The following is a 72,089-nucleotide window of genomic DNA, read 5'->3' as shown; positions in this document are numbered from 1 at the left end:
CACTGATTCTATATCCTCGACCTGTCTCTACAGACCAGCCACTTCCTTTACGACTGGCCATATGATTTTAATTTTATCCTGAGACTTAGCTATTCTATCTGCATGGCACGGACTTTTTGCCTTCCTAATAACATTTTTAAGCACCTAACAATACTGTTCTTCCCCCATGAATCATGGACCTTGCTGTTGGTGGGGAAGCTTGCGTGCCTCAGCGATACAAATGGCCGTACCGTAGGTGCAACCACAACGGAGGGGTATCTGTTGAGAGGCCAGACAAACATGCGGTTCCTGAAGAGGGGCAGCAGCCTTTTCAGTAGTTGCAGGGGCAACAGTCTGGATGATTGACTGATCTGGCCTTGTAACATTAACCAAAACGGCCTTGCTGTGCTGGTACTGCGAACGGCTGAAAGCAAGGGGAAACTACAGCCGTATTTTTTCCCGAGGACATGCAGCTTTACTGTATGATTAAATGATGATGGTGTCCTCTTGGGTAAAATATTCCGGAGGTAAAATAGTCCCCCAATCGGATCTCCGGGCGGGAACTACTCAAGAGGACGTCGTTATCAGGAGAAAGAAAACTGGCATTCTACGGATCGGAGCGTGGAATGTCAGATCCCTTAATCGGGCAGGTAGGTTAGAAAATTTAAAAAGGGAAATGGATAGGTTAAAGATAGATATAGTGGGAATTAGTGAAGTTCGGTGGCAGGAGGAACAAGACTTTTGGTCAGGTTATTACAGATTTATAAATACAAAATCAAATAGGGGTAATGCAGGAGTAGGTTTAATAATGAATAAAAAAATAGGAGTGCAGGTTAGCTACTATAATCAGCATAGTGAACGCATTATTGTGGCCAAGATAGACACAAAGCCCATGCCTACTACAGTAGTACAAGTTTATATGCCAACTAGCTCTGCAGATGATGAAGAAATTGATGAAATATATGACGAGATAAAAGAAATTATTCAGGTAGTGAAGGGAGACGAAAATTTAATAGTCATGGGTGACTGGAATTCGTCAGTAGGAAAAGGGAGAGAAGGAAACATAGTAGGTGAATATGGATTGGGGGGAAGAAATGAAAGAGGAAGCCGCCTTGTAGAATTTTGCACAGAGCATAACTTAATCATAGCTAACACTTGGTTCAAGAATCATAAAAGAAGGTTGTATACCTGGAAGAATCCTGGAGATACTAAAAGGTATCAGATAGATTATATAATGGTAAGACAGAGATTTAGGGACCAGGTTTTAAATTGTAAGACATTTCCAGGGGCAGATGTGGATTCTGACCACAATCTATTGGTTATGAACTGCAGATTGAAACTGAAGAAACTGCAAAAAGGTGGGAATATAAGGAGATGAGACCTGGATAAACTGAAAGAACCAGAGGTTGTAGAGAGTTTCAGGGAGAGCATAAGGGAACAATTGACTGGAATGGGGGAAAGAAATACAGTAGAAGAAGAATGGGTAGCTCTGAGGGATGAAGTAGTGAAGGCAGCAGAGGATCAAGTAGGTAAAAAGACGAGGGCTAATAGAAATCCTTGGGTAACAGAAGAAATATTGAATTTAATTGATGAAAGGAGAAAATATAAAAATGCAGTAAATGAAGCAGGCAAAAACGAATACAAACGTCTCAAAAATGAGATCGACAGGAAGTGCAAAATGGCTAAGCAGGGATGGCTAGAGGACAAATGTAAGGATATAGAGGCTTGTCTCACTAGGGGTAAGATAGATACTGCCTACAGGAAAATTAAAGAGACCTTTGGAGAGAAGAGAACCACTTGTATGAATATCAAGAGCTCAGATGGCAACCCGGTTCTAGGCAAAGAAGGGAAGACAGAAAGGTGGAAGGAGTATATAGAGGGTTTATACAAGGGCGATGTACTTGAGGACAATATTATGGAAATGGAAGAGGATGTAGATGAAGATGAAACGGGAGATAAGATACTGCGTGAAGAGTTTGATAGAGCACTGAAAGACCTGAGTCGAAACAAGGCCCCAGGAGTAGACAACATTCCATTAGAACTACTGATGGCCTTGGGAGAGCCAGTCCTGACAAAACTCTACCATCTGGTGAGCAAGATGTATGAGACAGGCGAAATACCCACAGACTTCAAGAAGAATATAATAATTCCAATCCCAAAGAAAGCAGGTGTTGACAGATGTGAAAATCACCGAACAATCAGTTTAATAAGCCACAGCTGCAAAATACTAACGCGAATTCTTTACAGACGAATGGAAAAACTGGTAGAAGCGGACCTCGGGGAAGATCAGTTTGGATTCCGTTGAAATGTTGGAACACGTGAGGCAATACTAACCTTACGACTTATCTTAGAAGAAAGATTAAGAAAAGGGAAACCTACGTTTCTAGCATTTGTAGACTTAGAGAAAGCTTTTGACAACGTTAACTGGAATACTCTCTTTCAAATTCTGAAAGTGGCAGGGGTAAAATACAAGGAGCGAAAGGCTATTTACAATTTGTACAGAAACCAGATGGCAGTTATAAGAGTCGAGGGGCATGAAAGGGAAGCAGGGGTTGGGAAAGGAGTGAGACAGGGTTGTAGCCTCTCCCCGATCTTATTCAATCTGTATATTGAGCAAGCAGTAAAGGAAACAAAAGCAAAATTTAGAGTAGGCATTAAAATTCATGGAGAAGAAGTAATAACTTTGAGGTTCGCCGATGACATTGTAATTCTGTCAGAGACAGCAAAAGACTTGGAAGAGCAGTTGAACGGAATGGACAGTGTCTTGAAAGGAGGATATAAGATGAACATCAACAAAAGCAAAACGAGGATAATGGAATGTAGTCAAATTAAATCGGGTGATGCCGATGGAATTAGATTAGGAAATGAGACACTTAAAGTTGTAAAGGAGTTTTGCTATTTGGGAAGTAAAATAACCGATGATGGTCGAAGTAGAGAGGATATAAAATGTAGACTGGCAATGGCAAGGAAAGCGTTTCTGAAGAAGAGAAATTTGTTAACATCAAGTATAGACTTAAGTGTCAGGAAGTCGTTTCTGCAAGTATTTGTATGGAGTGTAGCCATGTATGGAAGTGAAACATGGACGATAAATAGTTTAGACAAGAAGAGAATAGAAGCTTTCGAAATGTGGTGCTACAGAAGAATGCTGAAGATAAGGTGGGTAGATCACGTAACTAATGAGGAGGTATTGAATAGGATTGGGGAGAAGAGAAGTTTGTGGCACATCTTGACTAGAAGAAGGGATCGGTTGGTAGAACATGTTTTGAGGCATCAAGGGATCACAAATTTAGCATTGGAGGGCAGCGTGGAGGGTAAAAATCGTAGAGGGGGACCAAGAGATGAATACACTAAGCAGATTCAGAATGATGTAGGTTGCAGTAGGTACTGGGAGATGAAGAAGCTTGCACAGGATAGAGTAGCATGGAGAGCTGCATCAAACCAGTCTCAGGACTGAAGACCACAACAACAACAACAATACTGTTTGTAATAGGCTGCTGCATTTAGATTTTGATTGTTTCTAACGTTTTGATATACAGTAATTGCCACTTTGTTCTACAAGATATTCTTATCCCTCTAGTCAGCCACCCAGGCTGCCTGTTTGTGGTAGTACCCTGTTTTGAACGTTCTAACGGAAAGCAACTTTCAAAGAGCACGAGAAAAGTCTTGAGAAAAGCATTTTATTTATCGTCTACTGTATCAGCGCTATAAACATCTTGCCACTCTTGTTCCTTGATAAGGTTTACAAAGGTCTCTATAGCAACTGGATCAGCTTTCCTAAACAGCTGATGACTATATTTAACACGTGTTGCAGCACAAAAATCTTTTAGAGTTAAAATTTGTGCATCATGATCTGAAAGGCCATTCACCTTTTGGCTAACAGAATGCCCTTCTAGTAATGAGGAATGAACAAAAATGTTGTCTATGGTTGTTCTACTGTTCCCTTGCACTCTCGTTGGAAAGAATACGGTTTGCATAAGATTATATGAATTAAGGAGGTCTACCAGCATCATCTTCCTTGCACAATCACTTATACAATTAATATTGAAGTCACCACATATAACTAACTTTTTGTATTTCCTGTAAAGTGAACCGAGAACCTCCTCTAGCTTTAGCAAAAATGTTGTGGAATCGGAGTCTGTGGATCTATAAATAACAACAGTTAGAAGTTTAGCTCCGTTAAATTTAACCACACCTGCACAACATTCAGACACCTTTTCAGTGCAGTACTTTGAAACATCAATTGACTCAAATGGGATGCCGTTTTTCACATACGTGGCTACTCCCCCACACCCCAAAGAGCTCCTCGAAAAGCTGCCAGCCAACCTGTATCCTGGTAAAGGAAGCCTCTGAATTATCTCCTTATTTAAGAAGTGTTCAGATATACCAATAATTTCAGAGTCAACATCTATAAGCAGTTCACTAACTTTATCTCTAATACCTTGTATATTTTGATGAAATATACTAATTCCCTCATTACTCGGATACCTAAGCTTTCTCAAAAGTGGTTCCTTTGTTAGAGAGACTTCCATTAAGCAGGAATACCTGTCAGCTGACTTCAATCTAAAAAAGGTGCAGCTCTAACACCCACTACTGCAGGAATTTTCCCATGAGTGATCCCACCAACCCCACCTATAAGCTTTGCCAACCTCCCCTTCCCATACCTGTTGAGGTGCAGGCCATGTCTAGTGAAACCCGTCCTGCTGATAGACTCCATCGACACCACTGAATGTGACCCATGCTTTCTGTCATCAGCGCACCCCCAAGTCTCATGTTATTACGCCTGACGGCTGTATTAAGATGAGGCCGATCGTGACGCTAAAACAGTTCCACGAAATGCACATTCGTGTTGCCAGTCTGAGTGGCTATCTTTTCCAGGTCACCATCTATGTCATACTCCCCATCCCTATCAATACTATTACCAGCCCCACGCACAATCACTACCTGATCCTCTTTAGTAAAATCCCTACATAACCCCCCTATGTTAACAGTCACCTGAGAATCCTGCATTAGGCTTCACAGTGCTGGTGGCCTGGTACTCACTCTCCAGCACTTCCTGCAACTGCGATGAGAACTACCTAACAGCAGAACCTTCTTCTTCCTCTTCGACTTTGCAACTGTTCTAGCCACCGTAACTACTGAGGTCTGCTGCATACTTCCTACATCTACAGCTACTAGAGATTCCTCTCCACTAGACTCTGACAGTTGGTCATATCTATTGTAAACACCAATAGTAAAACTATCTGAAAATCTTCTTCTCCTAGCAGATCTCTTGCCAACAGCCAGCTCCCATTCCCCAACCCCCTTCTCCCTCCTCATCCTATCTAGCTACTCCTGTGCGTTTTTCAACTGCACCTGAAGGGCACAGATCTTACGCTCCTGCTCCTCTATCAACTTACTCTTGCTACATAACCTGCAGTTCCAGGAGAGGATCTCACCAGAATGCCCACTGGCTTCCCCACTGCATTTCCCCCCCCCCTCCCCCCCCCCCCCCAGTGAAAATACTTCGAACAAGTCTCACACCGCAATCCACTACTCACAAACCTACGGCAAAGCCCACACTTCTCATTCATGGTAAAATTTTACTTTTTCTAAGTTCCGCTACTACAATAAGAAGATGTTAAAAACCTGACTACAATAATCACAAACTTACTCTACAAGGGAAGTAACTACTATTATTAACAGTATTAATAAACAACAAATGTGAATATAACAAAAGACTAATACAGAAAGAGAATCAAACGTCTAATGTCACAGTAACGAAGCAGAAAACAGTTCCCAAAAGGTTCTTCTGAAATTATTTCACCAGAAAACACAAAAACTCCGGTTGAAGACTACTAAAGTTCCTAAATAAACCACTATACACAAACAATTAATTAGTACTTAGCTTTCGATGCGCCGCTACAGCTGCAACTGGTCAGCGCAGAATGTAAACACAGGTAAGAGGTTACGTTGCTCGATACGAAACACTCACAAATATCAGGTTACAACACAAGAAAGGCAGAGGTGAATGAAGAAACCACTAATAAGTCACTTATATAGTAAATATTATCACAAAAACCGTTAAAATATGTATCTGAAACCTAAAAATATATAAAAACTTGGAGAGCGATCTCACACGCAGTCACTCGCTTATGACGTCACACCAAAGATTTTACCTTTGTTGTGTAATAACTAATTAAAGCCATTCTTAATTCCTCTATTTATTATCATTATTAGTGCAACTATTATTATTATTGCTAATTATTATTTTACTAATATTGGAAATTATAATTGTTATGATTGCTACGTAATATTTTTTGTATGTTTTGTTCCTTGTCTTGTGAGAGAGAGGGCCTTAAGGCCCTAATCTGGGCAGGCTAAGTGAGCGACAAATATATAAATAAATAAATAAATAAATAGTGATTCAGGCGGATCAATTACAGTACCTCAGAGGAACCTAACAGTAACGCTATTGAAGCCATAATGTTCAAGCGTCGACTACGATGTACTGGACATTCATTCGGTTGCTAAACACTAATTTATCAGAAAATGTCAGTTAAATATGTGTAATATTATTGTTATCGACTTTCCAACATAGCGGAGGTATCGTTGTTAAGTACAACTGCACTTCGAAAATATAGCGAGTTTACTATGATTGGCCAGCAGAACAGCAAAGTGGAACACTGTAGTTACACAGAGACTAACCGCACAGTCGGGCTATGTCCACCCTTAGTAAGAAAAAGTCTTTCCTTCCAGATCTTGCCTCTGCAGTCAGTTACCTGAATACGATGAAAAACGTATTCACTACTGAGGGATAGAGACTGAGGAGTCACTGTGGGTGGGCTCAGCGGCCTGATTGGAAAGGTTTTCTTAGTTAGCGTAGCATCACACTTTCGCGAACGGTAAGAATTGTGTACTAGGTGTATCTGTTGAGTGTAGGTCACTATGATGAGTGCAAGCGTAGTTCTAGTACCATGACGGGGAGGGAGAGGGCAAACCGCGATGCTGGTGCTTAGCCTGTTCCTGTCGGATAGTATAAACGTCCCCATCCAACCGACGTATCACCTTCAAAAGTGTTAAATGCCACCTATTCAGAAACATTGCGAATAGGTTTGTAATTTAATCTGGGACGTAGGCACGAAATATGATCAAGAAATGTATCACACCATATCACTCCACTTTTCCTCTCGTCGCCGACCAAATACTTGAGATGGAAGTATCTATCATCAAATGGATTCGATGTTGTTACCTCCGAGTTGTACGTCAGCCCACTGGCTTGCATTAGGGAGCTCTACTGCGAAGCCATGTGGTACCGGGTGATAGTCTAAGACGGTAATGAGTGTTCTAGGGACACCACCACTTGTCTATAGGCGGCGTACAAGGTAAACATTTGATGCGTTCACGCAATTCCTGAAAACATTTTTTCTTCATCCTAGTGTTCTATTTGGATCGTTCACAGGTACATGAGCACATTGACCTCTTTGCTTCCCGCAGTTGAATAGCACAGAGCCTTTCCCAAATTTCTTCTTCGTCCTTTGTGCACGGCTGCTGTTTACAAATCACATTTGATACGATATCAGATTTATCATTTCACATTCGCTGATCTGTAAACTATTATACAGAATGTCCCCGGAGGACTGGTCAATACGCATTGATACGGTAGGAGCGATCATTCGAAGAAAAAATGTCTAGTAAGCATGGGCTCTGAAGTCTATACCGTAAGAGCTATTAACTCTTCTCCTGTAGAACAGATGTGTTTCACAGTAACAGAGATAAACATGTGATAAATAACTCTTAAGGTATGCACTTTAGAGACCCCTGTTACTTGATATGTTTTTCTTTTTTTGTTCGTTACTAACACCTCTCAAATTTTGGGAAACATGTGGCGTGCAATAGAAGAGATTTGTTTCACAGTATCGAGGATGAAGAAATACTCATAGCTCTTAGGGTATGCAATTTAGAGACAGTATTTATCAGACCATTTTTGCTTCGAATGATCGTTCCTGACATATCCCTGAGATTGAGCATTCCCCCTGGGACGCCTTGTATAAACTACATAAAAATTGACTGAAAAATCCTGTTAAGAGTCAAATTTGCATTTTAGCACAAACTGTTAGAACTTAAAATGCTTTCAGAGGTTCATTTGATGTAGCTGATATTTAAAACTGACCATTACAGGCTTTTATGGGAATCAGGAGGCTGTATGTTGAACGCTACCAACGTGCAGTCAGTGAAAAGCCTAGGATACTATCTGGACATTTTATATGTATTCTTTTGCACCGAAAAAACAAGTTTAATGCATGTCGTCAGACGTATCAGACAGAAAAATGGTTTCGCGGCAGCAAGAACGGAGTGAGCAGTTCGTACTACTTCGTTTAGCTCTCGTGGCTAAGGGGTGGTTAGGTATCTACAGGGTGTTTACAGTTAAAATTTCGCTACTTAACTCATTCTAGACGGAAAACTATTTACCTTATGTTTACTAACTTTTTAGGAATGATGTTCAGACCTGCGCTGCTGGATTTGCGTTGTTAATAGCGTTAATGTTATGACTTACTTTTACACGCCGGTACTGGTACGGCGGCATAGGGTTGAAAAAAAGCATTATTGTGCATTGCAGTTTGCATAAAGTCAACATGGGTCTGGACAAGATGAGTAGGGTTTTACTAGAAAAGCTGTTTTATTCAGACAAAAGCAAAAGTCAAATGTACAGAAGTGCAGCAGTCAATCGCAGAACCCGTAATTTATTTCAGATCTATGTTTAGACTATAGCCGTCACACGCTTATGTCCTTACATGTTGATGCCTAAACAGGGTGTTTCCGTAAGAGCGTGCAAATATATAACATGACATAGAATATGCTCCACTGAACAATTTGAGGTAGGGAACCTGTGGTCAGATAAACCATCTTAAGGAGATAATAGGAATAAAATCACATTATCGTCTACTTTTTTATTTACATTAGTTACAGTTCACTGCAACTACCATCACTGATACAATGAACGTACCGTTTGTACTGTATCTTACAAAATGTGCTGAAACTGACGGCCATCAACCTCAATGCAAGCACGACATCGGCGAACAAGATTGTGACACACCCTGGCAAACATGCTTGGTGTGTTTCGAGTCACATGACAGATAGCCATAATTCTGGCGACTAATTCCATCTCTGTATCAACTACGGCCTCGTACACAAGTGACTTTAGATATCCCCATAGGAAATAATCCAGAAGACTCAGATGACCTCGCAGACCATGGAATAGAACCTCCCTTTCCAATATTGGGACCAGGAAATACAGAATTGGTATAGATGCGGACGTCCACACTGAAGTGAGGCTGTGCTCCATCATGTTCTATCCACATCCTCTCACAAACAGCGAGGCGGACAATGTAAGTTCGATACAACAGAGCCACCTTATGGACAAGTAAAGTGAACGAAACTTGAATCATGACTTCTGAGTAATCAGGCTCGTCCTCCTTGTTTGCTTTGAGGAAATAAAGTATGTACGTTTGAATAAACAGCACAGTATGTGTAAACTCGTAAGCATGTTAGTTGTAAATAAGCTGAGAAACAAGAATGCTAGACAAAGCGGTAGACAAGTTTGCTCCCACATCTGCTTAGGCTGGCTTCTGCGACCCCAAGTCCCAACCACAAATTGTTCAGTGGAGCATTCTTTATGTCCTGTTACAATTCTGCTCGCTCTTACGGAAACACCTTATATAACTCTTCTGGTAATGCACCGATGATGACCATGTTATAGTCGAAATATAGATGTACAATAAATTACGGATTCAGCGACTGATTGTTGTCCTTCTTTCCACTTAAATATTCAACGGTCATTTGGCACCAGCTGTGTCCAACGGATTCCACTTTAGTTAAGACAGCACTAACTGGTCCTCGTGAGTATCGACACATTAAAGAAATACGGAGAAATCCTCTTTCCGCACCACGTTGGAGAACGTTAGAATTAACTGGCGATATAGGAATTGATCCTTGGGAAGGCCGACAGCCAGTTGCGCCACAAATTGTTGAAGAAGCTACTGTCGCCATGGCTGAGAATTCTGGACGGAATGTGCAGTCTTCAATCAGTGCACGATTTGTGTCACGATAGCTGAATATTCCATGGACCACCGTCGTTTCGCGCAGCAGTAGAGCAATCTATAGTGCGTTTCCGAACTGTAGTGGATGCAGATGAATGCAGACGGTCGTCACACTGAAGGAAGTTTGTCACCTGCAACGTAACCATGCTACTCAATAACTCTCTCATGTTAAAATTAAGATGCGTGTCTTTCAACGGTTTATTTGTTATTTCTCTTCCGTATGTCAGTAAAAATGTTTGCACAAAGTTTCATTGTCGTACGTTTACTCGTTTTTTTATGTGGGCTCCCTCAAGTGGCGAAATTTTAATTATAACCACCCTGTATATGATGATGATGAGGTCCCATACTCCGAGGAGCGTAGGGGACGACGTGGGAGACCCGCACTACCGTACTAGGCAACGTCCTAGCGGAGGTGGTTTGCCATTGCCTTCCTCCGACCGTAATGAGGATGAATGATGATGATGAAGACGACACAACAACACCCAGTCATCTCGAGGCAGGGAAAAATCCCTGACCCCGCCGGAATCTAAACCGGGACCCCCTGTGCGGGAAGCGAGAACGCTACCGGAAGATAACGTACAGGAGGAGGACTCAGTATGAGATGTGGAGCCAGATATAACTGAATCACTACAGAAGACCTCTGCAGAGTGGAAGTAGCAGCAAAATATCATCTGTACTGCAGAGAGAACTTCAAGAGAACAGGAGTCACAAGGTTGATTAGAGTGACCAGGCGTTGTTCTTCGGCCGAGATTCGGAGGATGGTGCCTGCCTGGAAACTCTGTGCCAATGATCTCGTCGTCTTCGTTCTCACTCATATGTGCCGCTGCTGTCGGTGTCTTCACTAGAAAACGTTACCGAACAATCTAGCTCATTATTCCACAGTGCCATCTTTAATGAAGAGGTAGCCCAAGCATCGCTCAAGACTCGTCACACGTAAAAATGGAGCGTTGGCGGTCTGCGCTTGGCCGCTTCCAAGGCGTTGACAGTGCCAGTTATCCTGTTATCCTGCTGGATTAATCACAATGGGAGCTGGAATTTGTTCGTGAATCCAGAAAGTAGCGCCCCTCACCTGCAGGTTACCTGAGAAGGCCAAGGTCATTATCTCACAGTTTTTTTGCTGCCTGTTGTTTCCTAGCCTTTAGGTCAGCTGCACGTAAAATCAGCGCTCTTTTTTTATTATTTTTTATTTTTTTTACAGATTACTGAAAGCAGTATGGAAACGCAAGTTCTTCTAGGTCATTTGTATTTTTTAAATTAGGCTTCATTTTATTATTTTAGCTCTGAAGACGGCTGCCGATCGCTGCTGAGACGACACATTGTTGAAACAATACAATTGAATGTCGCCTGGAACAATGGAGGAAGAGTAAAGTAATTGGTGAAGGCCGTTGAACTATATGAAAAGAAACATTTTTCGATTTTATTATCTTACTTTGTAAATCTGTAAAATTCGAAGTAGAAAAAATTTTAACTAGTTCTGCAGTAATTTGAAATATGTTGCAAAACTTAAGCTGAAAAAACACATAAAAATAATGATGTATCACATTTGCTGTGCCATAAAGGATGTGATATTTGGAAGTCAGAGATAATTATTATTGCACGAGAATAGTGGAATTGGTCGAAGATTTGGAATAAAATGAAGTATTAGAGTTTTTTTCCATATACAAGTTGATTCAGCTGCCGCTGAAAATGTCGTTTTATGCAAACTGCAATGTTATAGCTGACTTTCAAACAACACGCTCGAGTTTGTCGTATTTCTCCCTCGTTATACGCCAACTTAGTCCTACGGAAAAATGAACACGACCTTTTTGTAGGATATTTAACGTAGTTAAATTTTGTATTGAGATATGTTTAGGCTAGAGTCCATACTTTTAGAATTATTCAAGAAAAACGTACAAAAGTGATCTTCAAACTTACTCCCAGTTCCACATTCTGCTCCCTAGCGGTCAAAATTTCCGGTATGATCTTGATGACACTCCCTCATACCATTGAACAAAAATTTGCGACTACACGAATTATTTCCACATTCGTCCTTTCTTGGTCTTCACTGACTGGCCTTATTATGCCACCGGCTTATTCGAGCACACACAATTTGTAAAAGTGATATTTGTGAATATTTTACCTAACAATTTTGCGAATTTTAACAGCATAAAATAAACAATTACGTCATTGTATTCATCAAGCCTTATCACTACGAAACTGCTGTGCTTGTAAGAGTTAAGTTTGTCAACGTAAGTAATTTTAGTGTAACATTTACAAAAATCGTTATTCTTTCATTACTCTCACTGGTATGCTTAATTGATAATGTTAACGGAACAGCCGACAAATGCCGCTGGAGTAATAGCCAAATCAATAGAGACCAAAAAAGGTCAAATGTCTGGAATACTTGGTGTAGTCAGAATGCCGCTGGAGTAATAGCCAAATCAATAGAGACCAGAGAAGGTCAAATGTCTGGAATACTTGGTGTAGTCAGAAATTTTTGAACGATGGTAGGAGGGAGTGCCGCGAACAACGTACTAGAAATGTTGACTGGTGAGGGATGAGTGTAGGGGCGGAGGTGCGTCTGAGGGTCACTTTTGTATGTTTCTCTTGAATAAATCGAAAACCGTGGCCTCTAGCAAAGACGTATCCCGGTACAAAGCTTAACTGCGTTAAATTTCATACAAAAAGGTCCTATTCATTTTTGCTGTAGGAGTAACAGTTTGCGCATAGCTAGTGAGATAATATGAAAATCTCGTATATGGTTTTTGAAAGCCAGAAGTAACATTGTGGGCTGCATAAAACAATATCAGTAAGGGCAGTTGAGTCACTCTATATACAAGCAAAATCTGCACGAGTTCAATTGTTGATGATAGTTGCTAGTAATATCTGATTAATGTTGTAGACCTATTTTTTTGAAATTTCAGGAAAAGGGGGCGGGAATTTAAGCAATGTCGTGACATATCCTTGCAGGATTAATGGGTGCTATTACCACCCTGTTGACAGGAGGAGGTGCGCTCCGGCGTGATGTGGCTGTGCCGACACATCTGCAAGGGCCGTATCTTCTGTGCCCTGTGTCCCGCCACCACCACGAGGTGAGTCTCTCCTGTTCGACGAGCTCTCATTTCTCTTTTTTACAGAAGGCAAAGCACAGCGCTCTGACTGTAGAAACATAATTTGAAGCTGTCCTGAAGCCTCTACCTGTCCTTTACGTGAGAGGCATCAGGAGAGCGTAAAATAATGTTGTAGACATAATTTATATCACCTGAGGACGAACCTAACCTGCCGTGAAACCGATCGTGTTTTTAATAAAAAAAAACTTTCTACTGCCAGAGCGGTGTTTTTTGCCTTCTTATAAAGCTGTGGACATTTGGCTGCGATTGCCCGCCGTCCAGAACAATATCTTCAAACTTCGTCTTACAGAAAACTCTAGAAAGAAAGATAAAGGTTTGAATTTTAAAGGCCTCTCGACGACGAGATAACTCTGGATACAAGCTCGGACTGTGTTGAATTGGCCATACTAGATCCGTCGACGGTTTCAGTTAATCCACGGAAAACATAAATCTGAATGTCGTGACAGGTGTTTCTGACCTGTACATTCACGTTCAGAGTTGCATGAAGTAAACATTTGAAACTTACTGGTACAAGTTCTGAAATCCACGAGTATTATAAAAATGATAAAAATATTTGTGTGTGTGTGTGTGTGTTCCACACTTCCTAAACCACAGAACCGGTTTCAACAAAACTTGGTAAACATATGAGGTGCGACAATAAAGTAATGAGACTGATTTTCTTAGCAAGATTTGACAACCCTGCAGGCTTGCGTAGGCACAATATCTTTGACCCTGGTCTATAAGCCGTTTCTACTCCAAGCAGCACATCGATGCAACTGCTCAGTCGTGAGTTGTGCTGTAATAAGTTAACACATGTTTGTGTCTCTCGTCACGGAAACGGAAGCGCATAATATTGCGCAACGGTATGCCACTTCGTTTTGCGTTAAATTGGGTGAAAACGCGACGACAACTTAGGGTAAGCTTCAGGAGGCTTTTGGAGAGGAGGTTATGTAAAGAGCTCAAGTTTTTCTTTTGCATAAAATGTTTAGTAAAGGCAGATCCAATGTTGAAGATGAAGAGCACAGTGGACGACCATCAAACCCACGGATGGATGTCAACTTGGCCAGGGTGCGTGAACTCGTATGATCTGATCGGAGATTATCCGTGAAAATGATTCCAGAAGAACTGAACATCAATCGAGAAACGGTTAGTCTAATAATAACTGAAGATCTTAGTAAGAGAAAGATTTGTACAAAAATGGTCCCAAAAATCTCACACTACATCAGCGAGAAAACAGGAAAAATGTGGCAGCCGATCTGTTAGAGCAAACGGAAACCAATCCAGAATTGTTGAGCCGTGTTATCACTGGTGATGGAAGTTGGTTTTTTCAGTACGATCCAGAGACAAAACGCAAAGTTCACAATGGTGCTCAAAGGGATCACCCAGACCAAAAAAACTCGCATGTCAAAGTCAAAAATGAAATGCATGCTTGTGTGGTTCTTTGATTCCAAGGGAATTGTTCATAAAGAGTGGGTGCCTCCTGATAAACAGTTAACCAATATTACTACAAAGCAATTTTAGAAATACTTCGTAAAAGAGTTCTTTGTGTCTGTGCCAACATTGCTGATAACTGGATTCTGCATCACGATAATGCGCCATCCCATAATGCTCTGTCAGTACAGCGATTTTTAACCTCAGAACAAATTTCAGCACTACAACAGCCACCTTAATCACCAGATATCGCTCCGTGTGACTTTTTTCTATTTCAAAGAGTCAAAACGGCGGTCAAAGGACACCATTAAAAAAAACACAAGATTTCCAAAACGCTGTGACGAGGGTCTTGGAGGATATTACAGAAAATGAGTTCCATAAATGTTACCATCAATGGTACAAGCGCTGGAAAAAGTGTGTGCAGTCAGAAGACAACTACTTTGAAGGAGACAACACTAAACTTGACTAAAACGGTAATCAACATTTTTTTTTCAAATCAGTCTCATTACTTTATTATCGCACCTGGTATATCTTACTGTCAGGCAACAGCTGGTATGGAGGTAACACTCGCCTACCTATCAAAGGGCCGGGGGAGGGGGTGAAAAAGAAGCGTCGCCCGTGACGCGTAATCTCCCAGACTTTATTCATCCAGTATTTCGGAATGAGAGCACTTGGCGACTTTCAACAAACTTTACACGTAATTTCGAGTCATTACGAAATTTATTTCTCTCTGACAACCCCTACAAAATGATGAAAGAAAGGAAGTCTATCGCATGCCACTTTTCCACTGTTCACGCAGTAAAAGTCCCACATGAGGCATGACGTTATAATTTATTACATCTTTACAACTAACTGTATTCCCAAGACATTTTGCGTACAGTATGCACATATATCACTGAATTTAAGTGTAAAGTTCTATCATTGTAGAACAAGTAATTATAAACAATGAGATGCGTGAAAAGCTGCCGCACGATACATGACGCTTATATTTATTGCTTCCTTGTTAGCAACTTTATTCGCAATAAATTTCGCAGACAGTATCCAAATATTTCGCTGAATTTATCTGCAATATTATATCATTGTATAACACATACTTAGGAAATATGACTTCATAAAGACTGAGAAGCGTGGAAAACTGCCGCAGCGTGAATGACGTTTAAATTCTATTAGCAACACTTTTTGCAGATAGTATTCACATAGCCCGCTGAACATAATTACAAAATTATGTCATTGTACGACACATAACTTAGGAGATATTGTGTCACAAACAAGACCAGACGCTGCGTGGTACAGGCTTGGACTCACAGCTACAAATAAATACCTGTGCTATTAAAACTTAATAAAATGATGGTGGCGCTTCTTTTTGGTACAGTAACAACGAACACTACACAAGGCTTACCACTATCAGAGAAGTATACGCAGTCGTCATAGCGCCTCTGCAACTCAAGCTGATTAATTGCAGTACTAAACACGCAAGAACACTTTAGAAACAGCTGTTGTGTGCGAGATAAAGAAAGAGAGAGAGAGCTTTAGAACAGTAAATTGAAAGAAATCAACTATCTTACGGACGGCAATGAAATGTAACACGGGAAATCCATGTCCCAAACCAAACTAGTTGTAGGCAATATGCGATCCAGATTCCAAATCATGAAGAAAACCGCATAAAATTGTACTTAGAGCTGCATATTAAATTGTTTCCGATTGTTTTGTTCGTTTTAACATGGTAGTTGACGATACTACCTATCGTATAGAGGAAAATTTTATGTCTATCGTTATTTGCAATGGGTAATCAGCTACTACGGTTAACAATACTACCCCAAGACATTGTTTCGGTCATCAGGCCGAAGACTGATTAGACACAGCTCTCCACGACAATCTGTTTGGGGAAGTGTCTTCATATCTGGATAAGTGCTGCGTCATAAATCCATTAGACCATCCTTGCTCTATTTTTGTCTTCCTTTACAATTTCTACCCTCGCAACTATTCTCCATTACAACATTAAGTACTCATTTACGGTTGAGGATTCTCCACATGGAGCAATTCATTATTTTACTAGGCGACGTTACGAAGTGCCCCCCTTCAATTTCCTTCATTTGAAGGTCAGTGCCTGGATATAAACTTTCTAACGTAATGAGCTGCAGCTAAAAACAGTCTCCTTCAAAAATTAGACGATTTCCGAGCGCTGTTCGGTATAAACATTTCAATATATTTAATAAATTTGCCGGTAGGTGAAGAAAAGATTATTATATTCTTGTGGTTACAAAAGCTACATAGGCGTAATCTCCTTTTTTCATTGATTTTAACTCCTTCGTTAATGTCGATAATTTGAAGGATGTATTGCTGATGGTTAAGCATTGCATCAACATCTGTAAAATGTTGTAATTAATTTAGTAGAATAAAACATTGGTAGTAACCAACAGTTTGTAACGCGCTAATATTGTAATCGCGAGATGTAGGTTCATATGCCCCTAAAGGCAACGTTTTTACTTTTATATAAATTTTATATTTCTTATCAAATGCAACTGTTAATTAACAAAAACTGAATCACAATTTGTTGATATGAATAATATCTTTTCATTTTTACTTATTAATGACTCGAAAATGCGATGTACACAACAAATTAAAATTTATTACAAAATGCGAAACATCAGGTAGGAAATTTAACACTTTTTCAGTTGTAGATATTGAACAATATTACTGCTTCATATATATTGTTTCACTTGACAATAAGGCATTTCATATGTATGTATAAAATTTTATTTTCATGTGACTAGTAATAAAACATAAAAATAAGCTTTTTAATTTAAAAACATGATTTAATATTAATATTTATGCTTTAGACCTGATGATAAATACAAATTTTAAATAAAAGCGAAGGAAAAGTTTCTACTAAAAAAGAAAATCGTACCTGCGAGCACGTGATTACAAGTCTTATACGCCACGCACTCAGCTACCAGCAACTGCTATTTCCTTGAAATTGTTTGTACTTAACAACGCTCGAAAAATGTTCTAATTTACAATGGCAGTTCTTTAGTGTATTTTTGTTCTCTTTTGTTCTTATTTTTTTTTTAAATTAGGGTTGTGTCGTACTGTATCAGGAGATTGATGACCGGAGGGTATTTTCCTTCATGTTGTTGTTGTTGTGGTCTTCAGTCCAGAGACTAGTTTGATTCAGCTCTCCATGCTACTCTATCCTGCGCAAGCTTCTTCATCTCCCAGTGCCTATTGCAATCTACATCCTTCTGAATCTGTTTAGTGTATTCATCTCTTGGTCTCTCTCTACGATTTTTACCCTCCACGCTGCCCTCTAATACTAAATTGGTGATCCCTTGATGCCTCAGTATATGCCCTACCAAGCGATTCCTTCTTCTAGTCAAGTTGTGCCACAAATTTCTCTTCTCCCCAATTCTATTCAATACCTAATCATTAATTATGTACATCACCCATCTAATCTTCAGCATTATTCTGTAGCACCACATTTCGAAAGCTTCTATTCTCTTGTTGTCTAAACTATTTATTGTCCACGTTTCACTTCCATACATCGCTACACTCCATACAAATACTTTCAGAAACGACTTCCTGACACTTAAAGCTATATTCGGTGTTAACAAATTTCTCTTCTTCAGAAACGCTTTCCTTGCAATTGCCAGTCTATATTTTATATCCTCTCCACTTCGACCATCTGTAGTTGTTTTGTTCCCCAAACAGCAAAACTCATTTACTACTTTAAGCGTCTCATTTCCTAATCTAATTCCCGCAGCATCACCCGATTTAATTCGACTACATTTCATTATCCTCATTTTGCTTTTGTTGATGTTCATCTTATATCCTCCTTTTAAGACCTGTCCATTCCGTTCAGCTGCTCTTCCAGGTCCTTTGCTGTCTCTGACAGAATTACAATGTCATCGGCGAACTTCAAAGTTTTTATTTCTTATCCATGGATTTTAATTCCCACTCCGAATTTTTCATTTGTTTCCTTTACTGCTTGCTCAATATACAGATTGAATAACATCGGGGAGAGGCTACAACCCTGTCTCACTCCCTTCCCAACCACTGCTTCCCTTTCATGCCCCTCGACTCTTATAACTGCCATCTGGTTTCTGTACAAATTGTAAATACCCTTGTCTCCCTGTATTTTACCCCTGCCATCTTCAGAATCTGAAAGAGAGTATTCCAGTCAGCATTGTCAAAAGCTTTCTCTAAGTCTACAAATGCTAGAAACATAGGTTTGCCTTTCCTTAATCTATTTTCTGAGATAAGCGTAGGGTCATTATTGCCTCTCGTGTTCCAACATTTCTACGGAAGCCAAACTGATCTTCCCCGAGGTCGGCTTCTACCAGTTTTTCCATTCGTCTGTAAAGAATTCGTGTTAGTATTATGCAGCCGTGACTTATTGAACTGATAGTTCGGTAATTTTCACATCTGTCAACACCTGCTTTCTTTGGGATTGGAATTATTATAATAATCTTGAAGTCTGAGGGCATTTCGCCTGTGTCTTACATCTTGCTCACTAGATGGTAGAGTTTTGTTAGGCCTGGTTCTCCCAAGGCTGTCAGGAGTTCTAATGGAATGTTGTCTACTCCCTGGGCCTTGTTTCGACTTAGGTCTTTCAGTACTCTGTCAAACTCTTCACGCTGTATCATATCTCCCATTTCATCTTCATCTAAATTCTCTTCCATTCCTATAATATTGTCCTCAAGAACATCGTCCTTGTGTAGACCCTCTATATACTCCTTCCACCTTTCTGCTTTCCCTTCTTTCCTTCATATCCAACGAAACAACTTGAGGAGCACCAAACTGTAAGGTGGCCTTCTTAGTCAGACTATACCATATAAAGCTCTTTCCTCCTCATTTAGATTCCATACTTCTTCATTAGTTACTCGATTTACCACTACAATCTTGCTCTTCCATATAAAACACCACATTTCAAAAACTACTATTTTCTTCTTACCTGTTCTATTCATCGTTCACGTTTCACTTCGATACAAGGCTAAACTATAGACACTGCCAGAAAATATTTCTCAACACATAAATGTATATTAAATAGTAGATTTGTCTCTTTTAGGAAAGATTTTCTTGCCACTGACAGTCTATATTTTACATCCGCTTTACCTATACTGTCGTTAGTTATTTTGTTCGATAAATAGCTAAAGTCTTGTTTCATTTTTAATTTCTTCAGTAAAACCTGACTTCCATTTCTGAGTTCTCCTTAGTTTCCTTAAGTGCCTCCTCACTGTCAGAATGATTAACGTGGAGGTTAAGCTACAACCATGTTTTAGTATCTTCTCAATTAATGCCTTCCTTTCATGTCTTTTGACTTTTTGAACAACACTCAGACTTCTCTGTAATGATCTAAGCCAAAGCAACGAATTAAATTTTTTACCAGCATCAGGATTCGAGCCGAGGCCTCCTGTTTACTAGGCAGGTGCACTGACCGTTACACCAGACTCGCAGCAGTGCAGTTACGACAGCCGCACTGATAACCTTGGTACGTCTTCCTCGCCGATACATCTCACGCCTCAGCCCTTTGCTATTGCCCATCTAAACTCGCGCCAGTATTGCCAATACTCTCTTATTTTCGAACAACATCTCAGCACCGAGGGAAATGGGGTCAATCCTGCCTGTAACTTACGCGTAGGTGATATATTAATCACATAGTGAGCAGAACACCCGGGTTCAAATCCCACTGCAGGAGGTACAAATTATCGTAGAGAATGGTGAGACCCAATATAGCTCAGGAATATCAACTACCAACTATTACTAACTATATATACGATTAATCCGGTTTCTGAACGAGTTGTAGATAACTTCTCTCTCCCTGTGTATTACCACTGATTACTTCAGAACTAAGATAATTTATTCCAGCCATAACTGTGTTTCTGAATGTACAAAAGCGTCCTACATTTCTTCAGAAACCAAGACGATCTTATCGCAGGTCGGCCTCTGCTAGTAGTTCCATTATCTATCAGTAATTCTTGTTAGTATTTCACAGTAATGTCTTATTAAAGCGATGATATTGCAAAATTCATACCTGTCAGCACTTGACTTCTGGAATTTTGGCAGTATTACGTTGTTCTTGTAGTCTGAGGATATTTCTCCTGTCTCATATATTTCGCACAAGACATTGATTCTCTAGAGAAACATAATAGCTGGTTCTCCCAACAATCATAAGAATTCTGAGGTAATGTCGTCTAGTCCAGATGCCTCGTCTTGACTTAGGTACTAACCCATAAGAATGCGGGATATTGATATAAGTAAGTCACCACATCATTTACCTCAGTATGTTAAACATGAATGTTTTTAATACGCTTGATTTTCTAGTGCCTAAAAACTAAACATTGTGCGCGTGTAGCTAGGAATATCAGAATGTAATTGATATCCGTCTCATGTATTGGCTTTGCTTACCCATTCGCCCCTACTCACCTGTTATGCCCATTTCATTCGAAGTGAAAGTGCGAGGAAGTGGAAACACGGAAAAGGTAGTTTCATGTCATTTCGGTCACACGTCCTCTGCCCGTAGGGGAAGAAACGCACATTGACAGTTACGTGAGACCAAGCGGAAACGCATCAGCATTCCAGCCCGCATCAGTGATTCGTTGGACAGCCTCAAATAAAATCTTTACATAAGCGTTTCATTCTTAACATACAGCGCGCATATGATTTCTCTGTTATCTCGTATCCCTTCACGTTGTTTTTAAATGACTTTCTTCCGTTTGGTTATACATATTTAACTCATGCTAAGTGCATTGACTTCGTTTGACAAGTTCATGTGTTTTCCAAATCGCGTAGCAGCAACAACAGCTTGTAAGGCAGCAACAAAGAAGGTAGGCGACCTTGTGATGGACTGAAATGTGCTGCTCTTTATGGAGCCTGTTCTATTTCTAGAAAGCGGGCGTAACATTCCTCTGATGTGTTGAACTTCATGACAGTTCAAAATTTTGCGCCGTATAGAACTCGAAAGCCGAATCATGTCGCTCACCGATTCAGCTGTCCAGGTACGACTGACGCCCGGCTCCCACAACTTTACTTTCCGCCAGTACCTCTCCCTCCTTATCCAGATCTCAGAGAAGACCTCCAGCATAACACTCCTGGCAGAAATAATATTACGAGAAATTGCGTTACTATACAGGGTGGTCCATTGATCGTGACCGGGCCAAATATTTCACGAAATAAGCGTCAAACGAAAAAACTACAAAGAAAGATACTTGTCTAGCTTGAAGGGGGAAACCAGATGGCGCTATGGTTGGCCACTACATGGCGCTGCCATAGGTCTAACGGATATCAACTGCGTTTTTTAAAAATAGGAACCTCCATTTTTATTACATATTCGTGTAGTACATAAAGAAATATGAATGTTTTAGTTGGACCACTTTTTCGCTTTGTGATAGATGGCGCTGTAATAGTCACAAACGTATGAGTGCGTGGTATCACGTAACATTCCGCCAGTGCGGACGGTATTTGCATCGTGATACGTTACCCGTGTTAAAATGGACCGTTTACCAATTGCGGAAAAGGCCGATATCGTGTTGATGTATGGCTATTATGATCAAAATGCCCAACGGGCGTGTGCTATGTAATAAAAATGGGGGTTCCTATTTTAAAAAAACGCAGTTGATATCCGTTTGACCTATGGCAGCGCCATCTAGCGGGTCATCCATAGCGCCATCTGGTTTCCTCCTTCAAACTCGACGAGTTTCGTTCTTTGTAGTTTTTGGTAGAGCACGCGCTGTACAAGGCCGACCACATAGTAAGATTTGCCGACACGCAAGTTCTTGCTGTAGAGAAGAGCTGTGACACCCGTTTCTTCAAGGAACCTACAGAAATACACAAATATGTGAATAGCTTGAACAAGAAAGAAGAGAACCTAAAGATGAACGGGTCCTGGATTCCCGTACTGCAGCAAACGACCGTTGTAGGTTGCAAGAGGAGAACGCACCGGAAATGACCACAGAAAAGCCCTAGGACGTTGGCGCGCCAGGTACAAATGGTCCTCGGCGCGAGCTTGGCTCGAGTCCACACACCAGCGATGGAGATTGAAGCTTCGACAATGCCAGCCACTCGTGCTGGCGAAATATCAGAAAAATCCTCAATCAAACGTCGGCCAAAGAGCCCGAGACAGAAGCCTACAGGCAGTCAGTTGACGGTTGATGTTTGTAATGTGTTGCGGAAGTCTGGCCACCCGTTGGGATCTTGTTCTTGTGTTTCACGAGCGAAAGCTATGTTGTGTCCATTGATGAGAGATTAAATTGGAAGAAACACATTGATGATCTGCTGAAACGTTTGAGTTCAGCTACTTATGCAATAAGGGTCATTGCAAATTTTGGTGATAAACATCTTAGTAAATTAGCTTACTACGCCTATTTTCACTCATTGCTTTCATATGGCATCATATTTTGGGGTAATTCATCACTGAGGAATAAAGTATTTATTGCACAAAAGCGTGTAATCAGAATAATAGCTGGAGTCCACCCAAGATCATCCTGCAGACATTTATTTAAGGATCTAGGGATATTCACAGTAGCTTCTCAGTATATATACTCTCTTATGAAATTTGTTATTAACAACCAAACCCAATTCGAAAGTAATAGCAGCGTGCATAACTACAATACTAGGAGAAAGGATGATCTTCACTATTCAAGATTAAATCTAACTTTGGCACAGAAAGGGGTGAATTATACTGGCACTAAAGTCTTTGGTCACTTACCAAATAGTATCAAAAGTCTGACAGATAACCAACAAGCATTTAAGAAGAAATAAAAAGAATTTCTCAATGACAGCTCCTTCTACTCCATAGAGGAATTTTTGGATATAAATTAAGAAAAAAACAAAAAAAAAACAAAACAAAAATATTAAAAAAAATAAAGAAAAACAAAAAACCCAAAACAATAAAGTTGTTAAATTAACTTAAGTATGTTGTTAAATTAACCTAATTATGTCATGTATTGGAAAATTCGACTCGTTCCACATCATTACGAAATATCGTATTCATGGTCCATGGAACTAGTATTAATCTAATCTAATCTAATCTAATCTAAAAGCCTCGGCGGTTTTCTTCAGGCAGTCTGTATCAGCTCGTGGAAATCGGTTCCCGTTAGATATGGACCTGTTTGGTTGGAACCTAAATTAGATTCGTGTTAAGTAGTGATCCGAATCAGTAATTGCCTTCCGTACTCTGACAATTTGAATCTCATGCACGTTTTTTGTAGAAACTGACACATGATCATTCTAGAATTCCCCTGGTAATGGATTACATGACATTTTCTTTTTGTTTAGTGGTCTCGTTAACTCTCTAGACATAAGACTCAGCGCAAATGATACACAGAAGGTTCTTCATTTTTATTAGCCCGCCGAAGCGCTATATGAAATCTTAATATCAATTTGTACTTATTCTCCACGCCGATCTGTCCATTAAAATCTCCTGATACGATTTTCGCACATTGTTTCGTTATCTTGTTCGTAGTTTCCTCCACTTTTTGAAGATCTTTCTTGTTATCACTATTAGTGAGAGTATGAGCATTTATGCTTTGTTAATTGATTTCACTTTAAGAACTGAGATTCTTTCACTTGTGGATGCACAATCGATAACTAAATCTAAAATCCTTTTCCATACAGCAAGTTTCAAGGACTGACAACTAGCCTTTGATTTTCATGATTGGTTTACCTTTAAACAGCCCAAAGCTTTATAGTCGAAATTGTATTCATCCGGGAAACATGCTTCCAGGATTTTTAGGACTTGAATGACAAAATTGCCTAGAGTGTGTAACCTCCCTCTTACTAATCGGCCTATCCTGCTTACAATATAAATTATGACCATGGAACGCGTGTATGTCTAATGGATTTTTCTAATGGGATAAGCTATCTTTCCCGAAGAAGTGATACCGATAAGTAGGAGGAAAGTGTACAACCGACCCTTCTGATGGAAAGTCCACTAAAAATAAAAAGTATTTAAACCGAACAGGGCTATAATTTGGAAAATGAAAGTTATTTTGTGCGTTCACTCACGGACAACACTGGACAGAAATGGATACCACTGATCATGAATCCACAAGTTACACTAATGAATGAAAAGGAAATAATTAAGGGTCGCCAGCCCACTAGGGCAATTTACACCCAAAATCCTGTACAAGATGATGGGAAAGAAAAACATGAAATTTAATTGAGTATGTGATGATAAAGAAAAACTTAGAAGTCATTCTTACGTTAAATTTTGCATTAAATTTTGAGAATGGCAGTCGAGTATGATTTGTAAATATACAATTAAACTGTATGTCAGTAATGAACTTCGTTACGTGAACAATGACTTTCAGTGACCTCAGCATAACGACATCAAAGAAATTTAGAAAAAAAGCAAGCACTTTTTACTTCGCCGTTCTTATTTTGCAAATTGGATTTCATATTATTGTCTGAACAACTGAGCCCTTTTTACTGACTTGAACAGAATTAAATACTGGAATACGTACCAAACCAAACAGCCATGTGCTCCAAGCTATATGTAAAATAAACAAAACTTCCGCACTCTTATTTTGTGCATTTCTTTAGATTTTGATTTCTTCCAGTGATTGATTGTCAAACTTGAAAAACGAAATTGCTTTACTTTAGTCGTATACTGAAGCCTCTGCTGTACAACAGTTAATTGAAAATAGACTGAGGCTAAAATTCTTAAAAGAGAATTTATTCATTAATAAATGGCTGTAACTATTCAATTTGTTTCTTGTGACGCTCAGTTAGCATATTAGGAAAAGAAGGAACAAGGATCCTGCTTGGTAACAATGTCTGGGGGCAATGAGGACACAATCGCCCTGAGTTTAACTGATTATTATTTAAATAAATCTTATCAATCAAATCACATTCGGTTGTGCTGCTGGGTTAGCCGTTAATACTTTCTACCAATGAACAGTATTACTTCAGTGCTGTGCATACGACGAAACTCGGAGCCGACGACGAAACTGTGTTGCTGGAACTGCTGCTGTTGTTGAAGACGGTAGCATATTGTGGAGCCTCAGCTAATTATAGGAACGGGCAATCGTAATCAATACAGCCTCTTCCGCCCGTCCACTGTCGGTACTCCTGCTCTAGACATCTGGCCGGCGCGCGTACATGATGCCGCCGAAAATGGTACTCACTACTGCGAGAGCGTTAACACCACACTTCCCCACACTACAAGCGCTGGAACCCGTCTCCCGTTCTCTCCACGCGCTCTGCGCAACAACTGCCTACCCAAGATTTTACAACGCACGAGCATTGCTATTATCGTTGCTAGTCGATACAAATAACATTTCCTTTGGCTTTTTCCCAGAGCTTATAAGTTCCACATTAAAACACAGATAAATACAATGAAATGTCAACAGACTTCTACCGAAATGTACACATACAGTGAAGCAATGTCCTTACTTATTAAAAGAAAGCATTTAAATTACTAATATTTACATAAAATTCAAAAAAATGTTATGTATCGGTAACAGGTGCCATGCATCCTGCATTTTCGGTGTTACAAGTGTCAATCACCTGTTTAAGTTTGCCAAGTTTTAGCAAGGTTTTGGTTTTGGTAGTGCCTAGAAAGTCCTTTTTCTTGGGGTGAAGAGATTTTGGGAAACTCCGATTCTTCTCTGCATGATGTTCCTACCCCCAGAATCTGATGAACAGGAACAACTGGACATGCGTCCGGCGCCTGCGGTGGTAAAAAAATTATATCTAACATTCATTATTGTTATTGTTGTTGCTGTGGTCTTCAGTCCTGAGACCGGTTTGATGCAGCTCTCCATGCCACTCTATTCTGTGCAAGCTTCTTCATCTCTCAGTACTTACTGCAACCTACAACCTTCTGAATCTGCTTAGTGAATTCATCTCTAGGTCTCCCTCTACGATTTTTACCCTCCACGCTGCTCTCCAATGCTAAATTTGTGATTCCTTGATGCCTCAGAACATGTCCTACCAACCGGTCCCTTCTTTCTGTCAAGTTGTGCCACATACTCCTCTTCTCCCCAATTCTATTCAATACCTCCTCATTAGTTATGTGATCTACCCATCTAATCTTCAGCATCTTCTGTAGCACCACATTTCGAAAGCTTCTATTCTCTTCTTGTGCAAACTATTTATCGTCCATGTTTCACTTCCATACATGGCTACACTCCATACTTTCAGAAACGACTTCCATGCATGGCTACACTCCATACTTTCAGAAACGACTTCCTGACGCTTAAATCTGTACTCGATGTTAACAAATTTCCCTTCTGCAGAAACGCTTTCCTTGCCATTGCCAGTCTAGATTTTATATCCTCTCTACTTCGACCATGATCAGTTATTACGATAACAATAATTATTTATTTATTTTTAGCATTATTAGCACTAGTTAGTATTAGTAATATTAATCAACTCAACGAGGTCATTAGAGATGGAGCAAAACCTCAGATTAGGGGAGGACGGAGAAAGAAAGCGGCTGTGTCCTGTCAAACGAACCATCCCGGCTTTGGCTTATGCGATTTAGGGGAATCACGGAAAATCTATCTCAGGATGGCTGGACACTGGTTTGAACCATCGTCCCCCCTGAATGTAAGTCCAGTGTGTTAACCACTGCGCAAACCCGCTCTGTAAATACTGGTACATTAATAACCGTTGTAAGCTGACTGTTGAATGCGAGCACGCAAACGTGGATGCGTTGTGCTGTACAGGTGCCGGATGTCAGGTTGTGGGATGGAGTTCCGTACCTGCTGCACTTGGTCGGTCAATGCAGGGACTGTTAAAGCTGGTTGTGGATTACACTGAAATTATCTATCATCTGATGATGACCCATATGTGATCGTCTAAAAGACTCATTTTACGTCTTTGCCAGAGGCTGTGCATGAATAGTAAGGGATTGGGTGTAGACCTACGTGAAGCCGGCCGGGGTGGCCGTGCGGTTCTAGGCGCTACAGTCTGGAGCCGAGCGACCGCTACGGTCGCAGGTTCGAATCCTGCCTCGGGCATGGATGTGTGTGATGTCCTTAGGTTAGTTAGGTTTAATTAGTTCTAAGTTCTAGGCGACTGATGATCTCAGAAGTTAAGTCGCATAGTGCTCACAGCCAACCTACGTGAATGGCACACATCGCTTGATGTGTCATGGACATCTGGCGCTCAATGGAGGTTGTCAGTGACATAACCTGCCATCTGCAAGGCCACATCACGATTTGTAAGGCGGTGAATCGATGTTGGTGATAATTCATCATATGTCAGCGTATAGAATGACTGGGTGGACTAAAGCAAGCCGGCCGAAGTGGCCGTGCGGTTAAAGGCGCTGCAGTCTGGAACCGCGAGACCGCTACGGTCGCAGGTTCGAATCCTGCCTCGGGCATGGATGTTTGTGATGTCCTTAGGTTAGTTAGGTGTAACTAGTTCTAAGTTCTAGGGGACTAATGACCTCAGCAGTTGAGTCCCATAGTGCTCAGAGCCATTTGACTAAAGCAAATAATACTTCCGTGAGTGAAGCAGTGGTAACTAGCGCGTTTAGTGCCCCGTGACGACATATACGTATTTTTGTTGGCAGCACCAGCACCACCACGACGGCGAAGCCGGAAGCCGGCCCCCCCGCCGCCCCTGCCGGCGGTCCAGCCGCCGCCCCCGGTGCCGCCCCCGGCGCCGCCCCCGCAGCCGCCCCCGCAGCCGCCCCCGGCGCCGCCCCCGCAGCCGCTCCAGCCAGCAATGCCACGGCCACGGGAAAGTGATCTGCGACTTCTTCCAGTATCCTCCAGTTGGATTCTCCTTCTTTGTAACATTTCTAGGCTCCAGTAAAGATTACTCACAATAATTTTTTTCTCTTATTTCTGTCAATTTACATAACTTGATAATATTAATGGTAACCTCAGACATTTTTGTCAGACATTTCAATTATCTAAAACGGAGTACTGTTTGAAAAAGCTGCACAAACATGCATCAGACCTTGATATGATTAAAATGTGTACCAAACAGTGGCAAGTTACTTTAAAAGGTACAAACATACACTACTGGCCATTAAAATTGCTACACCACCAAGGTGACGTGCTACAGACGCGAAATTTAACCGACAAGAAGAAGATGCTGTGATATGTAAATGACTAGCTTTTCAGAGCATTCACACAAGGTTCCTGCCGGTGGCGACACCTACAACGTGCTGACATGAGGAAAGTTTCCAACCGATTTCTCATACACAAACAGCAGTTGACCGGCGTTGCCTGGTGAAACGTTGTTGTGATGCCTCGTGTAAGGAGGAGAAATGCGTACCATCACGTTTCCGACTTCGATAAAGGTCGGATTATAGCCCATTGCGATTGCGGTTTATCGTATTGTGACATTGCTGCTCGCGTTCGTCGAGATTCAATGACTGTTAGCAGAATATGGAATCGGTGGGTTCAGGAGGGTAATACGGAACGCCGTGCTGGATCCCAACGGCCTCGTATCACTAGCAGATGAGATGACAGACATCTTATCCGCATGGCTGTAACGGATCGTGCAGCCACGTCTCGATCCCTGAGTCAACAGATGGGGACGTTTGCAAGACAACAACCATCTGCACGAACAGTTCTACGACGTTTGCAGCAGCATGGACTATCAGCTCGGAGACCATGGCTGCGGTTACCCTTGACGCTGCATCACAGACAGGAGCGCCTGCGATGGTGTACTCAACGACGAACCTGGGTGCACGAATGGCAAACGTCATTTTTTCGGATGAATCCAGGTTCTGTTTACAGCACCATGATGGTCGCATCCGTGTTTGGCCACATCGCGGTGAAGTGTGTATTCCTCACCGCCATACTGGCGTATCACCCGGCGTGATGGTATGGGGTGCCATTGGTTACACGTCTCGGTCACCTCTTGTTCGTATTGACGGCACTTTGAACAGTGGACGTTACTTTTCAGATGTGTTACGACCCGTGGCTCTACTCTTCATTCGATCCCTGCGAAACGCTACATTTCAGCAGAATAATGCACGACCGCATGTTGCAGGTCCTGTGCGGGCCTTTCTGGATACAGAAAATGTTCGACTGCTGCCCTGGCCAGCACATTCTCCAGATCTCTCACCAACTGAAAACGTCTGGTCAATGGTGGCCGAGCAAGTGGCTCGTCACAATACGCCAGTCACTACTCTTGATGAACTGTGGTATTGTGTTGAAGCTACATGGGCAGCTGTACCTGTACACGCCATCCAATCTCTGTTTGACTCAATGCCCAGGTGTATCAAGGCCGTTATTACAGCCAGAGATGGTTGTTCTGGTTACTGGTTTCTCAGGATCTATGCACCCAAATTGCGCGAAAATATAATCACATGTCAGTCTAGTTTGCACAATGAATAGCCGTTTATCATCTGCATTTCTTCTTGGTGTAGCAATTTTGATGGCCAGTAGTGTATAAAACTGTGCACTTCGCAAAACGAAAAAAAAAACAACCAATGACTGCAGTGTCAGTGAGTCACAACTGGAATCAGCCTACTTATACAAATAGCTGAGTGTAACATTTTGTACGGATTTGCAAGGAAACATGTACAACTGGTTCAGTCGTAGGCAAAGCAATGTCATACATCTGTTCACTGGTAGTATAATGAGAAAATGCAATCTGTCCACATAGAATATTTCTTACAAAATACTCGTGCGACCCACCCTAGAAGATTGTTCAAGTGTGCGGGGCCCATACAAAAAAGAACAAATTGGATATGCTTCACAAAAGATCATCACATGAGGTCACAGGTTTGTTTGATGCAGAGGAGAGCGTCACGGAAATGTTGAAAAATCCAAACAGGCATGGGCTTGAAGATACACGCCATCTGTCCTGCGAAGGTCTATCTGCAACCCATCATGAAACAGATTTGCGTGAAGAACCTAGGAATGCACTATAACCCCGTACATATCGCTCCCATAGAGTCTGCGAAGATGAGACTAGACTAAATACACGCACAGAGGTATACAAGCTATCAATTTTCTCTCGTTCTATACGCGAATTATAGGGGAAGAAGCCCCAATAAGTGGCACAATGTTAAGTACCCTCTTCCATGTACTTCACAGTAGTTTTCAGAGTGTAAATGTATATGAAGATAAACGACATGTGACACGGTGGCAGATTATTTTCATATTTAGGTTTACAAAATACGTCCTTCGTCAAGTACCGCTATTATTCTTACAGTGGGACATTTCTCCATTATTACCTGGTATCCTTCATCTGTGGAGCACTCCGCCACTGGCACGGCCCAGAGGCGGGCGAGAGCCCATCGCTGTCAAGGGCGGCTGTGCGGTCTGCCTCTAACTAAACCACCATCAACTGTCCTGTCGTCGCTACCCTAACAATTCCCTAGCAGGAAAGAGCTCTTTAATGCCTACCGTGCTTTGAGACATAACAGCTAAAAAATGCAATTCATGGGAGCGCCGTAGCTTACAAATTAAAACTAAAGAGATGCTGCAGATATGACCAATGTCCGTTCCGTAACTAGACAACTTTTATTCTATCTTACATTTGGAAAGGGTGTGTTCGTTCTTCTCATCTCATTGCTACGTCTTTTCCCCCGTCACGCCTCCCTAGTTGTTTTGACCCTTATCCCAGACCACCAATCATCCACCAGATAGGTAGGCTCTTCTCGGTGATGCTTCCAATCGGCCTGATTACCAGCCAACCCACTGCCCGATCCACTCCCTCAAGTCGGTCTCTTAAATCTTTGGCTTTGTGTGATTTTTATATCATCTGTATTCTCCAGCTGGCCTATAAGAATTTTTTCATTAATGGATGTATGGTCCGCCTGTTATGCAGAAGACTGTTTTTTCATGTGACCCACACACTCCTCTGTGCCATCAGCTATGGATTTTCTTTATTGAAATCTGTGAAATGTGAACATATTTTAAGCGGTAACTACGAAAATTAGGCCCAAAACAGTTTTTGTTTGTTTTTTTCCATTATTTTAATTTTACACTATACTCTTATGTAAGACCATGCCCTGCCATGCCCTGCTAGCCTGCCATGTGCAACCAGACGATGTTAATGTAAATTTATGTTTCTGTGTGTGTGTGTATGTGTGTGTGTGTGTGTGTGTGAGTGAACGCGTGTCTGTGTATGGTTTTTATCTACTTATGTTTTCTTATCTGTGAAATTCCTAATGTTTAAATAATACAGGGTGGAGTATTCATTTGTAACCGTTTTCCTTCAGCTATTGCCTCCTGTATGCGGAGGTCTTCCTTTATGGGTAGTTTATGTTACAGGCTATGGCTGGATTTTAGTATTGCTAAATCTAATTCTATTGTAGGCGGGTAATGATTGTGGGCTATTATGTGGTCAGCAAACGTGAAACGTCGACTTGGAATAGGACACGCAATAACTAAGTTTACACTATGTTTCGGTGAAGTGAAAAGTGTTCGTTACAAACAAAAGTGTAGAAATTAAGTGTAGTATTTCTGTGTGCCTCTCTCAATAACTCATGGGGGCGCGAAGAAAAAGGATACGCTAAAGTAAAGCGTAAGCACCACCAAATATATTCGCTAAATATCCTGATGCAACAACATTACGTTTAAACATAAAGTGATGTGTTAACTCGCAAACCAAATTCACATTAACATCGATTGGTTGCAGATGACAAGTTACCAGTTCGTGACAATATGAAAATGATCCTATATAAGCGTACAATATAAAATTAAGATAATAAAAAACAAACAAAAATGTTTTTATACCTAACTTTTGTAGATTAGTTATCGCTGAAAATATGTTTACATTTCACAGGTTTCAATATGGAAAACCCACTGATGATGGCATACAGATGCTGAAAAATGTTTGGGTCACATGAAAGTACAGTTTTGCGTAACAGGCGGATTTTATATCCAATAAGTTCGACTGCAAACATGGGAAATACAAGATCAGCAAGTCCAAATGATGAAGACTTTCATATTCTGTTTTTGTGTCTTGTTTTCTCCTCAATACTTAAGAATAATATCTGATGTATTCAAGCTGAGCAAGGGTTGATGTTTTATCATCTTTCACTGTCAACTTGCTTAAATGTTCCGTAACATTCAAAATTTCTTTCATATTTTGAGTGGTGATTATTTTTCTCTCCTTGGAGGCATCTCTTATGTGAGCTGGACATTCGAACACTACATGTTCTGCAGTGCCCATCTCTAATTCACAGATATGACGACAACTGACAACCTTCAGTAGCATTCAGACCATATAGCGTTCGCACGCAAAACTGTGGTCACTTGCTAGAGTGTCCGTGTCCGATAACTGAGTGGTCAGCGTGACGGATTGCCGTCCTACGGGCCCGGTTTCGTTTCCCGGATCGGAGATTTTCTCCGCTCAGGGACTGGGTGTTGTGCTGTCTTCATCATCATTTCATCCCCAACCGGCGCGCGGGTCGCCCAATGTGGGGTCGAATGTAATAAGACCTGCAGCAAGGCGGCCGGACCTGCCCCGAAAGGGGCCTCCCAGCCAATGACGCCAAACGTTAATTTCCATTTCCATTTCCACTTGCTAGAGTCAGTATTCAGGAAGCTCTCAGCTTGCTGCACACACGGTAGCGACTCAATGAGGGGGTGTCATGCAGCCTGCAGCTACCTGCCTACGTCAGTCTAATGATCCGTCTACAGGCGTTCTGTTTGGTTAAGATAAGGATAATTCGGTGCCAGGAAAGTACTTTAGGAATCCGAGATGATCTTACATCGATCTCCAGCTACAAGGCTTTGTCAAAGTAATATCAACTCACACATCATATGATTAGTGCCCAGCTTGAGTCCAATGCATATAAATTATGGATGGCAGTCAATGGAACTGTGCAGTGTTCTTCACACAGAAATAACTTGAGGTTTTTCAGATATGTTTGAGGATAGGAACGGACGCAGGTGGTATAGAAAGACTTGTAGCTTCACTCTCATGCTTATTAAACCAGTGTTGACTGGTAGTGGAGCCATTACCATCTTCAAACAGCCATTTGCTAGTAGCAAACTCTTCGTTGTTTAATGAATATGATCACTCAAAATGGCTGCATGGTTTCTACGAGTTGTCACTCTTTCAGTATGAGCAGAGCTGCAAAACATGGAGATGTAATCTCCATTACGAATCCCGACGACCCTTCACAGGTGGAACAACTTCCTTTGTATCCTCATATCCAGAAACTGCCTGCTGCAGAGCTCATTATAATCGCACAGTTTTCAGATAACATTACATATGTGCTTTAGCTGATAATCGAAGTTTTGTTTATGTGGTGCCAGAGACGCCACTCTTTGCATTCACTTGGTTTGGTATTAGTAACCATACCATCAAATGTTTTGTTTACACAGTTTCTATTGAACTGTTCCCGTTGAAATTGTTCTCTAGATGTACACTTAACCCAGCCGTGTTGTCAGTGGTCATGGTGTTACAAGTTTGTCGTTTAGGGTCATTAGTGTTCCTGTTAGTTCGATGAAGCGTCCCAAGCTTTCCTCTCCTGCACCGACCTCTTCTTTTCAGAGCAGCATTGACACCCAATGTGGGCAATTATTTGTTGCAGATATTATTATCTGAAAATTCCCTACAGTGTTCATCCTCTATAGCCCCCACTAGTCCAACGAGAGTTATTCCCGATGCCTTAACATATGTCCTGTCATCCTGTCCCTGCAGCCAGTCGATGCTTTCCATGTATTCCTTACTTCGTCGTTTCTGATGAGAACCTTCTCATTTCTTATCTTAACCGTCCACTTTATTTGCAACGTCCACATCCCAAACGCTTCCATTTTATTTCTTTTTTTTTTTTCACAGTCCGTGATTCACTTCCATACAAGGAAAAAAAAAACGTCATCAAGAAAGAATTGTATAAACGAAAGTTGGTAGGCGTATTTCTGCATCTAAGAAATGGCGTCTATTCCAATTTCGCTCCAGTGGCATAAGAGCGGTCCTAGTAGCGCCACAATGAGGATGAATACCGGGTTTGGTTTAAATACGCGTTGTAACAGTCGTGAGTTTAGTTACCTTTGAGACTGGACTTAGCTAGGTTACATTAGTCAAGAATGCCTACAAGGTGACAAAGACGCCATTATCAGCAGCTCACTGAGTTTTAACGAGATAGTGTAACAGGACTACGGGAAGCTGCATGTTCATTCCACGATATTGCAGAAAGACTTGGTAGGAATGCAGTAGCTATACGTGATTGCTGGCGGATGTGTTCACGGGAAAGTACGGCCGCAAGAAGACTGGGTCCTGGACGGCCACGTGGCACTACCGAAAGGGAAGACCATCGTGTTCGGCGTATGGCTGTGGCGCATCGTGCTATGTCAGCAGCAGCAATTCTAGCAGCAGTTGGCAACCACAGTGACACAACGAACTGTTACAAATCGGTTACTTCAAGGACAGGTCCGAACCACACGCCCTGCAGCGTACACTTCGCTATCCCCAAACCACCTCCGTTTGCGACTTCAGTGGTGTCAAGCGAGAGCTCATTGGAGGGCTTAGTCCAGGACTGTTACGTTTTCTGAAGAAAGCCGGTTCTGCCTCAGTACCAGTGACAGGCGTTAGTTAGTTAGAAGGAGACCAGTTGAGGACCTGCAACCAACCTGTCTGCGTGCTAACCTCTCTGAACCTAAAGCTGGAGTTATGTTTCGGGATGCTACTTTCTACGGCAGCAGGAGAACTCTCGTGGTTATCTCACGCGCCCTGACTGCAAATTTGCGAGTGAATCTGTGACTCGATTTCTTGTGCTGTCATTCATGAACGGCGTTCCGATGGTTATTTTCCAACAAGATAACAAGCCCATATACCGCTGTTATAACCCAACAGGCTCTACAGGATGTCGAGATGTTTCCTTGCCCTGCTCTATCACCAGATCTGTCTCCAGTACACACGAGACATCATCGGACGAAAAATCCAGCGTCATCCACAATCAGCATTAACCGTCCCTCTATTGACCGACTAAGTGCAACAGGCATAGATCTCTATCCCACAAATTGACATCCAGCACCTGTGCAACACAATATATACACGTTTGCATGCTTACATACAACATTCTGACAGCTACAGCGTAATTAATGTACCACCATTTCTCATTTGAAATGGCTCACCTTGCACTTACATTAACCTGTGATCTTGCAATGTTTGTCACTTAAATATATTACCTAATCAACTCCATCCCTGAAATTGGCCGGTCGGAGTGGCCGAGCGGTTCTATGCGCTACAGTCTGGAACCGTGCGACCGCTACGGTCACAGGTTAGAATCCTGCCTCGGGCATGGATGTATGTGATGTCCTTAGGTTAGTTAGGTTTAAGTAGTTCTAAGTTCTAGGGGACTGATGAACTCAGAAGTTCAGTCCCATAGTGCTCAGAGGCATTTGAACCATTTGAACCCTGAAATTTCATTACTCTACATTCTTGGTGTTGAAATTATTATAACCAAAAAAAGCTAGTCAGGATGAGCTCTAAAATGGATAATTGAAGAGATATGGACACTTCTTCATCTTCGATATTGCGTAACAAATCTCTTCTACTGTAAGGTTTTACTTTCCATATTTTGAGAGGCGCTAAAACAAGGAAAAAATGTCCATTAAACACGGGCTCTGAGGAGCATACCGTGACAGTTATGAACACTTGTTCATCTTGACTGCTGTGAAACACATCTCTTCTACTGAACAAGTGCGCATAGCTCTTAAGTTGTGCATTTTAGAACCCATATTTACTAGACAATTTTTTCTTGTTTTGATGCATACTATCTCCTCCCAAAATGTGGAAAAACAAGAACTTGCTGTAGAAGAGTTTTGTTTCACGGTATCGAAGATGAAGTGGTCATAGTTCTCCAGTTATGCATTTTAGAGACCATGTTTACTAAACGTTTTGCGTCTAGTATCGGGTAAATGTAGTCTGTAACTAAAAAAGTATCATGACGATCTCTCCATTGGCAAAAGATTCCGGAATAGTCCCCCACTCGAAGCTCCGGGAGGGGACTGCCAAAAGGGAGTTGACAATGAGAAAAAGATTGAATAACCAATGAAAGGATAACGTTCTACGAATCGGAGGTGGAATATCAGAAATTTGAACGTGGCAGTGAAGCCAGAAAATCTAAAAATTGAAATGCAAAGGCTCAGTCTAAATATAGTGGGGGTTAGTGAAGTGAAATGGCAAGAAGAGAAGTATTTCTGGTCAGATGAGTACAGGGTAATATTAGCAGCATCAAAAAGTTGTTTAATGGGGGTAGGATTCCGTGTGAATAGGAAGATACTTCAGAAAATGTGTTAATGTGAACAGTTTAGTGACAGGGTCGTTGTCAATAGAATCGACAACATACCAACGCCGACAACGATTGTTCATGCTTATATTCCGACGTCACAAGCTGAAGATGATGAGATAGAAAAAGTGTATGAGGATATAGAACGGATAAAGGGAGATGGATATCTAATAGTCACGGGGGACTGGAACGTGGTTGTAGATGAAGGAGTAGAAGAAACGATTACGGAAAAATACTGGCTTGGTACTAGGAATGAGAGAGGAGGAAGACTAATTGACTTCTGCAACACATTTCAGATAGGAATAGCAAATACATCGTTCAAAAAACACAAGAGGAGGTGATATCCTTGCAAAAGACGCAGAGATACTGGAAGATTTCAGTTAGATTATATCACGGTCAGGCAGAGATTCCGAAATCAGATACTGGATTGAAAGGCGTACCCAGGAGCAGATACGGACTCAGATCAAAATTTAGAAGTGATGAAGAGTAATTTAAGAGAATAGTCAGACGTAATCAGTGTGCAAAGAAGTGGGATACGAATGTACTAAGGAATGAAGAGATACGATTTAAGTTATCTAAAGCTATTTACTGCGATGAGGAATAGCTCAGTAGACAGTTCAGCTGAAGAATAATGGACGTCTTTAAAAAGAGCAATCAGAGGAGGTGGAAAAGAAAAACATAGGTACAAGGAAGATAACGAGAAGAAACCGTGGGTAACAGAAGAAATACTTCAGTTGATCAACGAAAGAAGGACATACAAAAATGTGAACGAAGTTAAGAAATACAGAAATACAAATCGCTTACGAGTGAAATAAATGGGAGGTGTAGGGAAGCTGAGAAGTAATTGGCTGCATGAAAAATGTGAAGAAAACGAAAAAGAAATGGTTGTCGGAAGGAGTGAATCAGCATATAGAAAAGTCAAAACAACCTTCTGTGATGCGGCTGGTCCCGGCGGAGGTTCGAGTCCTCCCTCGGGCATGGGTGTGTGTGTTTGTCCTTAGGATAATTTAGGTTAAGTAGTGTGTAAGCTTAGGGAATGATGACCTTAGCAGCTAAGTCCCATAAGATTTCACACACATTTGACCATTTTTTTGACCAACCTTCCGTGAAATTAAAAGCAGTGGCGGTAACATTAAAATGCATTGGGAATTCCACGGTTAAATGCTGAGGAGAGAGCGGATAGGTGGAAAGAATACGCTGAAGGCCTCTATGCGGGAGAAGACTTGTCTGATGTGGAAGAATAAGAAACAGAAGTCGATAGGAAACAGACAGGGGATCCATTATTAGAATCATAATCTAAAGAAGAACTCTGAAAGACTCAAGATCAAACGAGGCAGAAGAGATAGATAACATTCTATCAGAAATTCTAAAATCATTAGGGGGAGTGGCAACAAAACAACTATTCACGTTGTTGTGTAGAAAGTGTGAGTCTGGCGATATACCATCTGACATAGGAAAAATATCGTCCACACAGTTCCGAATACTGCAAGAGCTGACAAGTACGAGAAGCACAATCAGCTCAACAGTTAATGCATCCAAGTTACTGACAATAATATGCAGAAGAATGGAAAAGAAAATTGAGGATGTGTCAGATGGCTATAAGTTTAGGTTTGGAAAAGGTAAAGGCAGCAGAGAGATAGTTCTGACGTTGCAATTGATAATGAAAGCGCGACTAAAGAAAATTCAAGACTCATTCATAGGATTTGTCGAGTTGGAAAAAGCGTTCGAAAATGTCAAAGGGTGGAAGATGTTCGAAATTCTGAGGAAAATATGGGTAAGCTACAGTGAGAGGCGGGTATATACAATATGTATGGGAGCGAAGAGGGAGTAATATGAGTGGAAGACCAAGAACGGATTAAAAATTGAGTAAGACAGGTATGTGGTGTTTCGCCTCTACTTTGCAATCCGTGCATCGAAGAAGCAATGAGGATAGTAAAGGAAGGTTCAAGAGTGGAATTAAAAGTCAAGGTGAAAGGATATCAGTGATGAGATTCCCTGATGACATTGCTATAGTCAGTGAAAGTACTTTCAACAGTGTGCTTTTGTGCCATTACTACGATGCACCCTGCATATTTCATTCTAGGACGCTTTTTTTTAGCGAGGAATGTACTCTTTGACTGAGCTAGTGTGTTATTTTTACCGTTCTCGGTATGTTTGTTATGCTTTATTTTGGTGCAGTGCCGGAGAATATCTTTACCTGCCGGCCGGTGTGGCGGTGAGGTTCTAGGCGCTTCAGTGTGGAACCGTGTGACCGCTACGGTCACAGGTTCGAATCCTGCCTCGGGCATGGATGTGTGTAATGTCCTTAGGTTAGGTAGGTTTAAGTAGTTCTAAGTTCTAGGGGACCGATGACCACATATGTTAAGTCCCATAGTGCTCAGAGCCATTTTGAGCCATCTTTACCTCGTCTATTTTGATGCTAATGTCATTTATACAGTTCTTCATTACCATCGTCTTTTTCTTGTTTTGTTTACTTCAATCCACGTCTTGCCCTCATTTGACTCTCCTTCCGATTCAGCATATACTGCCATTCTTCCTCACTGCCGCTAAAGATAGCAAAATCATCAGCAGATCTTATCATTCATAGCTTTTCTTCCTTAATTTTCATGTAATATAATTATAGGCCAACACTCCCTTTAATGTTCTTTTGCCTCTGTCGTTAAGTTTAGTTGTTCATCCATTATTGTGTTCAATAGGGGAAGGAGTTTACGAATTGTATTTCCTTATGAAGCTAGCTATATTAGCCCTAGATTCCCGTAATAGGTTCTATTTATTAATTTAGTTTTTACTGAACTGAATCTGTGCCAGTGGCAAATATTAAAGAAACTATTTTAACATTCACATAACTCTATGGAAAAAATTTAGCAAAGTAAAACTTGGAGCTATATAATTCCAGAATGAAAAAAATAACAAACAAACAAACAAAACACTGAAAATAATAATGATGATAATAGTAATAATAATAATAATGATAATAATAATAAACAAGCAGTATAAGAATTTCACAATGAATTTTCACTCTGCATTGGAGTACTCGCTGATTTGTAACTTCCTGGTAGATTAAAATTATATGCCGGGCGGAAACTCGAATCTGGGACATAGATCCGAGTGCCAGTCCGGGACACAATTTTAATCTGCCAGAACGTTTCAGTATATGACAGAGTTTCATTTGTGATTCTTGTCATGGAGGCATTGATTGAGCGGACACCGAAAATACGAGGGCAGTTCAATAAGTAATGCAACACATTTTTTTCTGAAACAGGGGTTGTTTTATTCAGCATTGAAATACACCAGGTTATTCCCCAATATTTAAGCTACACAACACTATTTTTCAACGTAATCTCCATTCAATGCTACGGCCTTACGCCACCTTGAAATGAGGGCCTGTACGCCTGCACGGTACCATTCCACTGGTCGATGTCGGAGCCAACGTCGTACTGCATCAATAACTTCTTCATCATCCGCGTAATGCCTCCCACGGATTGCGTCCTTCATTGGGCCGAACATATGGAAATCCGACGGTGCGAGATCGGGGCTGTAGGGTGCATGAGGAAGAACAGTCCACTGAAGTTTTGTGAGCTCCTCTCGGGTGCGAAGCCTTGTGTGAGGTCTTGCGTTGTCATGAAGAAGGAGAAGTTCGTTCAGATTTTAGTGCCTACGAACACGCTGAAGTCGTTTCTTCAATTTCTGAAGAGTAGCACAATACACTTCAGAGTTGATCGTTTGACCATGGGGAAGGACATCGAACAGAATAACCCCTTCAGCGTCCCAGAAGACTGTAACCATGACTTTACCGGCTGAGGGTATGGCTTTAAACTTTTTCTTGGTAGGGGAGTGGGTGTGGCGCCACTCCATTGATTGCCGTTTTGTTTCAGGTTCGAAGTGATGAACCGATGTTTCATCGCCTGTAACAATCTTTGACAAGAAATTGTCACCCTCAGCCACATGACGAGCAAGCAATTCCGCACAGATGGTTCTCCTTTGCTCTTTATGGTGTTCGGTTAGACAACGAGGGACCCAGCGGGAACAAACCTTTGAATATCCCAACTGGTGAACAATTGTGACAGCACTACCAACAGAGATGTCAAGTTGAGAACTGAGTTGTTTGATGGTGATCATCTCGAACGAGTGTGTTCGCACGCTCCGCCATTGCAGGAGTCACAGCTGTGCACGGCCGGCCCGCACGCGGGAGATCAGACAGTCTTGCTTGACCTTGCGGCGATGATGACACACGCTTTGCCCAACGACTCACCGTGCTTTTGTCCACTCCCAGATCACCGTAGACATTCTGCAAGCGCCTATGAATATCTGAGACGCCCTGGTTTTCCGCCAAAAGAAACTCGATCACTGCCCGTTGTTTGCAACGCACATCCGTTAGAGACGCCATTTTAACAGCTCCGTACAGCGCTGCCACCTGTCGGAAGTCAATGAAACTATACGAGACGAAGCGGGAATGTTTGAAAATATTACACAAGAAATTTCCGGTTTTTTCAACCAAAATTGGCCGAGAAAAAAAAATGTGTTGCATTACTTATTGAACTGCCCTCGTATGTCCTCATGGGAACTTTAGTACTGGTCACGACGGTAGCCTACACTACAGCACAAGAAGCATTTACAGAGAAATGTAATAAATAAGCACAAAATAACGCGAGTGCGTCAGATACAATAGAAAACGAGCAATGAAAATTGTTCATGTAATTTTTGAGGTTGCAGAGTGGCGATACTTTGCAGATCACTGTAGTATGGATAGATCTGCCCACGAGAGAAGACGACTTATATTGACGAAAGACTCCATATTCGTAACTAAATCATTAAAAACTACTTTCTGAGAGGATTAATCCTCCTGCAGCATGTCAAGAAATATCCATGCAAATCGAAGTACTGCCCAACTCATATTTTGTGCATCCAGCAAATGAATTTATTACGATTTTTCCTACTAGAAACAACGATGCCCATGCATCTTACGAAGCAAAGAACGTTACTCGACGTTCGCTTTCGACTGTGAGTAGGAATGCAAATTAACCTTTGACCTGTTGGCTGCATACATGAGGGGGCAAGGCAAATTCTTGACGTCACATGTCAAGGTTTCTTAGATGGAGGGAGGCTAGTTGCACCAGTAGCCTGATACACACTTTTGTCAAAGAAAATTCTGCCCCATCAGCAAATTTTATCTCACATGTGTACATATAGCATCAAAAATAGACAAATGTATCGACAACACTGTGGTCCCTTGTTGAAAAGTATCTGTAAAACCTGGATTTTGCGCCACGTTAATAAGTATCTGAACAATCTGAATTATTTATAAAATACATGTAATGAGCACAACTTACAGTATTTGCATCCAAAACATATATGAGCACACGCCAACACACACACACACACACACACACACATGCCAATAATAACATAGTATTTTATCTACCATTAACAGTTAGTCACAGCCCAATAAAACTAAATAGCCAAATAAATTCCAGTGTTTTACTGGCCATTAAAACGAAACAGTCAGTCCCATTTTTTGTGAACAGGCGTAGTTCAATCTTCGTACCACGCTTGGTGCAGGGTACAATGTTCCTCACACATCTAAACTGTCTGTGTTACTGTTGTATAACTACGAAACACAGTACCAGAGCTCCAAGAGCTAATAGAAAGCACTGATGCTCAAATCATTATAGGCACTGAAAGCTGCTAAATACAGAGTGCGGTAGCGTGTTTGTTGTGGTTAGAAGTAGTTTATTTTGTAGCGAAATTGAAGTATGCAGTTTCTTAGTTAGTATCGGTAGAAGTCATTTTTGGCAACCGGAATAAAATAATAATTGCATCCTTTTATCGACCTCACAGCTCAGATGATACAGTTGCTGAAAGGTTCAAAGAAAACTTGAGTCTGTAAAACATCTACCCGACTCATACAATTGTAGTTGATAGTGACTACAATTTATCCTCGATATAGTGGCGAAAATAGATGTTTCAGTCCGGAAGTTCGCGTAAAACATCACCCGAAATGGTGCTAAATGCATTCTCTGTAAATTATTTCGAGAAGTTAGTTCATGAGCCCACGCGTATAGTAAACGATTGTGAAAACACACTTGACCTCTTAGCAACAACTAATCCCGAGCCAATAACGAGCATCAATACGGATACAGGGATTAGCGAGCACAGGGATGACGCAGCGAGACAGAATACCGTAACTCCCAAATCATCCAAAAATAAACGAAAAATATATCTATTAAAGAAAACAGATGAAAATTCATTTGACGCCGTACTGAGAGACGATCTCCACTCCTTCCAAATTAACAATGTTAATGTAGACCAGTTGTGGCTTGAATTCAAAGAAATAGTATCGACAGCAATTGAGAGCTTTATACCAAATAAATTAACAAACGACCTAGTTGCTCCACTTGGTACACAAAACGGGTCAGAACCCTGTTACAGAAACAACAACAAAAGTTCGCCAAATTTCAACGAACGCAAAATCTCCAAGGTTGGCGATCATTTGCAGACGCTTCAATGCCAGATGCTTATAACAGCCGGCCGGAGTGGCCGAGCGGTTCTAGGCGCTACAGTCTGGAGCCTCACGATCGCTACGGTCGCAGGTTCGAATCCTGTCTCGGGCATGGATGTCCTTAGGTTAGTTAGGTTTAATAAGTTCTAAGTTATAGGGGACTGATGACCTCAGAAGTTAAGTCCCATAGTGCTCAGAGCCATTTGAGCTTATAACAGTTTCCGCAAGGAAACCGGGCAGAAAATGCAAAGACATTCTGGTAGTATACTAGCGACAAGACAAAATCAATGCCTTCTCTGTGCGATAGCAATCGAAATACAATGCCTGATAGTGCTGTTAAAACATTATTACTAAACACAGCGTTCGGAAATGCCTTCTCCCAAGAAGACGAAGTAAATATTCCAGAATTCGAATCGAGAACAGCTGAAAAGATGAGTAATTTAGAAGCAGATACCCTCGGAGTAGCGAATCACCTTCAATCACTTCCGGCCCACACTGTATACCAGTTAGGTTCCTTTCAGATTATGGTGATGAAATAGCTGCATACTTAACAATCATATTCAATCGCTCGCTCGACGGAAGATTCGCATCCAAAGACTGGAATGTTGCACAGGTCACACTAACATTCAAGAAAGGTAGTAGGAGTAATCCCCTAAATTACAGGGTCAAAACATCAACGTCGATATGCAGTAGGATTTTGGAACAAATATTGTGTTCGAACATTATGAATTACCTCAAGAGAATGGTCTGTTGACACACAGGCAACACGGATTCAGAAAACATCGTTCTTGTGAAGCTCTCTACTCACACGAAGTGTTGAGTGCTATCGACAAGATATTTCAAATTGATTCCGTATTTTTAAATTTTCAGAAGGCTTTTGACACTGTACCTCACAGACGGGTAATCAAATTGTGTGCTTATGGAATATCGTCCGAGTTATGTGACTGTATTCGTGATTTCCTGTCAGAGAGGTTACAGTCCGTAGTAACTGGTGGAAAGTCATCGAGTAAAACAGAAATGATATCTGGCGTTCCTCAAGGTAGCGTTATAGGCTCTCCGATGTTCCTTATCTACATAAACGATTTAGAAGACAATATGAGCAATCGTCTTAGGTTGTTTGCAGATGATGCTGTCGTTTATCGTCTAGTAAAGTGATCAGAAGATCAAGACAAATTGCAAAGCGATTTAGAAAATTGGCAATTGACCCTAAATAATGAAAAGTGAGAAGTAATCCAAGTGAATGAGAAAAGTAATCCGTTAAACCTCGGTTACACGATAAGTCAATCAAATCTAAACGCCGTAAATTCAACTAAATACCTAGGAATTACAATTACGAACACCTTAAATTGGAAGGAACACATAGAAAATGCTGTGGGGAAGGCGAGCTAAAGACTGCGTTTTTTTGGCAGAACGCTTAGAAGATACAAGAGATTTACCAAGGAGACTCCCTACGCTATGCTTGTTCGTCCTCTTTTCAAGTACTGCTAAGCGGTATGGGATGCTTACCAGGTAGGGTTAACGGAGTACATCGCCAAAGTTCAAAGATGAGCAGCAAGTTTTGTATTATCGAGAAATAGAGGAGAGAGTGTCATGGACATGATACAGGATCTAGGGTGGGCATAATTAAAACAAAGGCGGTTTTCGTTGCGGCGGCATCTTCTCACGAAATTTCAATCACCAACTTTATCCTCCGAGTACGGAAATATTTTGATGACGCCGACCTGCATAGGGAGAACGATCATGACAATAAAATAAGGGAAATGAGATTTATATCTTCTATTTTTATATTATTTCTTTCTAAATTCTTTTTTACTTCGTTTACCCAGCTTGTTGTGGACTTCTTACCCCACAAATATTAGAGAATCTCAGTAGTTAAGCTATTGTCTTGCATTCGAAATAAATATCCAAAAAACGTGAGTCTCCTTTTTCTCATAACATTTGAAATATTTTCTATATTTTGGCGTATTTCAGCATTTCTTCGTAATTTCGAACCTTCTGCTGTGTTTTGTGCACCTAATATTTTCCGTATAAAATTCGTCTTTCTAATACAGGGTGAGCACAAAGTCTTGCCCTGATTATAACAATTTATTACAGAATAACCATTTCCCATAATAATTTACATTTGATGCCGTTACATTGCTTCGTGTTACTAGTTTTTTTAAGACCACTTACGTTAGTAAACCTTAACGTGTGCACCCTTGGTAGCTTGGAGAATGTCGAGCCGGTATTCCAATACCCGCCAGGTATTTCGTAACTTGTGTTCTGTCACAGTAGCCACAGCAGCTTCTACCCAAGCCATCAGTTCGTCGACGTCAGCAACTAGTGTGACGAAGACTCTGTCCTTGAAATAACCCCAGAAAAAAAATTCAAGGTACGTAATGTCTGGAGAGAATAGTAATGTCTGGATCGGTGGATTGGAAGTATCAGTCCAACACCCTGGCAACCCGCTCTCCAGACATTACACCCTATGACTTTTTTTCTGGGGCTATATCAAGGAAGAGCCTTCGGCACACAAGTTGCTGACGTCGACGAACTGAAGGCTAGTATACAAGCTGCTGTGGGTACTGTGACAGAACGCATGTCACGAAACACCTGGCGGGAACTGGAATACCACTTCGACATTCTCCGAGCTACCAAGGGAGCACACGTTGACGTTTACTAACGTAAGTGGTCTTAAGAAAACCTAGTAACACTAACCTATGTGACGGCATCAAATGTAAATTATTATGTCAAACGGTTATTCTGATATAAATTTTCATAATCAGGGTAAGACTTTATGCTCACCCTGTATTTCTAATTTATCTAAATCGTTGTTATTATTATACCAAAGTTTTAAAAACTCATGTTAGCTGAAATAATACGTCAGCAATTATAAAAATGCAACTATTGATGACTTACAATTGTTGCCTAAGTCTAACAATGTTACTTCCACGTCTCAATTGTTCTATAACCGTAGAAAACGAATACGCTATGCTGAAATAACATGATGCAGTGATAGCTGATACTTCACTTTGGCTTAAACGACGCATTATTCCCGGTAGTACAAAATCCAGGCGACCAAGCACCATTCTAGGGGGGGGGGGGAAATAATACACCAAGAAAATAAGAAAATATAAGTAACATTACTGAGTGCCTGATATGTAACTTTATTTTTATTACTTTTGGTCGTTGACATATCTGCGGTAGCATGTTTACCCACAGATGTTACATTTTATGATGTGCTCTGACTAGAACTTAAATGCACTGTATCAGGACTGCATATTTTCGTAAAACGCGAGTATAGCTTTGTGATGTACCTAATATGAAATGCAAATACAACACGGTCAAAGACAATGATGGACTATCTTCCATACAGAGAGGATGGTTGTTGCTCTCTCGAAAATATAGTCTTTGCACCAAAATAAATTTGTCTCAAAATACCTACAGATGTCGAGTGCAAAACACACTTGACATTACTGTTGCAACATAACTGTTCTATAACGGTAAAATATTACACTTTGCCTGCATATTGACACTACTGATCTGCCTTGCAGAGTAAGCTTCACTTGTCAACGGGCATATTCGATCTTTGAGCCTGCATGGTACAAGGACAGAGGAAGCTAAGATTAAATATCTCCATACCTAAAATGTCTCTGTTGCTTACAAACGTTCACGCAACACTACTGCTGACTGAACTCTGCATTGTACTATAAGCATAGTTCGATCATCGCAACACACTTTAAAGAAAGCAAAAATTGTCCTGTTTCTTATCAAACTACGAAGAGAATTTCTTCTATAATGGTACAAAGACACGTGGCACTACTGATCCAACTTAATAGTTACGCTACACTTGATGAAGACATATTGCTATCACACACAGCGAACTATATAATATTTTTTATGAAATTGCATTCTGAAAAGTAGTAATACAAAAATTCATATAGGTAAGAAACAGTGATTAAGTTCAACAAGTTTTTTAAGTTGCCCAAACATTCTAGCAACTCCACGCTAGGGTATTAGCTTTATGTTGCTAGTACAAAACCTTTGTCATCTTCTGCTGATAATGGTAACTTACGCTGTCGCACAGTGAAGACTACATGACACTTAAGACAGGTAAGTAACAATGGTTGCTATGGTTGTAGGTTCGAATCCTGCCACGGGCATGGATGTGTGTGATGTCCTTACGTTAGTTAGGTTTCAGTAGTTCTATCTAGGGGACTGATGACCTCAGATGTGAAATCCCATAGTGCTTAGAGCCATTTGAACCAATAATGGTTGCTGTGCTTTCAGCTGGTTAGTTTTGGCTGTTTTCCGAAGTCACGCAGCTGCGAATGACATCAGTATCATATGATATGAAGTTCCATAGTCTTTCATCTTTAGTGTATAAAACAAGGACATCACACACATCCATGCCCGAGGCAGGATTCGAACCTGCGACCGCAGCAGCGCGGTTCCGTTCTAATTTTATCACTGCAAGACATGTCAAGGCAAAATTGCTGTTTATCCTACGCATGAAACGCAATGTGACAGCAAGACGAATTTAGATTAAAATCAGCAATAAAACACGGGAAACCATTTAGAGGAAATACGAAAATCCTGTGGCTGTACCATATAAAGAGGAACTGGTTGATGCTATCGTGGCTGTACTAATGGATGAGCTGCCTGATATGTTGTGGCAGCTCCATGTAGACGATTATTACCTTAAAGACCTGGATATAATGCAAGATTTTTTTAGTATTTTTAACGAGACGATGATATCTAAGGTAGTCAACATCAGTCAACGACTTTTGTGTGCAAGCAGACTACCATGGCAACAGCAATGTGATTGTGAACAACAGTAATTGGACAAGGTACAATTGTAAAATAAGGGCATATAAAAAACTTATATGTCAAATCACAAGCCCAGGAGTGGACGAAGATATCAGTAACCATTATATCAGTTTTATAAAAGCATCTGTGAGAATTGTTTCCATCTTTCCTTGGCTGAGGAACGTGGTATTTCAGGACTAAAGTTACGATTTATAACTACAGAATGGATGATGTGTTAGACCCGGTGAAAGACGAAGTACATTAATTACCAAAGTATTTCCAAAGTGTTCCACTGTACTCTGTGCCAATCGCTTCTGTGTGGTGTAAACTATCTCATACAGAACAGTTGCTGTGTTGTGTTTAACAGTGTACTGCATTTTGTCTACTGCGGTAATAAGAATACATAGAAACTGACTGGCGCACAAGTAAATCTTCCAGACAATAATGACTGAGAGAAGATTACAAACTACGTTGTGTCTGCCTATATGGGAGGGGGGGCGGGGAGGGGGGGGAGACGAAAAAATGCCTCACTAGGCGGTTCACATGCGATTCGTCATCCCAATACAAGACAAAAGCGTAGCAAAATCTAATTCTGCCACTAGGTTTAATAGAAATGAGATGTAAAAAACAAGGCTCTGGCAACGCTGTAACTGTGTGCAGCATGTCCAAGATGAGGTATCATGAACTCTGCGCTGTGCTGGATCCGCCCCATTAACTCCGCGAGAACCGGCACGGTAGCACAGTGTGTTCGTCAGAAGGTTAGCTGTCCTCTGTAATAAAAAACTGAGTAAGGGATTAACTTGGACGGGTGGCATGGGACGTCCACCCTTAACAAATGTGACGAACAGTAACGAACAAAATGAGATAAGAAAATGAGACGAAGCAGTGCCGTCGGGAATGATTATGCGGAGTCGCCGATGTTGGAGCCGCGTTCGCGGCAAACATTTTTTTTCGGATACAGCATAACACTGTATCCAGTCTACGACACCTTTTGTTGTCTTCTTCTGCAATGCTTTTATTATGCTTGTCAATGTGCTCGTAATAAAATAGCTGGTACTTTTTACACAATCTGATGCTTCGCTTAATATTGAAATACTGATTTTAAGTACTTTATATAGGCCTACGTATATCCAGCGTATGGTCTGAAAATGCTACTGATTAAATACCACAGTACGTGAAAAGGATACACTAAACATCTACTGAAATAACAACACGGTGATAAAGCTTGCTGCTTTTAAACATTTAACTTCTATTAACAATGATGAATCATGACTTTTAAATAATGTCCATCACTATGAAAAGTAGAATATATTAAACTCCACTATAGAAATGAATCCTTCAGTCCTTTTGTGGTGCTGATCAACGTATTGCAGCTCCTGACGAGATTTTGCTACCGATGGGTGATTTAAGGTCGGGACACACATGTCAGGACCGTGTCCGTGCCGAGACACGTCCGAGTATCGGCCGTCACCCGCACAACGAAATACACCATTAAAACAAATGTAGCGTGGCGGGCCCCACTTGACCGGGCCGTGCACGGGGAACGTCAACGGGCCGGGGCAGGGCCCGGGCCGGGCGGGATTCGCCGTGTTTAATTTTTCACGTGACGGACACGACCTGACGGTGGAGTTGTCTTTTGAGCTGTGCAACTGCGCAAAACTGTTCTGTGTACAAAATATGGATGTGGAACGACTAATAGAGGAAGTTCGTAAGTTTCCTGTTCTTTACGATCAAGGAAGTGAGAACTACAGGAATATCGAGTACAAAGACAGAGTTTGGAAGACAATTGCAACAGATCTACAAGCCAAAGGTAAGATAAAAACTATACAAGTTGTAATACCCGAAAGATATTTATTTACTTTTTATTTTACAAACAGATGTTTGGTTTATGTCATCGTCATATCGCCAAGGCGACATGTTCTTGCCATTCCACAGTCCCTTGTGGAGAATTCAGGAATTTTTTGAGTTGTTCTCGTACAGCAAATGCAGCATTTGTTGATCTCCCACGAATTCGAGGTAGGTTTCGAAGATTTGATGATCTTCCGGATCCCTCAGCAGTTTCCTTTTGATCCATCCTCTGTTCGGGCACCCTATAACCTTCCATTTTTCGAATAAAGTTGTACAGTACACACGCAGCCGTCACAATCATTGTAAGGTTACTAGGATCTCCCTGAAGGATTCTTCTAAATATTCGAAATTTCTGTTGCAATATACCGAATGCATTTTCGGATATTCTTCTTGCCCGACTCAAACGATAATTAAATATAGCCTTGTCATTTGTTAAGTTCCTGCCAGGATATGGTCGCATCAAGTATGTTTTGAGAGGGAAAGCTTCATCGCCTACAATTACCATTGGAAGTTCAACATCAGTTCCGGGTAAAGTTTTACTCTTTGGGACGCTAAGCGTATTGTTTTCCAATGACTTTCCAAGATTTGAATTTACTAGAATGCCTCCATCAGAGTTTTTTCCGTACGCTCCCACGTCTATTGCAATAAAATTATAACATGGGTCAACCAGAGCAAGAAGCACAATGGAATATGTTTTTTTGTAATTCCAATAGAGACTTCCTGAGTTGTTTGGAGCCTGTATTGTTACGTGCTTTCCATCTAAAGATCCAATGCAGTTTGGAAACTGCCATTTTGTCCAAAACTCCTCAGCTATAGCATTCCATTTTCTTCATTCGGCACAGGCATCACCTCTTCTAACAATAAATCGATAACTGCTCTAGAGGTGTCATGGACGATAGCTCCAACTGTGGATTTTCCCAACCTGTAGCTGAAGGAAATAGTTTTAAAGGAATCTCTTGTAGCAAGGAACCTGAAAAAAATTGAACTGTATAAGATGAGAAATACTGTATAATCTATAAAATATTTGCAGCATTTTAAACATTGTAATATAAATACGCGAATTAAAATATTTTTGCTACAGGTGGAATAGAGGAATGAAAAATAAATGGGCATCTGTTCGTGACCAACTAAGGAAGACCGTGCAGAAAAGGAAAACTGTTTCAGGACAAGCTGCAGTTCATCAACATAAATACAAGTATGAAGATCTCTTAACGTTCCTGCTACCTTACATGGTAGAACGAGAAACAGTTTCCAATGTTCCTTACACGCAAGACAATAATGAGCATAAACAAGAATCAAATACAGATTCCCAAGAGGAGCAGTCTATTGTTGAAAACGAAAAAGAGTCTATGCAAGAAGACATTGCAGATGAAGAATGGATCATTAAAACCCAGGATAGTGAAACAGAGAATTTGATAGAGCGCACTTGGCATTCCCAGACGCCCTCAGCTCATTCGTCCGTCACTTCAAAGAAGAACACGTTTATGAAACCACCACTGAAACGAAAATTTCAGCGTGAGGTTAAACCACAAGAATCTGCATCAAGCCAGCTCATGTCTTACATTTTGGCAGAAAAAAAATCTGAAAAACAGAGAGATATACAAAACCCAATTGATGCTTTTTTGGCTGGTATAGCACCAGCCCTAAAATCGTTGCATCCACTACTTTTTCATCAAGCTAAAAGTAGGAATTTTTCAATTGTACAAGACTTTGAACTGAAGCAACTCATGAATGACGTATCAGTCCATCAATTCACTCCATCATCCTCCAATTCCTCAGCAAAATCTGTTTCAACACCATATCCTTCACCTGTGGAAAACGAGTCAACAGAAACTACACAGCAGCTTTTGGATCTGCAAAGGGATTCGCACAATTCGTATATAAATAACCAAAGCCATCATCCTCCAAGTTCCCCTGCATCCTCATCAGCTTCAGAAACTAATTCACTGAATAGTCCTCATTTGTTTTTCTTAGGGTAGTAGAAATTTAACTGTATTATTTACTAACTTATGTATTTATCTTTCAATTACTAAAGTAATAAAATAAAAATGCTGTCCTTAAAACTTCTTATTTATTTGTATTCTGTGTACTTTTCTTTAACCTACCGTAAAAAAACAGCCAGTCGTTCTTTGGGTGAAACTGATACTCTCCAGAACATGTCGTTTTTTTCTCAGTCTTGGTTCTAGTTTCTTTAAAAGTTCACAGAAGGTGTACTGCGTCATCCTAAAATATTCATAAAACTTAGTCTCATCATCCACGAGGTGAGAAAATAGTGTTCGAAACTCTCCCTGTACTGGTCTTGTTTTCCAGGCACTGTGGACCCATAATTTTCTACTTCTTGTTTGCCTTCGTTCTTTTTCCTCTTCGTCTAAAGCAAGTGCTATAAGTCCTAATTCACTATTACGAAAATTAGTGAACATGTTTTGCAGCTTTCACAAACAGAAACACAGCTCACCGCGTCTGAGTCACTACAAGGAACAACAAAGACACGGACGTGCCCCGGTCATGTGTGGCCCCTGCAGGAACGGGCCGGAGCACGGCCGTCACTCGTCCGACGCTCGGCCCTGACACGGCCCAGACGTGTGTGTCCCGACCTTTAGCAGCTTTTACACAGTGGCTTCCAAGTCGCAATTCCCATCGTAATATTTGGCCAGTACAGTGGGTAATATTGCAACGTAATGTCTGCCTCCTTCACAGAAAACAATGACTTCCCACTGGCCCTCGTAGTAACATTGCCACATCTGCTTGGTTGACAATTAGCTGCTTCATACTGTAGAATTGTATGTAGCAATAATTTCCCAATACATCCAAGGCCGTTTAACAATGATCGTAATCATTCTAATCACCACACAATACAGTACATGGGCATTGCACCACATGCTACTTCACCATCTTTTAACTCACAAAGATGACTATTTTGGAACTTTTTGTCGCAATGTTTCTCCCGCCTAACCCTTCCGCGGAGAAATCCCTTTAGATTTTAACTTAAGCCTAAAGCAATGGCTCGTTACAGCTTTAATTACAATGGTTCATAATACGTGTAAAGCTAAGATCTGCTTAACAGTATATAGAGATTAATACAAAAACATTATTTACAGCTACACATTTAAAAACAGTTACAGATTATTGGTTGTGTACTTCGCAGTCTGGTGGCAGCATCTTTGTAGCGAGCTGCCTTACTTTACCCTGCTGCCATTAGACGACATACACGCCCTCAGTGCTATGTCATTCCACTGTTTGCTTTATACAGTTTTTTACAAATGTCCTGCTACTGATCGTATTTTTTAAGTTATGATCTAGAATAACAAAATTACTTCTACGAAATGATATGGAACAATTCCTACATTGTGTACTGTGTACTTGTGTCGTTACAAGGTTTAAAATATCTTCATGAGTGAAGTTAGATTCATCAGTCCACATGATGTTATTTATAAAGAATGTGTTATCTTCCACTTGGTGCAAAAGCCATTCACAAAACAGTACTCGTCGAATGCGGTCTTCTGGCCGTTGGTGTTGAGTTACCATGTAACGATATGGATGTAGTTATTCATCGTGAAACACGTCAACAACCAGTCTTTAACATATCTGGAAATGCCCTCCAATATCAGGGGTACTTTGCCGAGGCGATGAGTGAACGTTTTCAAGAATAGTGTCCTTTGTTTGTGGAATACGTCTTGTCCTTGGACAACCTATGTCCATTACTTGTAGACGAAGATTATCGCTTTTTCCCGAGTGGGTGACGAAAAACATTCTTATCAGGATGGCACCTTTGAGGGTACCGTCCAGCATATGAATGAGCGGCAAAAAATTGTTCAAATGCCTCTGAGCACTATGGGACTTACCATCTGAGGTCATCAGTCCCCTAGAACTTAGAACTACTTAAACCTAACTAACCTAAGGACATCACACACATCCATGCCCGAGGCAGGATTCGAACCTGCGACCGTAGCAGTCGCGCAGTTCCAGACTGAATGAGCAGCAGCACCAGCTACGTTATTTGTATGCAACCAGCACCAAAAGCATATCGACGTATTCGTCGTTTGTTTTTTCCATCGGGAAACGGCCCTAACTGAAGTTTATAGGACCAGTTTTGGTTGTGCACTGCAAAGTTAGTAGACATATGCATGCAGTTAATGGATCCCACTCTATTGTCATGTTACAGGCTATTGTCATGTAAGAAAATGAGTCCTGCTTATAAACGACGGGAACTAGGGAATGGATGTCTAAAAATAATAATAATAATAAAAATAAAAAAAAGGAATCTGACGAGGATTCGGACCAGAGCCGCATGGAGGATTTGACTTTGATGTCACAGCAGTCTTCTGTATGAGTTACGATAGCTGGTATGATAGTGCAGATTGGTACAAGTTCCTCTGTACATTTCGATGCTCAGCACGATCTGACAGTGTTGCCAGGTCCTCGTTTTCATGCAAGTGTTTTCAAAATGCACCCAATGTAATTTTGCAAGATAAACTTTTATCTTGCATCTGGATGAGGAATCATATTGTGACCTGAAAGTGTATAATTTTTTTCTTCACCCTGTACTTTTAATTATTTATCTGTAAACTATATGGAAATTCTTAACACAAACGACAATAAAGACAACAAAAGTATTATATGTGTTACACTAAAACTGGAGACACTTTCTTTCTCAATCCAGGACACCATTCGGCAGATTGCCGTCAAATATAAAATCTGATATTTCCAAATTACAACTGGATACCGCACAGCTCTTTATAAAAAGGACGAACGTATCAAATGGACTTGATCCATATCGAATTAAAGAAATTACTCCTTTAAACGCTGTTAACATGTTACGTACACGCAAAAGCAAACTGGAAGAGGAGGATATCAAAGTCAATAAACTTAACTTGAATATTTGACGAAAACAATTGACTTGAAGGTAGATTATAAACTGCCGTTGGAAAATGAACAAGTCACTGCAGATGTGCAAGCAATAGTTGCAGCTTAAGCACAGTATAGGGAGAAATCTGGATATGATTGCAGAATACAAGATATCAGCATTTACTGTAAACAGAAATTGAAAAGGGTCATATGTTCAATTTGAGGACGTTTACTATATTAAAGGATATATATATATAAATCTGTTTATAAAGCTCCATTACCTTATGGATGTGCTTAAAAAGCATGGTTAGATTGTACCTAACTCTGGTGGATTAGATATTGTGCGTCTAGCAAGAGAAGAGCCATTTTCAAATCTACAAATGACAGAAAAACTACATTCATTTGCTAAAAATGTGCACGTAAAGCTCTTCATGATCATTCTGCAATAACGTGGAGGACAAGAGGTGGTAATGTATACCAAAGAAGAAGTGTAATAAAACTTGTATCCATTATGGATGTGGATTACATCGACTGTGTTGAATTGAAGAATAAAATAAAAGGCGACTAGCAACAGTAATTTATGGTAACCTTTAAAGATATGGAATGATTTTACAAAAGTGTAGTGCAGAAAATAAAATAAAGCTCTTAGCTAGAAGAACTCCAAGAAGAACACAGCTAGTGATTAAGCTGACAATAGAGATAGTTCATAGGAAACAAATTACATATGTATTAAAATTTATGAACATACCTTCTTCATATGTATCCAATTATACTAGCTAGAAGGAGGTTTATATGTTAAAAATGTAGATTTAAGTTATACATTAAAAACTAATGTCGCTAGTATTAAAATTACACCAAACAAACATAAAGATAGAGTTGGTTTCTGTGTGTAAATGTATATGAAAAAGTTAATAAAGATTTTATACAAGAATAGTTTGTTCTTATCTTCGCCATCCTGCCAAAATCTACACGTGTCTTTTGGATGAGGAGTTCGTGGATTAGTTGAAAGTGGGTAATTGGTTTAATCATCATTTCACATGTATATAAAAAATGAAACTGTAAACAAAATCACCGTTCCCAAGAAATATGATAGCATACTACCTGTTTATTGACAATTCTATTATGAAAATGATCACTCAAACAATTCAGTAACATGGTACCCATATATCAGAGATTATGCAGGAAGAAAAATTTCAAAGTGGGTGAAATAAAGGAACAACACTTTCTTTAAAGAAATTTAACACCTTTTATTGCTCAACCTCTAGATTGGTTTTCTGTCTTTACACACAATCCATATTCCATTAGTCAAAGTAGTAGTAGTGAAAAGCTTACTCGTTGTAGCAGCAGAGGCTGTGTAGTAAGTGGCTAAGGTTCGGTTTTCCTTCTCATGCTATAAAGAGGGGTCCAGTGATAATGATGCATTTCTTATGATTTCTCGATCACAGACACACTTCTAATTTTGGGAGGCATAACCGAAAGTGGCGACATTATCAAATGACACAACGTGTGGCCATCTTGGATCTTCAGAATGTCTAAAAAACCTGGATAACCACCATTGATAAGTAATCTGTGGTAGTTAAAATTCTTGCCTCAGCTCTCAGTTGTGGGTGCATTGTAGGAGGCAGGCATCTTATTCAAGGTAAGGAAAATTTCTCTTACAGTTTCAAAGGGAATTTGATTTCTTCGTTTTAGTACCATAAGATTGGTCATTACTTCGAGAGAGTATGGAAAGTAATGCCTCCTAATTTTTATGTGAAAAATCTTAAAGGTTTTTAAATAGAACAAATGTTGTCAGAATTCTACATCTTTATTCTTCACGCCGGCCGAAGTGGCCGTGCGGTTAAAGGCGCTGCAGTCTGGAACCGCAAGACCGCTACGGTCGCAGGTTCGAATCCTGCCTCGGGCATGGATGTTTGTGATGTCCTTAGGTTAGTTAGGTTTAACTAGTTCTAAGTTCTAGGGGACTAATGACCTCAGCAGTTGTGTCCCATAGTGCTCAGAGCCATTTGAACCATTTTTTTTATTCTTCACGTCTGCATATTTATTTCTCAACACAGATACCTCGGCGACGAACACGTTTCTCCCAACTAGAGATCAGTTTGTTGATACCGTCACTGTAGAATATTTGACTTTATTGATGGAGCCACGACCTCACTTCTGTTGGACTGCTTCATCACTATCAAAGTGAAGCCCTCGTAGGTGTTCTATAACCTTTGGAAACAGATGAAAACCGGGTGCGTCCAAATGAGGACTGTATGGAGGATGATCGACGACGGTGAACATAAGGCTGCGGATTGTTGCAGATGTCTCAGCGTTTGAGTGCGGTCTGTCATTGTCATGCTGAAGGAGAAGCTGATCCATGTGTGGACGAAATCTCCGAATTCGAAACTCGATTACAGCTCGCTGTTTCTCACGCACTGACATAGCTACGTTACACACCTCCATGTTGCACACTACAATATGGAGCCCTCTAGCGGCAGCGGATTGCAAATACGTAAACATGAAAATAAGGGTGTACAATGCTAATAACGTTTGTTTTATTTAAAACGTTTAAGACTTCCCTCGAGAGATTGTTTATTCATTTTTTTAGATTGTGTGCAAATATGTGAAACGTCACACAACTTCCCTTAAGTCAAATGCCAAACAAAATAACGTAATGGATACTGTATAACGTGAGAAATAAATTACACCTGTGACATTGAATCCAAGAATGGGAATCTTGACATAAGAATACTACTATAAATTTTATGAAAATTACACATCTGACATACTTGTGTGAAATTCAGTCAGTGACTCTCTTACCCCTATGAATCGTATACAGATACGAATGATGACTGGTAGTAGTAACTTGAAACGAAGGTAGTATGTTCAATGAATATCGTTTATTTTTGAACAAACAAAAAAGGCACAGTGAACATTTTTCTGCGACGCTACTGATTGATTGATGAATATAAGCAAGAATTATTGAAAAACTGAACGTAATTAATTGGCTGGTGAATGTTTTTAAAGCAAGGGGAAATAAATGGAGTGACCTAACAGTTTTTCTACTGCTCGTTTACGAAGGGATGTGCCCTTCCTAATCAAAAATCGGCATGCATTTTAAAGTCGACGTGCAAGTCTGTAGATCAGCTGGATCATGACCACAGCTGAGCAGAGAGTCGACATGGAGATTCCTCAGACTGCCGGCGCTGAACTGTACTCTAGCGTATCGAGCACCTGTGCTGCGTCGTCGTGCCTGCAGCTGCTGGTGAGATGGCGCGGCTCATGTGCTGCATGACATGTCTGTCAGTACAGACAGGTCTGGTGGCTGGCGGACAAAATGCGACTATTCCTGCACTACGCGGAAATAAATACTGAAAAGTCCCTGTTCAAATTTACGTTGCTGATGACATCAGTATGTGTCTATTCCAATTCCAAAGCTAGCTTCAAACTTTCAAACAACCGTATCACAATGTTAAGAAACATTATATCAGTATGAATAGAATCATAAGTACACAATTCAATAAAATAAGTGATACTGAGTGATGCTCAAATCGAACCTGCACTTTGAGTGAAGCTCTCATTCTTGGATCGGAAAATACTAAGTCCTCTACACGTTCAGAAATATGAACCAGATATCCATTAGATTTAATATCGAATGACAAATTTTAATCTGACAAAGCAGCAGGTTAAACTAAATGCTAAGGCAGACGGTCATTCCACAATAGCATAGTACCAAGTAGAAGTTGTCCGTGACCACAACCCAGAGCAGAAGTTTTCCTGCAATCACACATGACCAATTACATGACTGTTTGATATGTTGAGTCTGAAAACAGCGTAGCACGACCTATCTGGTGTCAGAGTATGGAGAGTGTCCAGGGCAGAGAGAAGACTATGACGCCTATGTCTTCCAGTGGAATTTACTCCTATCCCCAGTATTGTAGGGAAGCAGCCTACTCACGCCGTAATAAATTCACATCAGTCTTTCCATTGTGTGCCAGCCAGTCCGCTGTAACTAGCTCTGACGTCATAAATGTTGCGCAATACTTTAAAAATCAAGTAAATAACCTGAAACGTTTCTAGCATGTCAGGAGTAATACTAAATTAATATGTGTTGAATATCAGTTCGATAACTTTAACCATTTTCGAAATTTGGACGTTTTTCTGTAAAAATCATTGGCGCAACAGAAAAGAGCTAGAAACTTAAAAAAAATTATTTAGATTCCTTTTTCATAATAATTTAGTAGAAACAGTATTTTGGATCTCACAAATTAAAATTTTAGTTGAAATTCATAATTTTCTGGGTTTTGTCTTAGAGATTAAGGAAGCAAGATAGATTAAGTAGGCTAATAAATAAGGCTAGGATGTTTATATTTAAGTAGAATGGAGATCCGCTATAACCATAAAGATGTGAGAAGTTTCATTTGAATAACTATAAAACTATAGCGATAGCGTACCTCCAAAGGGCAAGTTCAGAGCTCGTCTACTGCGTGCAGTGTAATTAAATTAATTCTCTCGCCCAAAATATTTAACTTAGCCACGTCAAACTTTTATTATGATTACTTACCTGTGTGTTGAATGCACATTTAAATTGAGAGTTTCTTCGGCCATCAACAAAAGAAGCTATGATTTATTCGGTAACTTAAAGTGGTGCATTACTAGCCCAGCGGCTAGTCGGGTGAGCCGATTTGATCAGGCGTTGGAAGGTAGGAGACGAGGTACTGGCAGAAGTAAAGCTGTGAGGACCGGGCGTGAGTCGTGCTTCGGTAGCTAAGATGGTAGAGCACTTGCCCGCGAAAGGCAAAGGTCCCGAGTTTGAGTCTCGGTCGGGCACACGGTTTTAATCTGCCAGGAAGTTTCATATCAACGCACACTCCGCTGCAGAGTGAAAATCTCATTCTGGAAACATCCCCCAGGCTGTGGCTAAGCCATGTCTCCGCAGTATCCTTTCTTTCAGGAGTGCTGGTTCTGCAAGGTTCGCAGGAGAGCTTCTGTAAAGTTTGGAAGGTAGGAGATGAGGTACTGGTAGAAGTAAAGCTGTGAGGACCGGCCGTGAGTCGTGCTTCGGTAGCTCAGATGGTAGAGCACTTGCCCGCGAAAGGCAAAGGTCCCGAGTTCGAGTCTCGGTCGGGCACACAGTTTTAATCTGCCAGGAAGTTTCATATCAGCGCACACTCCGCTGCAGAGTGAAAATCTCATTCTGGTTCCCTTAGCCGTCCGCACCGCAGCTTTATATATAAGAACGCTGCGAGAGGAAGCAAGGCCCCAGTTCTCTTAAGACTGAATAGCACACCATCTGTGTTGGGAGTCGCGCCGCGTCGATATCATCGCTATAAACCGCCTCGGATGCCGTATTAAGTTACTCGGGATACGCGTAACCATGAAATCATTTTTGAGAGAAGTGTTAATCCTGGGATGACTTTAATTATCTATCTTCAGTTTGCGTATGCCGTATTTTCATGTGCCGCCGCGGGACAAACATTCTACCATTATTTAGCGTGGCGTTTGATGAACATTATCATCAAATTATGGCGAGCATTCACTTAAACATTTAATTTGGACAGTTATAGTTGCATCAGCGCATTAGACTCTGAACTGCTCTGGTAGTTGGATTGTGTGGATTCCCTTTTTTTTTTTTTTTTTTTTTTTGATCTTTGACTTTCAGAATATACTGAAAAATTTTTAGAAACTCGTTTTTTGATTATGAATCCCAGACAATCTCCTAATTTCTCAGAGCTATAAGCTGCAGCTATAAGTGTGTTTCTCAGATGAAGTGGGCACTAGGAATTCTAATTACAGGCTTCACGTTTTGCTAATCACTTTCTGCTTGCCAATATTGTAGTTAGAGAGCCAGTGTTGAGAACGGCAAAGGACAGCATAAATAACAGGAACATATATATAATAATTAATTCCACCCGCCGCCCCACATATGGTTAAACGGCAGGCTGGTTCAAATGGCTCTGAGCACTATGGGACTCAACTTCTGAGGTCATTAGTCCCCTAGAACTTAGAACTAGTTAAACCTAACTAACCTAAGGACATCACAAACATCCATGCCCGAGGCAGGATTCGAACCTGCGACCGTAGCGGTCTTGCGGTTCCAGACTGCAGCGCCTTTAACCGCACGGCCACTTCGGCCGGCTAAACGGCAGGGAAATGCATCTTTTCTACATTACATTAAATATAATAATTAATTCTACCGCCGCCCCACAGTATCTTTCTATCTTTTCTATTAGTGTTTTCCAATTACAGGCCTGGGCACCGCAAAAGTCTCCCTACTGCAAAAAGAAAAATGTCTTATCCAACTGAACGCTTAGTTTCAGTCTTCTAGTACAGATGGGGGGCAAGACTACCGCCCTTCTGTTGTCACAACGTCTTTATCCATAGGGACTGCACTTTGTACTTGCTACAGTATTCTCAAGCTACGGCTTGGAGCTAAAAGAAAAAAGGAAGACGCTTTATAAGAGAGCGGTGGGTGGCATTTTTGCATTCGGTGTTCGCTGTTTCACGAACTATGATGTCAACTGTAAGTAAAATAGGGAAAAAGTTCCTTTCGTTCCCCATGTCGTGGAGAGACAGTAGGCTCGCTGTGTCATCATGAAGAATGTGTGTCTCGTTGTTTACTGCTTAGCTCTAACGAGAAACTTCAATCCTCATGAGCTACCCCAAGTACTCTTTGATGGCAAGCTACAACTATAATAAGAATTAAAAAGGGAGCTACTAATTTACAGATAAAGGGGAATATACACTACCGGCCATTAAAATTGCTACACCAAGAAAGAAATGCAGATGATAAACGGGTATTCATTGAACAAATATATTATACTAGAACTGACATGTGATTACATTTTCATGCAATTTGGGTTCGTAGATATTGAGAAATCAGTACCCAGAACAACCACCTCTGGCTGTAATAACGGCCTTGATACGCCAGAGCATTGAGTCAAACAGAGCTTGGATGACGTGTACAGGTACAGCTCCCCATGCAGCTTCAACATGATACCACAGTTCATTAAGAGTAGTGACTGGCGTGTTGTGACGAACCAGGTGCTCTGCCACCATTGACCAGACGTTTTCAATTGGTGAGCGATCTGGAGAATGTGCTGGCCAGGGCAGCAGTCGAACATTTTATGTATCCAGAAAGGCCCGTACAGGACCTGCAGCATTCGATCGTGCATTATCCTGCTGAAATGTAGGGTTTCGCAGGGATCTAACGAAGGGTAGAGCCACGGGTCGTAACACATCTGAAATGTAACGTCCACTGTTCAAAGTGACGTAAATGCGAACAAGAGGTGAGCGAGACGTCTAACCAACGGCACCCCATACCATCACGCCGGCTGATACGCCAGTATGGTGATGACGAATACACTCTTCCAATGTACGTTCACTGCGATGTCGCCAAACACGGATGCGACCATCATGATGCTGTATACAGAACCTAATTCATCAGAAAAAATGAGGGTTAGCCATTCGTGCACCCAGGTTCGTGGTTGAGTACAGCATCGCAGGAGTTCCTGTCTGTGATGCTGCGTCAAGGGTAGACGCAGCCACGGTCTCTGAGCTGATAGTCCATGCTGCTGCAAACGTCGTAGAACTGTTCGTGCAGATGGTTGTTGTCTTGCAAACGTCCCCATCTGCTGACTCAGGGATCGAGACGTGGCTGCAGGATCCGTTACAGCCATGCGGATAAGATGCCTGTCATCTCGACTGCTAGTGATACGAGGCCATTGGGATCCAGCACGGCGTTCCGTATTACCCTCCTGAACCCATCAATGCCATATTCGGCTAACAGTCATTTGATCTCGACCAACGCGAGCAGCAATGTCGCGATACGATAAACCACAATCGCGATACACTACAATCAGACCTTTATCAAAGTCGGAAACGTGACGGTACGCATTTCTCCTTCTTACACGAGGCATCACAACAACGTTTAATCATGCAACGCCGGTCAACTGTTGTTTGTGTATGAGAAATCGGTTGGAAACTTTCCTCATATCAGCACGTTGTAGGTGTCGCAACCGGCGCCAACCTTATGTGAATTCTCTGAAAAGCTAATCATTTGCATATCACAGTATCTTCATCTTGTCGATTAAATTTCACGTTTGTAGCACATATTCGTGGTGTAGCAATTTTAATGGCCAGTAGTGTACATAAGACTCATTGTTTACATATTACTGATTCAATGAAAATCTGCGTATCCCATCATTTACATGGCCTAACAGGCTGTGAAAATGTAAGCAAAAAACTAATTGAACGTGAGGAATGTCATGTAAAATCAGTGACTTTTTAATTTTCATATAAAAATTTTGCTAGGCAAATCCTTTTCAGCATGCTTTTTTTATTTTATTTTATTTATTTATTTATTCATTTTTTTTTTTTTTTGCAGAAACTTCTACACAGTCTTCTTTGATTACCAAGGATTCTGCCAGATATAAAATCACTTTCTTCTCAAGGGTTAGTACAATTGTTTCTCATGAATTCATTCTACATTGTACGCTGCCCTACTATGAACTGGTTACAACGTCAGCAAAATGGATAAAGTAAAATCTTCACAGACACAATATTAACTCATCTGGTGTGCCATTGGAGACGGTGCTGAATAGTTGATAGCTACAGCTCCAAAGTCATGTGTATTCATGAAGGATTTGTAGGAAGAGATGTGGGTTGAGGACTTGTTTCCAGAATATGACGTGTGTAATACTGAGGACATGGGATGCTCCTCACTGCCTGTGTTGATATTGAAAACGTTTGTTGACAGACATGAGTCATTGACTGCTGGGTTAAATATGAAATTGTTGGATCAGTGATGGTGTGATTGTCACTTGAGAAATTTCCCGTTTGGCACCAATGAACGGAATGTACCTTGTTGTTGAAAAAAAGGAGGAAATATCTTGTGTTATCATATTTTTAAAATACAATTTATATATGGAATATTTTTATTTGTTTGGTTTTTCCCTACCCTCTTTCTTAAACGCCGTAGAAATAACTATTTTATTGTTCACACATTGTTCTGAAAAGGTCTTGCTCTTGATGCTGACTTTGTTGTAATCAGCATGCAGGCTGAAATAAATTAAGAACTGCCTCGCTAAGCACGCAAGATCTGTATGAGGAGAGTAGTTACCATGAAAGGAATTGAACGTTTCATGATGCTGATTTAGTTAACTTGGATGCATATTCCAAATAAAATTCAGGCCATAAATATTTATTAAAAGTAGTGATCCGTGCTTCAAAAATGCATAGGTTGGTGCTCTAAAGACTAAATCTGGTGCTGATGTCGCAGAGGCACTTAGAAAAGTAATCAGAAAAGTAGTAGGATTTCAAATCATTTAAAAACTGCCTTAGCTAAGGAATTTAACAACACCCATTTTTAGATGCTAACACAAAAGATTAATCACTACTCACCTTTTCTATTCTTAAGGGAGAGATGTTTAAAAGTTTCACAAGAAAATGTCCCTTCAGAGGGATTTATGTGTTGCAACACCTAGTAAATAAGTACAGTTATACAAAACATAAAAGAATTAGTATGAGACTATTCATGTAAACATAATAGCCTTTTGTCTGCTATGTGTAATAAGACCAAGATGAGGATCCATGGAAATCTAAATTCAGAGTCAATGATTTTGTCAGAATTAGCAAACATAAGAAAATTTTCAAGAAAGGCATCACACCCAATTGATCTACCAAGATGTCCAAAACCCGAGCAGTTCAGAAAACAAACCCAAGAACGTATCTGCTAGAAGATTGCATGGCGTAACCTGTAGCAGGAGGTTTTAACAACTCAGACCTATAACAAACAAAATACCCACCGACGTATCGAACTGCAAAAAAAATCAAACTAAGAAAAGGAAACAAACCTTTCGCAAAATGCCTTGGTTTTGTTAAAACACACAATTGCTGGGATAGTTTTCCTCTTGACAACCATTTGTGCGTCCAGGTGGGTGAGGTCCACCAAGAAACGTCAACGCCTTTGTGTTGTGTGTGGTTGTGGTAACCAGTTACTGGTGACTTCTTTATATTTATGCAACTATCCCAATTTCACTGCCAATGATTCAATGTTGACGGAGCCGCGAAATTTCTCCCTTCTCCTTCTCTTTGTCGAAACTTGCTTCATCACATGTTGTGTGTTTCAGTGACGCGTGAGATCAGAATGGGGCCCCCACTCTGCACTCTGCACTCCCGTGGTTAATGGCGCCGTCAGTGCGATGAAACCTGTGTTCATGTCTGGAGCAAAGCACTGTTCTGTCGACATACTTACTTGATCCATTGAAGTGGGTACAAATCAGTGTCAATCTGACTGAAGAGAATCAACAATAAACAATAGTTTGCCGCGTACGTTCATGTTTACTTCTGTGCACGAAAAACACCAAAATAAAAAGCAACCTCATACAAGTATTCACTATTCTAGTCACCACGCTGTTATTTCTTAATGTTAGATGTGATAAGGTCGGGTCCATACAAAAGATAGCTGAGGAAGACAGGTGAGTTTTATGTTATATTTTGTCTACACGCTTCACCCAGTTCCTCCGTTATTAGGCGTATAGGGTTCAGCTATCACAGCTGAAGAAGTCAATCTACGTTGCTGTATATTTTGAGGATCGTCATTAAGGGCAATGGCTTCTCCCTCGTTTTGGCGTCGTAAATGTTGACGTTCTTGCTTTATTTGTTTTACACTGCGCTGCTGTGGCTTAATTATAGTCAGTATCATACGCATGCGTCGTCGCATACTTCGAACAGTCTGTCGATTGATGTGGAATTTGATTAAACGGCGATAGTTCTTCCCTATACTTCTTCTGTTGGAATAGTAAAGTGACTTACAGAAATGAACCAGAACATCACTTACAAATAAACCAGTGAAAATTGACATTCATAACCCCAATTACGCAAAGGAAATAAGTAAGTCCTCGTGAAAGACTACAAGAGTGCTTTCATGTTGAAGAAGAATGAATTATCTATTTTAAAATTTCGCAACAAAAATAGCTTGGCAAGACATACTGCAGAAAATATAATAGAGATATAGTATATGAGAAACTTATTGATGTAGATGGAATTAATCCCGCGATTTCTTCGTCAACTAAAATGCCTTGTTATGCTTATATGGCCGTGGAAGTGTTCTCGAAAGACTAGATAAGACAGCGGAATTCTATTTTCTTAAGAACAAAATAAGTAGGTCACTATACAGTTCCCTCAGTTGTCACAGTCTAATGAAAAAGTATGGTTGCAAATACATTGGGTAAGAGAATGGAATTGTTTAAAACGCGCTACCCGAGCCTATTATGAAAGGGACCTACTCCACTTTAGACATACGCTAATACCAACCAGATCGTTGTATAACGTTACGCAAGTGGTACAAAAAACTGCAAGGTAAATTTAATGAATTTTTCTTACTAACAATGGAAGTAAACAGCCTGACACAAAAAGTGGAATACCCAGAAGGGGAGGAGGAAGCGCATTAAACTTCACGTTTGATAATGTATGTAACGATATTTCAGTGATTTAAAAATCGGGCCAAACTTACAAAGAACTTGGAAGTACGAGCCCCACTCATCAGTATGACGTTGTGCCCCCCGCTGGCTACACGCATACATTGTTTCGGTTGGGGAGGGTCTCACAAAGTAGTTGTATACTCGGCTGAGGCAAGCTGACCCGCAATGTTTTTAACTGGGTACTGGCAGTGGGGCGTCGTTGAACTGCTCCCACACATGTTCTTATAGGGGACGAATCTGGATACCTTACTGGCCAAGGGTGTACCTCAACGTCACGTATACAGTGCATACAGTTCCAAGTGTGAACGAGCATTTGTCATTGAAAAATGGCACCCCTACTGTGACGCATCAGAGATAACACTTGAAGACATGGTGCGGCTGACGTACCGTTACGCCGTCAGAATTTTACTCAATCTACTGAGGAAATGACCTGAAGACATACTCGATAGCTGTCCGCATTATCAGGACATACTCGGCTGTCGACGTAACGTTATATACGCATGCAGCATCGGCGGGAACGCAAACGAAAAAAGTAGCATTTGTTCGTAATAATTCAAACGGCCACCGGAGGGCATTAGTGTTGTTCGTCTTTAATGTTATTAACAGGCCTGGTACGGTATACAATCGGTGCGAACTGCGTCGGCTGTTGAGTGGGGATGCCGCGTACTCTTATAAGACAGCGTTATCAGCACCTGACAGAGTTTGGAAGGGGCCTCATTGTAGGTCTCCATTTGGCCGGCTGGTCGAATCGTGCAATATCCAAATTTGTGGGGCTTTCGGATTTGACAGCGGCTCAATGTTTGACTGCATGGGAAATTGAGGACAAGCAAGCTCGTCGTCAAGGTGCCAGTCCATCACGTCTCACCACCACAAGGAAGGATCGCTGTGTTGTTCACGACGCGCCACGTAAACCCTTCACAATTGCGCCTGCGATCTGACAAGTAATTTGTTACATTCTCTGTCATACCTCACCACTGGAGTCGGATTAGGGAATCACCGTACCATGTGTAGGCTGCCGTCAACACCACAACAGACACGGCTGCGTTCTGAGTGGGAAGTATGGACTGCTGATGAATCCAGTCGCACTGTGTTCAATAATGAATCACGGTGCTGCCGCACCCCCGATGAACATCATCGGCAAGTACGGCAGAGACCTAGAGAAAGGTATCATTCTTCCAATGTTTTCTAGATACAGTGGTGTGATCCCTGGTGTCATGATGTGGAAAGCTACCGGGTGTGACTTCAGGTCTCGGGCAGTAGTGATTCAGGGAACTTTGACGACACAACGGTACGGAACGGACGTCTCATGCGTCTCTATTGTGGTCCCATTTTTCCACAAGACAATGCTCGTTCAAATCGAGCACGCTTCTGCGTAATGTTTAGCTAAACCCGTGGCCAGCAAGGTCAGCAGATCTGTCCCTATAAAAAAAAAGTAAGTGTCGTGTGACTAGGGCCACTCGTCGGGTAGACCGTCCGCCGGGTGCAAGTTCTTCTATTTGACGCCACTTCGGCGACTTGTGCGTCGATGGGGATGAAATGATGATGATCAGGACAACACAACACCCAGTCCCTGAGCGGAGAAAATCTCCGACCCAGCCGGGAATCGAAACCGGGCCCTTAGGATTGACAGTCTGTCGTGCTGACCAATCAGCTACCGGGGGTGGACATCTGCCCCTATAGAACATGTGTGGGAGCAGCTCGGACGTCAGTTCCGTTTCGGTGGCGATACCCAGGATATCGTAGACCAGTTACAACAGCTGTAGCCCAGTTTGCCTTAGGAGAGGATATAGCGGCTTTATGACGTCCTTCTCAGTCGAATCAATTCATGTATGTAGTCCAGCGGGCGGTGCGACATCATACTCACAAGTGGGCTCATACTGTCTTGTTTGTGAATTTGGCTCGATTTTGTAATGACTGAAATAACATCACATACGTTTGTAACAACAACGACTCTGTACTATTGTACATATAAGTACTTCTTTTCTTCTGATTTAACGATAAACTTGTGTAATTGATGTTCTGATTTCATTTCTTTTTGTTTCATGCCATTATGTTAAGAAAATTGGAAATAAGTTTCAATGTAAATTTTAATGTTTATGTCAAATGTCAAGTAATATTGTAATAGAATTGAAATGTAACAAATGTTAAAACTGTTGTAAGATGTTTAAAATTGTATCTGTGCGTCTGGTCTATACGTAGGCAATGTATTAGGATATGTAGAATGCAAAACCTCGGGTGAATACCCGGTCTGTCAGGGGGCGGTAAAAGGTGGATGGTAGGCGAGCACGGGAAAATGCACACGGGCACTGCACGATACAACGGGCACAGTAGTAGTTGTAGTTTGGCACTGGTTTGAGCAAAACCTGCTGGAGCGAGGAGGCTCTCCTGGAAGACATAGTTTCACTGAGCCTCGGATATGCCGTTCCAACGCCCACACAGGCATGGCAAAATTCCATAGGCACTAAATGGAAAAGTATTGCTACGCTAAGGAGAATTAAAGTGCCGATACATCAAGAGCCATAGCTGTGGTTCAATGTGTGCTCTGTGCCTTGCCATCTCGCCGCCCGTCAACCGCCGCATCGATACTAACAGGTTGAAACTTTTAGTACTGTATTCGTATGGATCAGAGAGTGAACTGTGTTTGTTTGGTGCAATAATAACCTAAATTTTACCAGAACTTTTCCATAATTCAATTATCCTCACAACTAATCTAGACAGGGTCCTTTCCAAACGCTGTGCAATCCGAGTGTCCCGAAATGAAAATTAAAAATTGTGTTAATAATAATTATTTGCAGATCTAGCTATATTAGAATGGTGTTTAAAGAAATGTTTTGTTAATGAACCAGTAAATGAAAAGCGAAGGTCTAACGAAGTCGAAAGATAACTTTAGTATTGATATAGCAATGAAGTTTATTATTTCGAGACAGATTTAAAGGCATTTAAATGAGCAGTAAATAAGATGAAAAGAGTAGTAACTTATATACTGGAACTCTTGAGTCAATAATAAATTCAGTAATCATTTTTTTAAATACAGCGATCACAACAGTTTCAGGGTCCCCTCCCCCATATTCATTTGAATTCTGAAGTTTTCTAAATTGGTTTGACCAGCAAAAGTTAAAGTCAATATAAAAGTCAAAATTTATCAGTGTTTTATCTTTATCAAAATTGACATTGTGTGTGTGGCATGAAAGTACAATTTCTAAGGTAACCTATGCCCGATTTTAATCAGATTAATAGACAGTATAAAGTTTTGTAGTAAACATTATAGTGTAGTGTTATGTATTCATGATTTTCCATATCAGTACAGAACGTGAAACTATTAGTTCAATAGATTTTCTGGTTCTAAAATTCTACTATATTATGCAGTGTTACAACTTGTTGCTTTGCATGAATATAATATACCAACTTGTACAGGGAAGAAACTCAGTTAATGCCTAATTAGGCTGGCGACCGTATTATTATCACATTGGTAGCATCTTCTGCGTTTCTTGGTCCGTCCTGACGTGTAATTGCATTTCGAACTTACTTGACAGATTATTGTTATTACAGAGTGGATGTAAGTCTGATTTGCCACCATTCAGGTACACGCGGTCGATAACTATGCGAAAATCCTTTCTCATAAGGTGAACCCCGCTCACTTACCATAGCACAGGCTTTAACGAGTACTGTGTCACCGGAGGTTACACGTTCTCAACCCATGAAGTTTCATTTCGTCTCCTCCTTCCGTGGCCGAGCGGTTCTAGGCGCTTCAGTCCGGAACCGCGCTGCTGCTACGGTTGCAGGTTCGAATCCTGCCTCGGGCATGGATGTGTGTGATGTACTTAGGTTACTTAGATTTAAGTAGTTCTAAGTCTAGGGGAATGATGACCTCAGATGTCAAGTCCCATAGTGCTCAGAGCCATTTGAACCATTTTCCTCCTCCCGTTCCGGGTAGTGAACATTTTTGTCAGACTGTGTAACTCTATTACAGAGAGACTTCTCTCTGGCTTTCCGCCTAGCATTACGTTAACTTTTAGACCAGTTACATTATTTCATAAAGTAAATCAGCTGGAAAATATCCGTAATTTACAGCTCATTACTACAGTTTCGTTAAATGTTAATTTGCAAAGGTAAATTCAAAAATACTAAATAATCGTTCTGTCTGTATAGTTCATGTTTGACAATGAACTTTTGTGTAAAGCCATCTTCATTACAAATGACACATCATTAATCTTACACTAGAGAAAACTTTCTTAGATTTCAAGAAACGTCATAACGAGCTCCCCTGGGCAAGAAGTACCCAATGTAACTATGAATAAAATATGCAATAGTGTAACACAGGAGGATAAAATTTCTACGTACCACTCGAAAATTCAATGAATGTCGCAGAAAACAACAGAGATCGATAGGAGAACTTTAGTTTGTCGGAAATTTTAGTTTTATCCCCTGTTTTCAACAAGAAACAATCCAACATGGCTTCGTCTTGCAAAATTTACTGCCGCTGTACTTGGTCCCGAATTAGTTTCATCACACAAAGAAAGATCATTCTGTCATCACGTTAGTCAGTTGATTACCATATCATGTGGCACGGTCAGAGCAGACATCACGTTAATAGTTTTTGCTGGTGGCAAATGATGCATTTCAGTTTTTTTTGTTTGTTTGCAAAAGGCCGCAATCTGCGAATAATCACATCTGCCCCCTGTACTCTTGCGAGAGTTATACAAGCGCAGCTGATACATCTCTATGTGGCTGCCGCTAAAGTCTTTAGTAATTGTGCGATAGAGTGCCTCTGTTTTCAAAATTATTCCTTCTCACTGTTGGTAGAGATTACTCCTTTTGCCAGATGTATCTACTAGAAACAGCAGAAGGACGCCACAAACACTGCAATGTAAGCTAATATTTCGTGTAGTAATTAAAGATTCCGAATTTTTTTCCTCGCCTTGTTTTCCAGAAGTTAGCAAATAGTTCGATAATGCTTTACTTGTTTATTCGTGATAGGCACGTGGTTGTGATATATTTACTTCTGCTACGTTTCATTTAACTTTGACGAATTCAGCAGTATTTCGCTGAAATTAAATCATAGTTTGGTAAAGATATATTTGACACACTGTATTAAGAAACGTGAATTTCTGGTCTGTGGAGTTTACTCGATACAATAGATACTAAATTCAGTTTTCAGTGCTAATTAAGCTCGTAAAATATTAAAAACCTTTCGTTTAGAAGTGAAATGTTTTAATGAGAAGGCGTTCTATTTTCCAGGCAGAATCATTCGCGGAGCATTTGCTGTTAGAAATCCAAACGCAACGCTAAAAATGAAAGACTGATTCTTACAACTGTCGGAAAAAGTCACGGATGCTATTCACGTGCACTTCAAAATGCAAGACCAAGCACTTCAAAAATGAGAACAAATAAGAAAATGAAAAATGGTTTCTTGGGTTCAAATACATAAAACACCATGCTACTTTCTTTCCTAACACGTGTCACAACACAAAAAATAAACTATCCATAAAAATATCTAAGACAATGCTTCCAGAGTAATTTCTTCAAACTGATGAAACACAAACAATTCCTAGTGTGCAGCAAACAAAAAAAAAGTAAGATTAGTATCCAATATCCCTCCTCGATGGCTGAAGCAGAGTTCAGAGAGAAGTTAGAACGATTTCTCGCCACAGCTTTCCCCATCCCGGCCTGAATTCTCTGTTCCTTATCCAATTCATTTCCGACGAATTTCACAGCTTTTCAACAACAAGTTTACGAAGGACACAAATACTTGTTTCCCTTTGTTTCTACACTGGTATTATGCAACTGAATACCTTCTGGAGAATAAATGTAGCCATTTTCGATTAAATAGAGTATCCATAAGTTGGGTAGGTGACTCATCAAATTTTGGCACCGTAAAACATAATGATACCTAGAAAAAAATTCAGC

General features: G+C 40.8%; 1 protein-coding gene across 1 annotated transcript; it reads left to right on the top strand.

Moving 5' to 3' along the window:
• Positions 1 to 13,058: 13,058 nt before the first annotated feature.
• LOC126256435 (troponin I) lies at positions 13,059 to 51,851 on the top strand. Its single transcript, XM_049955486.1, has 3 exons — positions 13,059 to 13,126; positions 28,095 to 28,268; positions 50,954 to 51,851. The coding sequence occupies exons 1-3, from the start codon at positions 13,059 to 13,061 to the stop codon at positions 51,849 to 51,851; spliced, it is 1,140 nt and encodes a 379-aa protein (XP_049811443.1).
• Positions 51,852 to 72,089: the final 20,238 nt, after the last annotated feature.

Source organism: Schistocerca nitens, chromosome 1 (assembly GCF_023898315.1).
Source record: "Schistocerca nitens isolate TAMUIC-IGC-003100 chromosome 1, iqSchNite1.1, whole genome shotgun sequence".
Lineage (NCBI taxonomy): Eukaryota > Metazoa > Arthropoda > Insecta > Orthoptera > Acrididae > Schistocerca > Schistocerca nitens.
This window is presented reverse-complemented; position numbering and strand designations above follow the sequence as displayed.

What these genes read in the sequence shown, in the direction of transcription:
- LOC126256435 (XM_049955486.1), top strand. Translation starts at nt 13,059, where the DNA reads ATGTGGCTGTGCCGACACATCTGCAAGGGCCGTATCTTCTGTGCCCTG. An exon ending in TGTCCCGCCACCACCACGAG is followed by an intron (nt 13,127 to 28,094) that starts GTGAGTCTCTCC and finishes TTTTGTTGGCAG; the next exon opens with CACCAGCACCACCACGACGG. An exon ending in AATGCCACGGCCACGGGAAA is followed by an intron (nt 28,269 to 50,953) that starts GTGATCTGCGAC and finishes TTTTTGCTACAG; the next exon opens with GTGGAATAGAGGAATGAAAA.